This window comes from Mytilus edulis, chromosome 9 (assembly GCF_963676685.1).
Source record: "Mytilus edulis chromosome 9, xbMytEdul2.2, whole genome shotgun sequence".
Classification (NCBI taxonomy): domain Eukaryota; kingdom Metazoa; phylum Mollusca; class Bivalvia; order Mytilida; family Mytilidae; genus Mytilus; species Mytilus edulis.
This window is the reverse complement of record NC_092352.1, coordinates 64,935,206-65,007,294: the sequence shown is the minus strand read 5'-3', so window position 1 is coordinate 65,007,294 and position 72,089 is coordinate 64,935,206. Positions and strand designations below refer to the sequence as shown.

The 72,089-nt window shown below is 32.8% G+C and overlaps 2 protein-coding genes across 2 annotated transcripts; both read left to right on the top strand.

Annotated features, from left to right (window-relative positions):
- The first annotated feature begins 16,227 nt into the window (after positions 1–16,227).
- LOC139490394 (uncharacterized) lies at positions 16,228–39,620 on the top strand. The gene is made up of 4 exons (XM_071277200.1): positions 16,228–17,827; positions 19,226–19,314; positions 26,486–26,580; positions 39,281–39,620. The coding sequence occupies exons 1-4, from the start codon at positions 16,290–16,292 to the stop codon at positions 39,317–39,319; spliced, it is 1,761 nt and encodes a 586-aa protein (XP_071133301.1). The 5' UTR covers positions 16,228–16,289; the 3' UTR covers positions 39,320–39,620.
- A 24,650-nt stretch (positions 39,621–64,270) lies between these two features.
- LOC139490107 (uncharacterized) lies at positions 64,271–65,260 on the top strand. The gene is made up of 2 exons (XM_071276959.1): positions 64,271–64,928; positions 65,025–65,260. Exons 1-2 carry the CDS (start codon positions 64,271–64,273, stop codon positions 65,258–65,260), a joined length of 894 nt encoding a protein of 297 aa, XP_071133060.1.
- The last annotated feature ends 6,829 nt before the right edge of the window (positions 65,261–72,089 follow it).

Sequence of the window (72,089 nt, the reverse complement as noted above, 5' to 3'; positions counted from 1 at the left end):
ATATTTTTATATTTTGCATAAGATCACTTTTAATGAATTATGACTTTTGAATACTTTAGTAACGATAAAATACTGAATTATTTTAATTATAAATAAAAATAGCCTTCTAAACACGAGTTTATGAACCAAAAATTGTACTATTTCAAATTAAGATCGGCAGCCTTAAATATTTCAAACAGATCATTAACAATTGCAATTATATATTTTAGTCAATCCAAAGTGATCTTTAATTACCTATTTAGGAATTAATGTGCTCATCAAAATATTTCAAATCTCACAACACATGAATACTTCAGATATTTGAAAAAAGATGTTTTTAAAAATTGACAGGAAATTAAAGGATCTAATTGGAATGGAATCAACAAATTACGAACAGATATGCTTTTCAAGTGTGAAAAACATCAACAAAATTTATACATAATCGGGAATGTCCTTCTTAAAATACTCTTCGTCTCACACCGTAACTATATATAATACTTTAGCTATTTGACCAACGATGTATAAAAAAAAATGAACGAATTAAATGTCATCTTTCCCTATTTTTTAATGTAATTATAAGTCTGTTTCAACTGGCAAGAATACCAGTAAAGCGGACAAGCAGTTTATTCTGCAAATTGCTGTCATTGAATATCAAGAGAGAAAATAAATCCCGAAATTGATTTGAAACTTTGATACTCTATAGTTTTCCTGGAAAATATTCACATCCCTCGGTATTAGTGTACTTCCAGTTGCGTATATATATTACATACATGTCGGAACAATTGTGATGATGGCGAATTTCTTCCTTTTTTCGAGAACAATCTAATTGATATATAAATGTCCATAACTTCGATGAGCCAAATACAGTTATATATCGACCAGTATTTAAATCTCTTCTTCTTCTTTTGGTATACAATAGTCTATCGACATTTGATGATTACATACTGTTGGCATACGTGAACTTGTCATTTTACAAAACTTTTACTCCAATTTACGCAAAATGTATGTTTCTTTCTTATGTTCTATGTATACATGTATATATTTTAATTTGCGCTATAGTTCCGTAACTTATAATCCAGGCGTATATACGAATGGTCGACAAGTGCGTACATTTTTTTAAATCAATATTTCTGGCCTTCACCATTGACAACGAGTATATATTACATTTTACCAAATTTACACTTGGAAAAAATACGTATATAGATTTTTATTTCATCAAATCTGTTTTTTTGTTTTTTTGGTATTATTTATATTTTATAAATAAATTTCTTTTCACCAGAAATGTTATTCATAAACAAGCGTATGAGTTTAGTAATATTACTTTCGGACACGCAAGATAGAGATGTATATTATACACCTAATAGTTCAAAAGTTATCGGCCGTGTACACTTATCAATACACTAAGAAGTGAAACGATGCATGAATTTGAAAACTCGACAGGAAATCGCTTGAATACCTGGACGTGTCACCTCACACCCCCTCCAATACCTTTGGGAGTAATACCTTTAGCCATGCGGGTGATCAGTGAAGCGAAGATCCTAATTTATTTGAATAAAGTTTATTACATAAAAGAATTATGAACTAATTAGATTTTCGAAAACAATTCAAGTTTCACAGAAGACTTATTTATGATTTGAAGTTTTGACTTTTTCACTAATTCCTATATTATCAGTCTAAAAATAACAGATCCTGGTTATTTAAAAAAAAAGAATAAAATTTTCCGTATCAAGTTAGTTAACTAGTCGGATAAAACAACCGTACGATTGACGAGATATCGACACGCAATTACGACTACATCGGGTTACTGTAGTTTTGGTCCTTAGACATATCTTGACTGCAAATCGGAGAAGGTGACAAAATGGCCGACCGCAGAGAATTGATACTCTAAATTTAAAATCGATGGTGATCTCTTATCTAGCAGTAAAAAACTTTAATATCTATGAATTTGAGAATTTTTATACAGAATAAACATAATATCAATTTTTGATTTTTTTGCGAAGTTTCCCTTTAATTAATAATATAAGGCTCTGCTGATATTAATTTCTTTCTTCGAATTGCTATTTGCAGTTCATACTACGTTCTTGTGTTTCCATGATATATGGCTTGAAAGACACTTCAAATAAAAATCCCATAAATGGAAACATTCGAACGTTTTCGTGATGTCTCTAGGATTTATTAAACTATGTACCATCTGAGTCACAAATGATAATTTAAAAAATGATGATGTGGTATGATTGCTAATGAGACAATTCTCCAGAAATGACAAAATGACACAGAAATTAACAGCTATATAGGTTACCGTACGGCCTTTGACAATGAGAAAGACACATACCACATTCTCAACTTCTCCTTGTCAGATTCCTAGTATCTTTTTCACAAAATATGGATCAAAATGATTAAAAGTACGACTCAATACCATTTTTCTACTTGCAATGAGTTACACAACTATTGGTAACATATGGACAGAAACTACACCACCTCCTGGACCACCTGCGTTGACCCTTAGTTTTGACTCAAAGGGACTCATGTTGTTTATGTTGTCAATGTTGTGTGATTTGTTCTTTACTTTTCATATCTGTGTTGTCAACCGATAAGGTTTTAAAGCAGTTTGTATCCATTGTACAGCCATGGGAAACCTTATTTCATTTTAAACTTTCACATTTGGTCATATGTAAACTATTTTACATATACCAAAATGTTTTTAATTTTATAACACTGGATATGACTTATCAAGCTATTTAAATGCTGGCCTCCTCAAGCACCTGAGATCATCCCCAGTTTTATGAGAGGGTTGGTGTTGCTCAGTTGCTCCTGGTTTCTACCTCATTTTCTTTAACATTCAAACAACAAATATTATCACAGGAGTTTCAAAATTTTGTACCATTTAGTCTATGCACAACTATTCACCACATTTGAAACAGCAATGTAACAATATTGTCCTCGCACGTTTTTATCTATCGTTTTAATATTTTTCAACCACATTTTATAAGCTCATACTCAAATGCGAATATCTTTGTGATAAAAGAGGGACGAAAGATACCAAAGGGACAGTCAAACTCATAAATCTAAAACAAACTGACAACGCCATGGCTAAAAATAAAAAAGACAAACAGAAAAACAATAGTACACACGACACAACATAGAAAACTAAAGAATAAACAACACGAACCCCACCAAAAACTAGGGGTGATCTCAGGTGCTCCGGAAGGGTAAGCAGATCCTGCTCCACATGTGGCACCCGTCGTGTTGCTTAAGTGATTACAAATCCGGTAAATAGTCTAATTCGGTAGGTCATATTCATGAAAGGGAAGGGGATTGTAGTTACGACGTAAGGAACATATCCGATATCATTTGTGAAACGGTTATTCCATAACGGTCAACCAACTCGTGATGGCGTCCGTAAAATTTACGAAGGGATGATTTCAACTTCATTATTTGGAACTCTTGGTTTAATAGCTTCCTTGTGAGCAGCAAACCTCTATCAAGAAAATCATGATAGGAAATGCAAGCACGGGAATATCGTATCAATTGGGAGATATATATCCCGTATGCAGGTGCTGCTGGAATGTTGCTACTTAGAAATGGAAAGTTCACAATTGGAAAGCTGAAATCATCTCTTTTGTCGTAAAGTTTTGTTTTCAACCGACCCTCATTGTCAATTTCTAGATGTAAGTCAAGATATGAAGCCGACTTAACTGTATCTGTAGTATCCTTTATCTCTAGTTCGATTGGATAGATGCGTTCCACATAGTCACCAAATTTTGAATTGTTTAGTGAAAGAACATCATCTATATAGCGGAAAGTAGAGTTAAAGGATATTGCTAACTTCTTATCTTTCTTCCTAAGAAGTTCCTGCATGAAGTCAGCCTCATAATAATAAAGAAACAAGTCGGCGAGTAGAGGGGCACAGTTTGTTCCCATTGGAATGCCGACAGTCTGAAATGTACAATGCATACTATTGCACATGGGCACTATGAAAGTTAGGATGAGAAAATGATTAGAACCACCAAATAAGTAGTTGAATTACACCTGTATACACCAGGCGGAACATTCTCTTTCAATAAATTCTCACATCAAAATGTCTAGTTCAATCATTAATGTTGCAGATCAGTAGAGGTTAAGTGGACTCAATTTCTCCTTATAACTTCATTCTTTGACTATTAAAATAATCTGCTGTTCACGAAGAACTATGTTTTCTTAATTGAACACTTATTTAATTACAGCTTTTTAACCAATCACGTAAGGGTCTCGTGATCAACAATGCCATTCCTATATGAATATCTAGAGCAAGACTCCTCTTTCTAGAGCTAAAATAGAATAACCATGTTCAACTGTTCCGATTTGGCACAAGAACTTGAGAAGATTGGTCACAAGTTATTATTGGTACATGTCTAGGAAAACATTAACACATTGTTGGATTGTATTCAGAGTATGTCGATTCGTAGTGACAGATTTGATCCCTTCCTGAAAACATTGTTCAATGCGGACTGGTATGGCAGATGGCCATTTATGGCTTCAATGCGTGGAATGATGTCCAGACATACTTACAAGTACCCGGCCACGTCCACTTGTATCTGTAGTATTTGTATTTGTATGCCCCATCTACGATAGTAGAGTGGCATTATGTTTTCTGGTCTGTGTGTCCGTCCGTCCATACGTCCGTCTGACCCGGTTCAGGTTAAAGTTTTTGGTTAAGGTAGTTTTTGATGAAGTTGAAGTCCAATCAACTTGAAACTAAGTACACATGTTCCCCATGATATAATATTTCTAATTTAAGTGCCAAATTTAAGTTTTGACCCCAATTTCGCGGGTAACTGAACATAGAAAATTATAGTGTGAAGTTCAGGTTAAAGTTTTTGGTCCAGGTAGTTTTTGATGTAGTTGAAGTCCAATAGACTTGAAACTTAGTACACATATTCCCTATGATATGATCTTTCTAATTAAAATGCCAAATAAAAGTTTTTACTCCAATTTCACGGTCCACTGAACATGGAAAATGAAAGTGCAAGTGGGGCATCCGTGTACTATGGACACATTCTTGTAATCCATCTGATGAGTTTAGCCCTCTTCAACTGATTTTTAAAGTTCGTTCTCAAGGTGTACTGTTACACCACTTTCCCAGGTAAGGGGGAGGGTTGAGATACCGCTAACATATGTTTAACCCCACCATATTCACTATATGTGCCTGCCTCAAGTCACGAGCATGTTATTCAGTGTTTGTCGTTTTTTTTATGTGTAACATATTTGTTTTTCGTTCATTTTTTTAACATGATTAAGCCCGTTAGTTTTTTTCGTTTGAATTGTTTTACATTGTCATTTCGGGGCCTTTTATAGCTTACTATGCTGTATGGGCTTTTCTCATTGTTAAAGGCCGTACGGTGACCTATAGTTGTTAATTTCTGTGTCATGTTGGTCTCTTGTGGAGAGTTGTCTAATTGGAAATCATACCACATCTTCTTTTTATGCCCCACCTACGATAGTAGAGGGGCATTATGTTTTCTGGTCTGTGCGTCCGTTCGTCCGTCCGTCCGTTCGTTCGTCCGTTCGTCCGTCTGTCCCGCTTCAGGTTAAAGTTTTTGGTCGAGGTAGTTTTTGATGAAGTTGAAGTCCAATCGACTTCAAACTTGGTACACATGTTCCCTATGATATGATCTTTCTAATTTTAATGCCAAATTAGAGATTTTACCCCAATTTCACGGTCCACTGAACATAGAAAATGATAGTGCGAGTGGGGCATTCGTGTACTGAGGACACATTCTTGTTCATAATTAATATTTTGATTGTTATCTACTTCAACCCATCTATGCTATCATTTTGTTGACTTGTGTTTACCATGTAAAGTTTCACCAGGTTCGCATACATGTATTTCTGGCAATACAATTGACAGAGTACATGTCCATAAAACGGTTTTACTAGATGCATGTATAAAACGCATAGTTATATTTGGTTAGTGCTAGGATATTTCTTAGTCTATACTAATGTTATTAGTTACTAAATTATAGCAATAATTGTGCTGGAGTCTAATATATTGGTTAAAGTATCACAGAATATAACATGTGTAAGAGGAATGCATATATTTCAAAGCATTTTGGTTATGACGAATTATCCAAGTTAGACTGAAAAATGCTGAATATGGAACTGTTTTCCTATGTGACGATTCTTAAGTCGTAGCTGTTGTCAATATTGTCCATGGCTGCTGTTGTAAAACCACCAGTATGTCTTTTTGAGCTATCTGTATGCGTAGCTTATTCACGTGTCGTTGTCATACAAATATGTTGCGGTTGCCTGTTTAATTGCACCAACAAATAATCATTAAACACAAGTAGTAATGGCATACCAAGCATCAGATTTATACTGCAATTTTGTTTGGTAGATTATTACAATGTCCTCTTGCACCTAATTATAAAGGACATGTTCGAGTCGAGAAGTTTTCATTCTAGTTAAGTCTACCTTAAAGTACTGCAATAACGCCACTTTCTACATGTCATCCCTTGTTGTTGACTACATTTCTGCAAGAATGGTACCGCAGTTACAATTTTCTATAATTTCTTCACAAATCTTTTAATGTTGTTTGGCTTAAATATTAAAAAGTTGCAGAAACTTGGTATTAGTATAAAAGGGCACTAAGTATTACTAATGGTACGTCAAAACAAAACACTTTGTAACCATATATAATGTTAATGTGTGGATGTTGATATCGTATGGCGGCCATCTTTGAAAAAGCTGCCATATTAAAATTGCAAGGTGGGTCCATAGCTAATATTTATTTTGGAACACCCAGAACTATTACCATGCCAAATTTGGTTCTTTTATCATCAAACCTACAATTTGTTTACCGATTAGACGGACTTATTTGTTATTAATAAAGTGTATAGTATACATACAACTTGACTTTTATTACATTATCCTCAGTTTCTATTTTGAAATGTTTCCTGTGCATTAGACTTAAAAAAAAAAAATTCTAATAATCCTATCGAATTTTTCAACTATTAAAAGAGAAAGATAAAAAAAAAAAAAGAGAAGATGTGGTATGGTTGCGAATGAGACTAAATAACACAGAAATTAACGATTATAGGTCATCGTACGGCTTTCAAAGGGCCCCGGAATCACCAATATAAAACAATTCACACGAGAAACTAACGGTCTTAAGCCCCAGTCACACTGTCACGTCTCGACAGCTAGGTTTTTGTACGTTTAGAAATGCTACGTTTGTGTGTCATTTTTTTGTCATTTTTTACTAGGTTTACGCCACGTTTTGGTACGTTCTTTTACATTTTGTTACGTTTTGTTAGGTTTTTCGATAAATACACAGGTCACGTGTTCTACTTGGTTTTAATACGTTTCGTTACGTATAAACTACGTTTTATAACGTTTTATTGCATATAAACTACGTTTTATAACGTTTCATTACGTATAAACTACGTTTTATAATGTTTCAGTACGTATTACAAGGGTTCAGTACTTTCTTATTCGGTTCTCTACTGTTGAAGTACGTTTTCCTACGGTTTTGCAGGTTTGTTCTACGCAGTATCACGTGTCACTACGCTGCCATCATTGACATATGAAACGCCGTCATTAACTAATAAAATTCATAAAAGACAGAGATGCAGAGAGGAAGTAACTCCAGAAAATCAAGAGACTTCAACAGAGGTTCACTTTATTAATATTAATACATCTGTCATTTCAATTAGCTTAGTTTGTTCCTATCTTATGGTCTAAACATTTTGAGTTTTTTTTTTTTAACTCAAAGCAAGATGTTTTTTGTTTTGATGTTTTTTCAGATATCATTTTTGTTGAGAGGATACATCAGTCAAGATAAATTTCAAAGCCTTGGTGTGAACCTTGTCAATGCTTTCCCTTTTATGTAAGTTGCTTGAAATTTTTTACGTTGCACATTGTCGTTTGGATTTCAATTTCTCTCCTACCGGTATATTATTTATCTTTCAAGTGTCACGTTTCAAACCAGACCGTTCTAATGAGGACCAGAGGCAGATGAAGGGGTCGTAGAGGGCGTGGCAGAGGCCGCAAAGTTTGTCCGTCGCCTGATAATGAATTTATGTTTAATGATAAAAAAAATTAAAAAACTTCAACTGCAGTTCCAATGGGAAATAGTTTATCACCTGAACTAACCGATCTAGGAGTTTATGAAGTCTTTTAGTTATGTTAAGGACTTTCCAACATAAACAGAAAATAACGAACCTCTATATGTTTATTGGACGATGGCTTTTTTATTTACAACGAAGGTACAGATGATGAAATGCATTTTAGCACAATTGTTTGAACATGCTAACAGGCACCATGCACTACTAAAAATTACATTCGAGAAATTACAAACTAGAATGCAGTTTTTAGATGTGTAACCTTTGATCATGTGTTCGAATTCAAAGGCCAAAGATTTAGAGAAACAGGAACCTTAGACCTCACGACATTTTGGGAAAAAACTGAAAATTATCAGTATTTAGAGAGATCATCGTGCCATCAATCCACTACTTTCAGAGGAATAATTAAAGGAGAAATGCTTCGCGTTGAGAGATGTACGAACGATCCAGTAGATTTGCATACACAATATGCGTTATTTTCTAAACGCCTTATCAAGAAGGGATATAAAACAAATGAAATTAAAACTGTTATGCAGGAAGTGACTGAAAAACAAAAAATAAATACATTAATGGTAAAACCCAAATCTGCATTACAGCCGCTTCCCTTGGTATTCTCCACAGTGTTTTCAAGACAGAAAACACACATAAAGAACAATATTTTAAAACACTGGGATAAATTAAAAGATAACGAAGAGGCAAAACTTTTATTTGATAAAAGACCTCTTTTCGCTTACCGTAGGCATAAAAACTTGAAAGACACAGTGATATCTACTCTGGATAATTAACATGTTGCAAATTATGAAAAAAAATCTATACTATGTTTGTTAAATTGATAAAAATGAAGAAAAAAAAGAAAAAGAGTAAAGAAAAGTATAAGTCAAACAGATCACGAGGTGTCGAGTCCCTTATATAAATCACAGTATGTTTTAAATAAGTGTCACCATGCAATGGCTTGGGCTCCTGACGATAGACAAGGCCTTGGCCAATTTGTTTATTCTAATTGGTGTTAATATAATATGTTCGAAACACCTTGTGATCTATGGAGTTGGGTAGCTGGGATAGGATTTGACAATGAATTATTGAAATACATGTGTAACAATAATCCATGATTTGTCAATTCCACAGCAACCACTGAATTACAGGCGCCTCTTGACTTGGACATACCAAGGAGCGAAAAAAAAAAAGATTGAATCGAAAAACAGATTTACCATATGGCCAAAAAGTCCACAAAACAGTCAAAACTGAAAATAGAAAAATCAACACGAACTGCACCAAATTCATGCAGAGGAAGAACTCAGGTGATTCAGAAAGGTAAACGGTTTATGCCGGGACAACTATAAGTCCACATCTTTTGCTATATCTTTTGCTAGCAGCTAAAAATTATGTGAAAAGTTGCATTCAGTAAATTCAAAATCGTGAAAAATAATACAAATAGTTTTTTTCTGTCAATTGAAAGCGATGGTGTCTGCGTCAGTGATTTTTAGTTAGACTATAAGCGTAAATGAATTACTGTGTCTTACAAACTTTAAGGTATTGAATCTTGCAGTGTTTTTTCTTATGTTATATTAAAAACTGTGTTGTAAACATTAATATTTTCGAATTTTGTTTTCTATTTCCATTTAAACATTAATCACACATTGAATGAAGACTATAGTTATTTTATATTTCATTCTTTTTAATCGCATTAACAATATCTATCGGTGCATTATATATACACATGGAAAAAAAGTATTGCAACACCGAATTAAAATTAAAATTAAAAAAAAAACCTATCTTCATTTTTTTGTGATATAATTTTTTGAAATAGAACTAGTTAAACATTATTTAAATCTCACCTGAGTTTAATCAATAAATATAGACTCGATAAGTTCTTAAAAGCACATGCAGCTACTGTACCCGTAAACAATAAAACAGATGTTTTTATCCTTATAGTTCTCAACACTTTAAATAACCAAGTTTATAAAGTTATGTGATTGACAACTTGTAATGGGTCCTCCACAACTCCTAACTGCAGCAAGATGGCAGATTATCAGCATGAGAGAAGCAGGTATGTCGCTGTGACAATTGCACGTATTATTGGTCATCACCATTCCACTCTAAGTCATTTTGAATAAAAATCAGGCAACAAACGACGTTAAAGACCTTCCGAGATCAAGAAGACCCTCTATAACATCTGCTAAGGAAACTCAAGCATAATGAAGGTTGGTCAGAAGGAAACCCATTGCAAACAATACAATCCTAAAAAGAGAGTGGTTGCCATATTGGAGACTTTAAACAAGAACTGTTCGAGATTGACTCATCGCTAATGGTTATCGTGCGATAAGACCATTTCGGTGACCTTTGCTTACGAACAGACATACAGTGGCCCGTATCCAATGTAGTGCAGAGCTCGCCAAAGTTGGAAATTAGGTAGCAATACACAGTTAGGAGTTTAGTTTCGCATTTTGGCCCCTGTGGATTTTTCAAATAGGAAAGTTATTGTGTAATAAAATTCATTTTTAGACAGCTGAGTGCTAATTTAGCCTTCAAAGATGGTTTATAAGAGCATCAAGATTATTTTTTACATGTTTTATGGGCTGTTTTCTGTTTGACAATCCGTATTTTCATAGCTAGACCGGCCATCGGTCCAAAACTTAATGTAATGTTTACAAACACTATTTTTCTACACAAAGTTTTTGACGCAATTTTACAAAAAAATGAAATGAAAGACATATGATTTTCATTGGATTTGCTGAATGATATATGTACACAGTTTCAGAAAAGGTATTACTTCAAGCGATTGAAATTCTACTTTTAGCCAAATGTTGGGGAAAGATGTGACATCTTTTCCCCCTTTTTGCAATATTTTAAAACAAATAAATGCAGATTGTTGCCATGGATACACCCAAAATAAATTATATTTTACCATTTTATATACTGGATATAAAATCTATGGCAGATTCTGATTACATACATATGCCCATACATGACACAAACAGTAAGCTTGATATTGCAAGAAAGCAATGAAAAGGGGATGGTAAAATTTATAAGGGCAAATTTTAATATTTTTTCCTAACTGTTTATTGCTACCTTAGCATCGTGGAGGAAATTCGGTTTAGCTTCCTTGGCCCGATCGCAGCCCGGATTTGAACCATATCGAACATAAATGGGACACTATTGGGCGTAAAGTGCGCGAAAGGACACCCCCAGTTCAAACACTTCATGCAATAAACAATGCCTTTCATCAGGAATGGTTGCGGTTACCTCAGCAACAAATTAGTCGACTGGTGGTAGGAATCAAAAGACGTTAAATGGAGGCTGTACCAAGTACTAATTCTTTGTCGTATAACGATCAACCATGATGTCAACAATCATTTTAAGATTACTTTTGAAATGTCTGACATTGTAAAGTTCGACTACAGTAAAAGTTGTAAAATGCATTTGTTCTAAAGACAAGCAAATACATATACGACAAGTTTTGTTTCTGTATTCTCAATAACAATACAGGCAAATCAGAACCCTTTTGTACCGTCTAAATGGAAATGACTATGTTCATATTGTTTTATATACACATGGAAAAAAGTATTGCAACACCTTGGTTTTTTAAACCTTGAAAAATCAGCCTCTTTTTTTGGGATAGTATATGATTAAATATTTGTAAAACAATAATAAAATGATAACATTGGCATTAAAACGAAAAAAAAAAATGTTTTATCAAATTGAAGTATTTTTTTGTACAAAAAAATGCATTTTACAATCGGAAACTAAAATGTTATTTGATAGGTCATAATTTACAGTATACAAGAATGTTTCCTGCACATTAATCTTATAAACAAAGCTTTCATTCTTGTAGAACTAGCAATATACCACATATCATAAACAATACGACTTCCTCTCATCTAGGAAATTATCCATCATTTGATATCATTAATAAATGGTTCTTCCTATTTCATATTTGTAAACATTCAAAGCAGTATTCAACAGATTAATCATAAAAAGTCATAATACTCGAACGCAAGGAGCCAGAAGATAGACTGCAAATAGAGGAAAATGTTAGTTTCCTTCCGTTTCATAGTGGTATACTTGTATTATTGAATATACAAGCAAGATTTTCCATTTATATTTTACATTTTGACAGTTAGATCAATAAAAAAACTTTCTTGAAAATAATTTACCTGCAATGTATACTCCTGCGTTCCGTTTCAGATGGCCTTAACACCAAAATAACTATCAAGTTAGTTTCTTTAAAATTTGTGCTTGTCCGGACTTTTTTTTATATACAGATAAAGTACGCTTAACAATTAGGCGGCTGGCGGGGCACTTATATTGCCCCGAGACAACTTATTTTCGAATGTCAAATCACGATTTAAAATCAGTCAGAAGTCTTACAATAATATTCCACTTTGTTTTAATTTTTTGTATATTAAATCTTTCTTTGAACACTCAGAATGGATGGCTAATGACAAATTCAATACTCAAGAATACAAAATATCTAATATACTCAGGATAGAAACACGATATACCATACCTAAATGTAATGTCTTTTCTTTCAAGTTTGTACGTTTTATTATTAGACATTAAGCAATACTTACTACAAAATAAAATAATAACTAGTATTTTTTTGTTTTTCAATTTCTCTAGTCATTTAAACATTTAAAGTATTGTTCATACTTGTTTTGATCTTATCATCCCATCCTTTATTATATTTATCATCTTTCCTAGATATGTAATATATTTAATAGTTGTAATGCGATTTGTAAAATTGTGTCTGCATGATTAATGTCCCAAAAATATATCTAAAGACACATTAATAAGTTAATTAATTGTCACCATGCTGAGATATATGTGACAAATAAGGAGCACATAAGAATTCTGTATCTTTATAAGTGACCTGTATATGACCTTATTTATTACCAAATAAATGATATTTAGCAAGGACTTACATATGTAATTATTGTCAATTATACCTGATCTAACACGAGTGCTGATACCACATTAATAAAGTTTATTACGTGCCTGTCTAAATCCTGTATTCCAATAGTTACCGTTGCTGGTCCGAGACCACAATTAATTCGTAGTGCATTTCTTTTAGAACATAAAGAAAATTAAAAAAATCCCACCTGCTCTTTCTCAATGAAATTTTTACAGTGTGTTGTACTACTTTTGGGACAAATTATATCAAAATTATAGAAAACTTCATCGGCTCTAGCTCAAAATATGGACAATTTTATGTTTAGGGCGTCTTGAAATCTTTTGACAGCTTCCCAAGTGCTTATTTTTAACCTTTTTCAGCAGGACCAAATCACTACTTTCCTTTAAAATTCTGAACCCAACTTTTTTTAACAGTGTAATTTCACCCCCTACTTACAATTTGAGGCATGAAACATGGAGAAATAAATTTGGAAGGGGTATAAAAAATATTGGCAAGTAATCCGCTGTCAACACTATGGACTATATTTGTCAAGGGACGACAATTGTGGTCTCGGACATGCTTGCTTGCTGTCTGTCGTAATTGTTTTTCATTGCGTGAAATGTGTTTAGAATAAATCAGGTCATTGGTTTTTCTCTAATTAGATCTGGGTTTTTTTTAGCTTACTATACGGTATAGGTTTTGCTTACTGTTAAAGGCATTATACGGTATAGGTTTTGCTTACTGTTGAAGGCATTATACAGTATACGGTATAAGTTTTGCTTACTGTTGAAGGCATTATACGGTATAAGTTTTGCTTACCGTTGAAGGCATTATACGGTGTAGGTTTTGCTTACTGTTGAAGGCATAATACGGTAAAGGTTTTGCTTACTGTTGAAGGCATTATACGGTATAGGTTTTGCTTACTGTTGAAGGCATTATACGGTATAAGTTTTGCTAACTGTTGAAGGCATTATACGGTATAGGTTTTGCTTACTGTTGAAGGCATTATACGGTAAAGGTTTTGCTTACTGTTGAAGGCATTATACGGTATAGGTTTTGCTTACTGTTGAAGGCATTATACGGTATAGGTTTCGCTTACTGTTGAAGGCATTATACGGTATATGTTTTGCTAACTGTTGAAGGCATTATACGGTATAGGTTTTGCTTACTGTTGAAGGCATTATACGGTAAAGGTTTTGCTTACTGTTGAAGGCATTATACGGTATAGGTTTCGCTTACTGTTGAAGGCATTATACGGTATAAGTTTTGCTAACTGTTGAAGACATTATACGGTAGAGGTTTTGCTTACTGTTGAAGGCATTATACGGTATAGGTTTTGCTTACTGTTGAAGGCATTATAATGTTATAGGTTTTGTTAACTGTTGAAGGCATTATACGGTAAAGGTTTTGCTTACTGTTGAAGACATTATACGGTATAGGTTTTGCTTACTGTTGAAGGCATGTCGTTGTTTATATCACCGTCATTTGTTTTGAGGTGGAAAGCTCTTTGATGGACAGTTTATTATACACTAAAGTTAGTTCTAAATCGTTCCGTGTCTGACAAAACAAAATAAATTAAACTATCAAAGATCTGCCATCACCTCCCAAGATCAAAATCAAAAATAATTATATAAATACATAAGAAAACTTCTTTTCTGATATTAGTTTATGTCATTGTTGTTGTGAATAGCAAATAAAGTCTTGGTTAACTAGGAAATTTGCAAAAAGGGAACCATTTCAAACAGCGGTTTAAACTTCAGATTTAATTCTTGCAAGCATGTAACATCAAAACCTGCTAAAACAATATCATTTCATTTTTGGTCTATCCATGACAACAAGCTGCACTAATTTGCTATAAACGACAGTAATCGGTTAACCGTCGGAAGGACCGAATATCCAATACCAAAAACAGGTAACCGGCTAACCAGATCTTTTTTCAAGTTTGATAGATTTGATATAAATGTGTATTTGAAATCATTAATGTTTTTTGTTGAATTTTTATAGATCCTCGTGCTACGTAAATTTGATAAATCAATTGTAAAGTATATTGATAACCATAACAAGATTAATAAGCACAAAGACAACATGCCTATCGGGGTAACTTTAAGTAAACATAACTAGCAAACAAGCATTTAGAACAGTTAGTAATTTCTTAATGGACTATATTGGTAACAGAGAAACGTATGTCATATATAATGAAATTCAAAACAGTGTAGCTGTGGCCATTGATTGACACATTAAAATCATCCATTGACTGGGACAATTTAGGTGAACGTTTGTATGTAACGACCAATGCTCACTATTTACTTTTTAAAGACACTTAAACTATGGGGTCACCAAAGGTTCTCAAACCCTAAATAAAGTAATTCGAAAAATTAATCAGAAATAACACGATATTTTGATTTATATCAATTATATAAATCAAAACACAAAGGTTATTCCTGATTAATTCTTCGAATTATTTTATAATTAAAGGCGTTAAGAAACCTTTGGTGACCCCACAGTTTTTAAAATGTCTATCGTAGGTACGTCGTGAACAGTGGTCGTTACAGACAAACTGTAAATTGTCCCAGTCAATGGATGATTTTAATGTGTCAATCAATGAACACAGCTACACTGTTTTGAATTTCATTCTAATTGTATATATTTTCGTTCGCCATAGCATGTATATGCTTCTTGGAAATAAAATATTCATTAATCTGACTACAGTAATAACGATGCCGATCTGATAAATCAATAAACTGATAATGCCCCCAGTTCATAAAATCTCGTATCTAATTAGTCGATAACGCAAAATCACGACCGATCTTGCACATGCGCATTATTTCCCTGAACTAGAGTATTCTAACGGGTGGTTTTTAAATATACATAATTTTCCAAATAATATTAATTCTTCGTCTTTTAAAATTATTACTATTAGATATAACGACATAAAAATATTCGCATTTATATGATCTATCACCTTCTTTGTATCCTATATTACGGTTATAATTTATCAAAATAAAGCCAATCAAAACATTGTCTCACTTGATTAGGCTATTAAAACAACTTCTATTGATGTTAAAAATGAAATACGACTTTATTTTAATTAAGCGTTTTCTTCCCACCTCTTGTTTATGTATTCGAGTTGTATAGACATGATAACTATTAATGAAGCAATAAAAGTTGTCATATCTGACACCCTGTCATCGTAAACATCTTGTTTGTCGTTCCATACCTTTAATAGAAATGGTCAGTAGAGCGTACGACCGTTCTGATACAATACACACTTTTCAGATCTCCGTATTCATTTCGATTGTTTGGAATCAAAAATCTTTAAAATGAGATCCGTTAAATTGATATTTCTTTGTGTTCTATGTTTTTCGAAATTATTTGGAGCGCTAGGTCAAAGGTTAGGATTTGGAGCACAGCCGCCTTCGCCATTTGGAGGGGGAAACATTTTCGTCCCTCAAAATTTTCCTCGACCAGTGGACCAAACTATAGATTTAGAACAAACGGGATCTTTCACGTTAAGTCCTCCTGACGGTTCTGCAGGAGTGCAGTTATTAGAAACAACAGTTAGAGATGGAAACAGAATAATACTTCAAGAAGGAGGACAGCAAAATGAACAAGGAGGGCAGAGACAAAATTTTGGGCAACAAGTATTTTTGCCTAACCTGCAAAGAGGTGGACAGCAGGGTTTCCTACCTAATCTACAAGGAGGTGGACAACAAGCATTTATTACCCAACCAGGTGGATTATTTAATAACCAAAATCAAGAGGTACGATTTGTTCAGACAGGGGGTGGATTCGGGAATCCGTTTCCTGGTATACAGCTTCCTGTTGCAACTCTTATGGCTCCAATTCCAAATACAAATCCATTTCTTGGACCGCCTAATTCCCCGTCAGGTCGATTAGTGAATGCTATCATATCAGGAATTCCTGGAAATCCCTTACCAACAGCTATACCTAGCAACCAAGTCAATATAGGCCAGCGATTACCTATGGGAAACATTCAAGGAAATCTACCCATGTCTGCAAACCAGTTTCAAATGCAAGGAAATCCGGTGTTACAAGGTAATACTTTTCAGCAAAATCAAGGAAACCAGTTTCAGCAAAATCAAGGAAACCAGTTTCAACAAATTCAAGGAAACCAACAATTTCAGAGAGCACTTCCAACAGGAACACCAAACACACAAGACGGAGTTGTAAATGCAGTAAATTCTATAAGTGGATCAAATACTTTTGACGAGCGTTTTAATTTGATAGATCCAACTACTAATAATGCGGTTCAGGATGTATCTAATCCCGGTGTGCAGAATCAACAAGGACAATTTCAAGTCAATCAAAATTTTCAGCTACCATCTCAAAACAGTATATTTCCACAACAGAATCAGTTTCAAAATCAAGGACAGGTTACAGGAAATATTAACAATCAATTTAGAGGACCTAATGTCGGGTTTCCTGGACAAAACTCACAGTTGAGTCGGTTTGATCCACCTCCTCCACAATTTATCGGCAATCAATTTAACAATGTTCCAAGGTCTGAATTTGCTAATGATAATGATATTCGAAGCTCAAATACGCGTGCCATTCTACAAGCGAATGATTTAAACGTTACATTGACACATCCTATGGACCCTACTGTTGGATTATTTTTAACAGATGTTTTATTAAATACTCTTCCTCAAAGAGCTAACACAATTTTCAGAGATTTTGGCCAACAAGGTTTTACAGACATTTTTCCGGGTCAGCCTCAACCGACATCAATTCCCGATATTATCAATACACTAGCTCCAGGTTTAACTTTGTCTACTCGATTTACAACAATGGCTCCACCTTCAACGACCACAGTTGCCGAATATAGTTGTCAACATAGGTAAGGTGCTCAGAACTTAGAAACTAACTAAACTTTTTCAGAGAATTAAGATTAAAAAAATAGAAAAGAAAATTAAATTACACTTAAAATTATCCGAAAGTGTACACTAATTAACTAACCATACATCAAACAATTATAGTGATGTGTACTATATTTAATTATGTTTCTTAGATTGCTTAACTTTACTTTATTACATTACAATTCAGTGACATAGAATCAAGAGCCGCTTTTGATAAAAAGTGGTATATATCACTATATATACTTCAAATGCTTTATAAATAATCTTAATTACTGTTGTGTTTTTGTCGATGTTGCAACAAATACAACAGACAGCTGTGAACCAATACCGTTGAAACCTAAGTTCACTACGAATGTTGTTACAATGTACCTAATGAATTTTGTTCCGTGTCTGGTGAATTAGAAGTATAAAAATACTTACATTTTGGTAAATTCATCTTAATACATGCATTTTAAGAAAAGTGTAATGATGTGGTAACTTTAAAAAGGACTTCCGAAATAATTCATATGAAATGGTAAAAAAAGCAAACGATTTTTTAAATTGAAAAGAAATAAAATAAAAGTGCACAAAAAGTAAAATCACAAACATACCGAACTCTGAGGAATTCAAAACGGAAAGTCCCTAATCAAATGGCAAAATCAAAAGCTCAAACACATCAAACAAATGCATGGATAACAACTGTCACATTCGTGACTTGGTACAGGTATTTCCTTATGTAGAAAATGGTGAATTAGACCTGGTTTTATAGCTAGCTCAACCTCTTACTTGCATGTATGAATAACTTTCCTTTAAGACAAATGTCAAATTTTCCTTTCGGCCGTAAGTAATTATGACTACAAATGTTCACATACATACCTACATTGCCTCGAAGTGACAATGTGCATCGCATGAACGGTTACTATCCGTTACTGAAATATAGAAATTTATTTCGCGCAATGACACACGAGATGAAATTGCATCTTTGCACTTGTTACGTCATTTTTGTCTCAGTAGATTTGTGCTCGCATGCTTGCATCGATGGTGGCATGCTCGCCTCGGTAGTATTCCGGTGAAGAGCTCGTCTAAAAGAAACATACTATGGGTTCGATCTTTGGCTACGTCTAACAACAAATCTTAAAAAAGCTTTGCTGCTTCCCCACCAAGTATATTTTTATTGAAATAAAGGAATGAGGAAAAAAAACGAGGAATAGCCGAGTCGGAGTCATAAGCAGGGTATAATCATATTTCATAACATTCGCCTTGAACATGCAAGGGCTATATTTGTCTAGATGTTAAGTCGCTATCAATTAATCAGTTAATCAATGATACGATGTTTTAATATAGCTAATAAAATTAAAGCAAAATTGCTCTTAACTGAATATTTTTTTTCTTTTTTTCAGTAAATGTGGCAAAGGACAGGCTTGTGTCTATGATGAGAAATACAGATGTCCAAAATGGATTCCTCTATTACAGTGTAAATGTTTAGCAGGTAATAATAGATCATTTAATTGCTAAACATATCTAAACAAATATCAAATCCTATTTCAAAGAGATAATGAAAGTGAATTTATATATTATACATTTAAACTTAAAGAATCGACAGTATAATACTCTGTCATTAGGCAATACTAATTGAAAAAATTTGTCTGACAAATCTTAATTTGAGAACGTATAAAATACGACACAAGAGGAATATGCATGTAAATTAACAATGTGTAATAAAATTAATTTGTTGTAAACAATTTCATCGATTACGTTTCGTAAATTTTGTGTCATTCCGTGGAGTCCACTTTCGTACCCAGGAAAAACGCCTTATATCTCTCCCCAAAGACTGAATGATGAAAACATTCTAAAAGAGCTGTTGATAAAAACTATAACTCTTTCTTCCGGTTAAGGCAAACCAACAAACTGAATACTTATATCACGGTTTGCTATCATCCTGTTTTATACTGAAATTAACTTCTTACGCATTAATAACATTATGTTTTACTTACAAATCTTCAAAGTTAGGAGTTTAAATCGAAAATTTTGAAAAATGTTTACTAGTTTTAATCACTGGCTTGTTTGACATCGTTCCCGCGTAAAAACTAGGCAAATAATAACTGGACCAAAGAAAAATCCCTTCACGCGAAAAAAGGTGTTTCTCTTATGACTTTTCTTTTCTTTCTTCTCCGTGATCAAATTACAACATTGTTAGAAGATAGAAGCCATTAACCTATAGGAATTTGCGAAGTTAATGACCATGGTAGCTAAATATACTTAATAAATATGGTCATCAGAATCTTTAACTGACAGTTTAATTGTCGCAACCGGCCATAACATTTGACCTGACAGTTCATACTCCCATCTTTGTAGGAGTTTGACGAAACATATAAATCAAACTAACTGGTCTAAATGAACTGACTATATTCGTTCGTAGTTCTTAAAATGTACTTTTGACCTTATTTCAAGTTATTACCAATTTGTTGCCGTCGATATTAAATAGTAAATTATAATTAACAATTGAAAAAAAAAAGATTTTAAAGTAGACTGATGTTCCGTAAAACAGAGCCTTTTTCATCTAACTAATACGCGTCTGATAATCTTTCAAATTTTTTCCTCGCATCACGGTGCGGAGCTTTTAGTTTCAGTCGACATACACGCCATCTTGAAATAATTACTCGTCACAAACAGATTCTGATTGGTTGCTTTATGATGCGGCTGAGATACAGCAACAGCTATTGGCTTAAATCGGATAAAGAATTACAGACTTTTCTATTCTTAGGATAAGACATCAAATGCCGGAAAATTAACTATGTGTATAACATTTCCGATCAACTGTCATTATTTCATGTCGTTTTATTACACATATATTGCATTCTGAAATTCAATATTGACATATCAATTATTAATACGTGTTTATTTGCTTTGTTAATTTGCACCATTGTTTTGCTAAATGTACTGGCCTGACCAGTGAGTGTAACCAAGACGACTGGGTTTAAGTAAGGATAAAACAATCAGGAGCTGACTTTTATTTCACTACCAATCCAAATGGTGAAAAACTGAAAATACAAATAAAATACAATTTTACAATGTGTTCAATGATAATTAAAGTCCATTAAAATACGGATATAAAACAGTTCGTAGATGTATAAAGGTGTTAATGTTCTTTTTAATGACAAATAGATAAATATTCTTGCACACGTCGGATTCTGTCTGGAATAAAGTTGTTTTATCGCAGATACGAACAGTTTGAACGGTAAAATGATCATAATTTCTTTATAACATAGGAAAATATATTAAAACAGTTCATCGCTGATGTAAATACATAATTTGTAATGTTTTAAAGGTAACTCACGCTGTGGTTAGTCACGAATTGTTCCTTTGGACAACGTGTCCGCTGAATGTTCTTTGCAGTTGTGCACACGGCCTGCTGAGAAGTTTCGTCACTGGGAAGAGAGGGGAAAGTAACACGGATTCCTACACTGTCCTGTATAAAACTCCCAAAACTGGAGCAAATAAAGCGATGTACGCAATTAAACATAAATATTATAAAATGATGATCACATGAAGAATAAATGATGAATGAGTTCTAGAACACTCCCCGTCTGAGGTCTATCTGACATCACTATTCCATTATCGAAAACAAATAATTTAAAAATGTTAAATTTATAACAACAGTACAAATATTCACTTAGAAGTAGTCCATCGGGAGGTTGGGTATTTCACAGCTTCTATCCTAGATAAGGCGGTGTTTCCGACGAGATCGCGGCGATCTAAGATCCAACTCCATGGCTGTGGTTCTGATGGAAGAATCTCCTTTCGACACGGAAATGCGATCTAACGAGGACGTCTTGAGAGACGGATGCTTTCCTTTACGTTTACGGCGTACAGTAGACCATCCGGTACCATGTTCCTTTTCTCTGTGACTTAAGTTGGAATTGTCTATTGTGCTTTCCTCTTGTCCTTGCGTATCCAAAGGCGAATTGAAGCTTTCCTTGGGAATTGAATGTTTTCGGATGTACTTTTCTTTGTCGGCGTTGTTTCCGAAGTGAACTTTTCGGCTTCTGCAAATCTGACAATAGAAGTCGCTGATTTCGTTTTCGGTTGCCCATGTAAACGGGGATAATGTTTGAACGAATCAGTTTGAATTTCATTTGACTGGGTGTTGGTTTTATTACACTCAGGTAATTTCTTTGTATGTGGTTTCACAACACTGCAAGTTGGATTTGTTTCCCTTGTAGTGAGTTCAAGGTGAACATGTTGCTTATCGGAGCGTATTTCTCCAACGATAATCCAACCCTGGTTTAACTTTTGCGCAAATGTAGCCTTTGGTGGTCCTAGACGTTGATCAAGGACATGATGTGCCTCTATAAGGTCTCTTCCAATGAGCAATAGGATTTTGCATTTTCCATCAATCGGGAGAATATCTTTTTGTAGTTCTTGCAAGTGTTGATATTGCAATATATCCTCAGGTGTAGCAAGTTCGTTCCGATTATTGGGAATGTTATCGCATTCAATCAGTTTAGGCAGATTGAATCTAGTATTGTCTGGTACAGACTTCACGACAAAGCCGTTTACTCGTTTACCGGAAGTAACCTTGCTGCCGGGGCATGTGGATAACAAATAGTCTTTTGTTTCTGCCTGTACGTTGAATAGGCTGAAGAATTCAGGAGCCACGAGAGACCGGTTGCTTTGGTCGTCAATAATTGCATACATGCGAATTACTTTGTCCTGATTATCTTTGTGAAAGACATTCACAGGAAGTATCTTGGCACAAGATTTACTACTGTTGCCGTCTTTGTAGATATATGTGCAAGTTGAACTAACAGAGGTTAGCTTGGTTTCAGCTAACTCAAGTTGCTCCCCGCCGTCGACTGATCTAGGCGGTGAAGGCGGTACACCTTTGGGTTGGTACACTCGATTTGTGTGTAATGCGGTGGTGTGTTTACTTCCGCATTCATTGCAACTGATACTCGCGTTGCAATCACGACTTCTGTGCATAGTCGAATCACAGCATTTGTAGCAAAGATTGTTTTGCCTCAACAGTTCCTTGCGTTCCTCTATAGTTTTAGCTCTAAACCCACGACATTCATTTAGCGAATGTTCGGTATTGTGTATTATGCACAGATTTTGTTGATGTGCAGTCTCTCCAGATCGTTGTTCGATTGCTGTCTTGTGAACGTTGATTTTCGTTCCAGGCTGAGGTGTGAACCTTGGCGCAGCACTTTTTGTACTTGGTGTGACTCCCGACCCAAAAATGAATCCAGGATCGTTTTTAATTCTTCTGATTTCACTGATGAATACAGATAACTCTGTAAAAGGAGGAAAGGCAACGCCGTGGTAAGTATTTTATCTAGACGCCCTTGTAATCCACTTTTCTTGAAGTCCATAGGGTAGTTTTTCCATGACAGGGTTTATTCCGGTCGGTGAATCAAAATAAGCTAGCAGACATCCCAGCTTGGGATTTTCCTTATGGTATTCTATTTCTGATAGAATGTCAGACAGTTCATAGAGACGTGCGTTGTCCTTATTCGTCAAGGTTGGGAATTTGTCAAGTTTACTCCTGAGAGAGGCTTCCAACATTTCTGGAGCACCATATCGCTCATCCAATCTTTGCCATAACCTCTGTAGGCCTCTAGTAGGGTTGTTGGCATTTGATGCCCTAATACTTATGGCATGTTTACCAGACTCTGGCCCTAGCCACTTAATTAGTAAGTCTATTTGTTCCGCGTCAGAAACTTGTAATTCGTCTATGACGTTTTTGAAGCTAGATTTCCATGTATGGAAGGATTCTGCCTGGTCATTAAAATTTGTTAGCCTGGAGAATAATAGGTCTTTGCGAAGAAGAAATCTAGTTATCTCCGACGTAGGATTAATTTGTTGCTGGTATGCAACAGGGGTCTCTTCTATTACCCCTTGTTTTTGGTTTGAAGCAGGGATCTCTTCTATAACGTCTTGTTTTGTGCGTAAGACAGGGATCACTTCTTTAACACCCTGTTTTTGGTGTTCAGCAGGGATCTCATCTGAAAGGTCTAGTTTTTGTAAGCCGGTTACTAATCCCAGATCTGGGATTAAGGTAACTTCCGGTGACTTAGTATCGGAAGGCAAGACAGCAGATGTCTGTGACAGTAAGTTCAGTGCCACGGATGGCACGAACGCTGGTGCTTCATGACTCAGCTCAATCTTAACAGGAATTTGTTTTTTCTTTTGAGGTCCTGCTACTTCCTTTACAGCAGTTGATACAGGAAGTTTATTGACGAAATCTTGCACACGCTGGAGCGGGTCTTCCTTTTCGTCAGGGAGATCACTAAACGCTTGGCTGTCATCGTATTCCAGGATACGAGCCTCGGCTTCTGCGGCTGCAGCTTCTTTGTGTGCTTCTAGAAGGTTTAACTTGACCTTCAGCTCGGATTTTTCTCGGCTTACACTTGCAGACTCTTGTTTGATTTGTTCCTCTAACATTGCTTCTTGTTGTAAGATAAGGGAATGTTGTCCAACAAAGGCTATTTATGATTTAGCGGCCTCTGCTTTGGCGCGCTTCCTCCGTGCCAGACTTGACATGTTTGAAACGTTAGAGCTATCGCTGTGCGAGCTTTTCTTACCCTTAGAGCCTGAGGTCCTTGTTTTAGTTGATTTAGCCTGAGTGAGGGCAAGGCGATGCTCGTGTAGAGATTCCATGGCCAGTTTCACTTTGGACAGACGAAGATCCAATGTGAGGTTACATGCGTCTATGTCTTTTTGACTGTCAAAAGTTCTTGTCCTTTTTACAAGATTGTCCTGAATTGTTAAGACTTGCTGAAGTTCATTGGAAGGTGTGGTGATTTCCAATAACTGGGTTGTTATATCTGACCAAAGGGCCTCTAGTTCCTCACAGAACTTGTAACGTTTTTCTGTGTAAACTCCTTTACCTTTTTCTGTGAGGTCACACACTCGCCTAGTCTCGACATTTTCATCTGAAGGTGTTGTGTTAGACGGATTTTGTAGTAGTTCTAGATCTGGGACATTTCCCTCAGGGGGCTGAACCTCTTCTTGCTGTTCCGCGTGACTGGGATCCATGATGTAAATTGGCAATGTTTGTTCAACGTTGTTGGTTTGCTGCCTAGGACGCACAAGCTGTGTTGTGTAGTGTCGATGTAACAGCTACGAACGATGTTCCGTTGTATTTCCTGATCAGGAGATGTGTAGACAAGTTGTTGTCAATTTACTAGCACGAAACGTTCTCCTTGAAACTACGTTGTTGGTCTGTTGACTGTCGTGGAGTGGCGTACGTTATCCAAGAAAAACAACAGGCAAGTTGTAGCTTTTTCACTGTACTGGCCTGACCAGTGAGTGTAACCAAGACGACTGGGTTTAAGTAAAGATAAAACAATCAGGAGCTGACTTTTATTTCACTACCAATCCAAATGGTGAAAAACTGAAAATACAAATAAAATACAATTTTACAATGTGTTCAATGATAATTAAAGCCCATTAAAATACGGATATAAAACAGTTCGTAGATGTATAAAGGTGTTAATGTTCTTTATAATGACAAATAGATAAATATTCTTGCACACGTCGGACTCTGTCGTTTTATCGCAGATACGAACAGTTTGAACGGTAAAATGTTCATAATTTCTTAATAACATAGGAAAATATATTAAAACAGTTCATCGCTGATGTAAATACATAATTTGTAATGTTTTAAAGGTAACTCACGCTGTGGTTAGCCACGAATTGTTCCTTTGGACAACGTGTCCGCTGAATGTTCTTTGCAGTTGTGCACACGGCCTGCTGAGCAGTTTCGTCACTGAGAAGAGAGGGGAAAGTAACACGGATTCCTACACTGTCCTGTATAAAACTCCTAAAACTGGAGTAAATAAAGCGATGTACGCAATTAAACATAAATATTATAAAATGATGATCACATGAAGAATAAATGATGAATGAGTTCCAGAACACTAAACATGCATTATCTGTATTTCATAACTTCTGCCAATCTAGGCACACCTCCAGATTCGTGTCTACTAGTATTTGTAAATGTTTTACTTTTCTTAAAAGCATGAGTGTACAACGCACACTCTTAAAGTAAATCTAATTAATATCAATCAATATCTAAAAATACCACATTTCTAATACTAAATCAGCAACCACATGCACACTGAGAATAGAGCAAAGCAGTCCTCAGTTTTTTTAGAAAGTTTAAACTTGTAGGATTTTAAATCTGCTTTTGCTGTCTTGATTTTTAAGTTTGTTGTTTAAAAGCTGTCCATACACTCATACGTATTATTACTAAGCTGGGACCTGTCGAAATAGGGGCGTTAAATCTGATTCTTTATTTTAAAAGTGTGACACACGTATAAAAGAACCCTTTTTGGTTACCCTTTAAGGAATCACTAGGAGACATATCAAAAGTTCATTTTATTTATTGTCATTTCATAGCTGTGTTAACTGTTAAAAGGTAATTTGTGTTTGTCATAGAAAGTCATGCTTTCTTGGAGTACATATATAACCAATTAGTAAGTAAAATTAATAAACTTTAGGATTATACATTAGTTCAACAACGTATCCATATACTTTGACTCATTTTACAGGACTTAGTTCAAAAGTTATCACGAGTCAATTTTTATTTAAGGCAAATGCTTATACTACAAAAACTATTTTAATGCGTTTGAACATCATATATATATATTTTACAGGATGTATGTATAACGACTGGTTCATACGTAAAAATTTTGTGATACCAGTTGACAGGTGTGGCAATCACTGTGCTTGTGAAAGAGATGATGGCGTGGTGAGTCAATTCAATTTATTCCATATTTTCCTTGAAATTCTTGTTAAAAGATATGACCCTTTGGACTAATGACGACCTTTACGGGTAGACACCGCTGTACTCAGGCAATTTTTTGTCATCTGTTTGGCTACAATATTTTTTTTTATCAAACTATCAGATTTTTTTAAAGGAAAAAACAATAACCCTCTACCTTGAAGTTAAATTGTCGTTCCCTTACCAGAGCGCTATGTCTATAATACCTGATTTCCATTCATGGAATAAAAGTTAACATAAAAACGAAAAAGGAAAAAAAGGAATGAATACTTTATTCTCTTAAAACAATTGTTACAGAGAACATATACATATTAACAATATACAAATTTATATAGCATGTGTGAATTACATATAGATATATAAAGTGATACTAAGAAGTTCTAACCTGGAGGAACGACCTTCTCTTAGACGTTTTAAATAAATTTACATAGTTTTTCTAATACAATTACATTTTTGGAAGCAAATAGCTGTTCAAACTTATAAATGTTAATATTTTCGTGACAAATAGGAGGAAGCAGATTTATTCTTTCATTGATAAAGTAGCTACATGTCATTATATAGTGGTATTCATCACCGATATCCATAGAGTCACACAGAGAGCACACTCTTTCGCTTCTTGGCAAATTGCGCCATCTCCCGGTCTCGACTGGTAATCTGTGACTACCACATCTAAATTTACAAAGGATGTACATATAATAGGGTGATAACTCTGAGATGTATTTTTCAAAACAAAAATGAGTTTTAAATAATCTATAGCACAATGCCTTAGGAGACTTGAACATTTCTGAATACCAAAATTGTATAAATTGATCCTTAAGTTTCTGTTCAATACACTTTGAAATCCATAATGACGAAAAAACAGTTTGGTTTTGTCAAACATTTGACATACCACAATCATCTAAAATATTCTTTATAAACTTTAACCACTTAGATTCATAACCATAATCTGTGTAGTAAACATGTATAACAATTTATATAATAAGGATGAAAATTTTGTTTCATTTCCTCTAACAAGTCTACACCAGAAATTTATCATACGTATCTTTATTTGTATCGAAGGTGTAGGAGAAAATAATTCAATGTAACAAAAAGAGAAATTAATAAACAATGGAAAATATTTAAAAAAAAAAGACATAAATGGTGAATATGTCCATGGGACACAGATGACGCCAGCGCTTGCATATCATATAAAGTTTTTGAGTTTGGGAGTAATTACTCCAAGGGGGTTAAAATAATTGGGGTGGGAGTATTTTTCCCCCTATTTTGGTAGTATTTTTCCTTAAAATTATCCATTTTTACATAGATTATTTCTGATTTATATATAAAATGATATTGCAGGAGATACACACCAAACAGGATGTGTAAATTATTATAAATGTATTAAGTATTGTTCAATAGCACAGTTTTGTGCAATAGCAAAAAATGATTATCTTTGATTTCATAGTATTGCCCAATAGCAAGAAATCTTCCATTGCACAGTATTAACGTTTCGCACGATGTTCCTACAACACGACGTAACACCACCACGACGTCAAAGAGAGTTTTCTGAAACTTTTGACGTACATTTACTTTTTTTATGTAGTTGTTTGATTCTAAATCTGTCTCTATTAATTTTGTGATGTCTATTTACCATGAATTTATTTACCTCAAGTTGTGGAAATCGATTACATAATTTTTACCCTTAATTCACCTTAAAATGTTGTATTGTCGTAAGTAATGAACTTGAAGGAAGGAAAAATGGTACAGAAGTATACGGTATTCAATAAATGAATTATAACAAAACTTTAATCGCAGGTTGCTAAAATTGTATGGTGCATATCATCTGTCATTGTAAATTTTTCATATCTTGATTCAACCCTAATACAAATATATCCGACACTCTGCAAGAAAATAAAAACATATTTACCCTTGATTAATTTGAATTGAATTGTATTAAAAATTTGCTTGACACATTACTTGTCGAAATACAACCATTAACATGATTAAATAAAATTACTATAACCCGATCTTGAAAATTATTTTCCCATGCAGTCATTTGAAGTTGCTTGCTTTTTAAATGTACTAATCTTCTCCTTAATCGTCCGTATAATACGGGATTCCATTAATTCAATGAAACTGTTTTTGTCGCTGTTTGCGATAAGTCTTTCAGTTACCTCCGTTTCATGCACAACATGCACCGTGGGTTTTTTCGACAACCAGCATTTTTTTTTTTAAATTTCACAACGCGATTCATTTTAAGTATCAGGAATATACGATGGAACAAATTTTGCACATGTAACGTCGAAAAAAAAAGCGTTTGTTTGGATTTTTCGACGTTTGAACAAAATGGCTACCGTTTTGTAATGTTTCGTAGCATTTTATTCCTGTAAGACCCAAACATGCCGTTAATAAAAAAAGAATCTAGACTTTATGTACTTTTAGTGTATCTAACTTTTGTTTTGGTAAATTATAAATTACTTATTGAAATATCAAGTAAAAAACCCGGATTTATTGCTTGGACAAATGAAATATCAACTTGGACAAAATGGCTACCGCTTGAAAAACGACTGTGTAGAGATGGTTTTATAGAATCTACAATTTTTGAACTCTATAACAATGAGGCAAATGTTTGTTTTTTCGGTAGATGTTATAGTTATCGCACATTTTTTAAACATTTTTAGCTATTTCTACTTATAAAACTACCTTTCAGCCGTTAAGTCAACGAAAAACGTCATTGGACATTTTTCTTATTCCAGCTTAATATGCAGCCACCGAGTCAAACGAAATTCGACAAAAGAACGGCTTTAATTTGACCGAGAACTGACACACTGCGTTGCATCTGTCAAGTTTCTGGAAGATCAGAGAATAAGAAATAGGATCACTATACATAAGAGATAAAACAGTTGTTTAAAAATGTAACGTTGGACATCAGTTTTTTCACATAGCTTTGTTGTTTCAATCCTCAAATATACTAGATATTACTATACATATCAACAAGAGCTATAAGAACATAAAGGAAAACATAATACTGAATTAGTTTTTATAGCGGTTAGTGTTTGTTAACATTTTATTTTGTTTTGAGGAGGAAATTTCGAAGATTCTGTTTTAAATCATGGGGTTGTAGGAACAGCGATTTAATAATGTTTCCCTTTTAAGTTATTTCACCTAAAAATGCAGTGCTTGCTGTCGCAAGTAACGTAGGAAGGAAAAATTGGACGGAAGTACATGTATACGGTTTCCATAAATAATGTGCAAAACTTTTATCATAGGATGTTTAACTTTCATGGTGCATATCATTGCGCAATAGCAAAAAATCTTCAATTGCAGAGTATTGCGCAATAGCAAGAAATATCCAATTGCAGAGTATTGCGCAATTACAAGAAATTCAATGGCTCAGTATTGCGCAAAAGCAACAAATCTTCTATCGCAAAGTATTGCGCAGTAGCACAATATTACACAATATTACACAATATCACAGTATTGTGCTAAAGTTCTAAGCCTTAACATTATTTCTTGTGTTAACACAATGCTTAGATTGTACGATTCAAATTCACAATTTGAACAAAATTTTTATTCGGAGAGGATAACAGGGAGGAGATATGCGCCATAAGAGACAACCAATCAAGATTATCAGCATCCACATTCATTTCGTCCAAACGTCTGGAATTAGAAGAAACTTTTGAATTCTGCTCAAGTCAAGCACACGATTGTATTTTATATCATTCTATAGTTATTCTCATTGTATATGTGTGTATTGCTATTTTTCTTCTTGAGCAAAAATCAGAATGCTCCAAGTATACCCAGATCAATCCTTTTATATTCCCACACAAATCCCTTAACATTTGTCACTTAAATATAAACCATGTTTTACCAAAATTTGCTGAAATACAATACTTAATTTCGGAATCAAAATCAAACACGCATATTTTATGTTTGAGTGAAACATTTTTGTCAAATAGTGTCAAAAATAAAGAGATCAATATTCTAGGGTACAATTTACATAGAAAAGACAGAATTGATAAATCTGGGGGTGGGCTTTTACTTTATACTTCAAAACAAATAAATACGCTTAGAAGGGACGATTTGATAATGCAAGAAATTGAGTCAATGTGGATAGAAGTTATTAATATTCATCAAAAGCCTATTTTACTAGGTTATGTATATAGACCACCTAACATTAATGCTGACTGGGTTACTAAGTTTGAAACCATGATGATAAAAGTTGACACTGAAGAAAAGGAAACTATTATTATGGGAGATTTTAATATTGATATAATGTCAAGAAAAAAACATGCTAAGTGGTCACACATCAAAAATATTTTCAGCATGTGCAAATGTTTACAGAACCTACTAGAGTAACTAAAACTTCATCTACTTTAATTGACCATGTGTATTGTAATCTGCCAGAAAATATTAATTATATCGCAGTTCCAAAATATTCAATCAGTGATCACTATCCAGTATGTTTTTCTCATAAAAGAGGGTTCAAAACGAAAAAGCAAATTCATGATTATATAACTTATAGATCTACAAAATATTTCAACGAGACTGATTTTATTCACCATTTATCTCATTTCCCTTTGACAGTATACTAGAGATGAAGCGCTACTAAGTTTTATAAATATTTTTACTGAAGTGTTAAATCATCATGCTCCTCTCATTTAAAAGCGAGTTAAACATGTTTATCAAAATCAGTGGATAAATGATGAAATTAAGGAGGGCATGAAACAAGGTTAAATACCTCATAGAAAATTCAAAACAAAATTTTTATACTGAAATATTAGAACAAGAAAAAGGAAATAGCAGCAAATTATGGAAACACTTGCAAAATGTAAATGGTAGTGAAACTCATCATGACCATGTAATCTTAAATGACTGTAGCAATAAACCAATTACAAACCCTAAAAGCATTGCTGATACTTTCAATAATTATTTTACAAATATTACTGAAAATGTTAATCTTAATTCAAACTCAAGCACCAGTTGTTCTGGAAAACTTGATAATTATATTTCATATCGTGTACCAGAAAATGTCTGTTTTACCATACCACAAATAACTGATGAATTTGTTCTCCATCAATTAATCACACTTGATGAGAAAAAAGCAACAGGTCTTGATAATATCAGTGCAAAGTTTTTAAAAATGTCATCACACCTAATTTCAGTTCCATTATGCCACATTTTTAATATAAGCATCAGAAAATCAGTATACCCATCGTTATTCAAACTGGCTAAAGTTCTACCAGTTTTTAAAAATAAAGGTTCAAAAAATGATGTTTTCAACTATAGAACTATTGCAATTTTACCATTACTATCTAAGATCCTTGAGCGACACGTAAAGACTCATTTGATGAATTTTCTAAACAAATATAATTTATTGTATGTCATGCAATCAGGCTTTCGTGTAAACCATTCCTGTCAAACTGCTATGACTTCTTTGTTAGATAAATGGTTAAAAGCCGTTGATGAAGGAAATTTAGTAGGGGCAGTATTTTTAGATCTGTGTAAAGCTTTTGATCTTCTAAATCACAAACTGCTCCTTCAAAAATTACAGATTCAGATTTAGATTCAATATTTTATTAAAGTCTCACTACTTGCAATACATAAATATACAGTACATACAGAGTATATACACACTATAAAACAGACAATACACAAATATAAATTACAAGTACCATTCTATTAAGAATTATGAGAGACTATACAAAAATTTCTATATAAAACTAGTTAAAATACATACGATTATTAAAATAATTTCATTTTAAGAATATAAAAAGGTATTTCTTCTACTTAAAATATCAAAGCAGGTTTTAGCAACCATATCATAACAATTAATGTTTTTAAATAAATAAACAAATTTATCATCATCAGACAAATCATTAAAATCTACATTATATTTCATAGCTTCGCTATATAAACAAAAGCGCAAATCTGCATATAAAGGACATGATAGTATTACATGTTTTTCGCCTTCTATGTTATCATTACACATAAAACATACTCTTTCGTCTACATGTTTATTTTCATACCGCCCTGTTTCAATTCTCAACGGAGCTACTCCGCATCTAAATTTAGCAAAAGCACTTCTATATCTATAAGATAATTTTTTAGATAAATATAATTCACTTCCATAACTGTCTTTAAACAATTTATAAGTCCGCAATTTTTTACCAACATCTTGTGTTAATATTCTATTTTGCCAGTTTTCTATATACTTATCAAGTAAAAATTCTTCTATCTGCATAATATTTTGTTTACACAGTACATTATTTAAATCAGTATACAAATCTAAATTACATTCTTTAAACTTAGACATAATCCTAAAACACCAATTTCTTCTCTTATTAAGAGCATTTCTATAACCCCATTTAAATATTCTATAATTTAATCTATCTGTGCATATTATGTTACACCTAGCCCAGTGTCGAAAAACACAAGTCCACTGCTTAACACATGGAGGTCTCCAGCCCATATCCCCTTGAATTGTATCGTTTGGGGTATATTTACCCACACCCATAAAAGACCTGATAGCTCTGTTCTGGACAGCATTTATACATGAAAAATCTCTGGTGCCCCAAATGGCTGCACCATAACTTATTACTGGCCAGACCAGGCTATCAAATAATTTAGTAAATGTACTGTACTGGAAACCTCCATGGGCCTTACTCTTTACAATAATCAAACTTAATGCCCTGTTCGCTGATTTGGCAACAGCTTTAGCCATTACATCATAATTTAAAAATTCAGTTAATAGTAAACCCAGATATTGATAGCATTGTACAATACATATCTGCTTATCATTAAATAAAAACAATGTTGTTGTCTGCTGTACAGAAGGATTTCTAAAATGTACAATTTTAGTTTTCTCGTGATTAACATTTAATAACTTATTTTTACACCATATATTTAAAACATCTAAGAGTAATTGCAAATCGCTTTCATTCTCTGCAATCAGTACAATGTCGTCTGCATATAACAAAATGCCAACTTTTCACCATCAATATCAATACCAATATCTAATGCTTTAATATTTGTAACTAAGCTGTTTATAAAAATATTGAATAAAATTGGCGACAAAACACAGCCTTGTTTTAGGCCTAAATTTACACTAAACCATTCAGTCATATGCCCATTTAATTTAATAGCACATTCAACTTGAGAATAAATAGCTTTAATAACACACAAAAAATGTTTACTTATACCAAGATCATTAAGATCGTTAAACAATAAATTTCTATTAACCGTGTCATATGCCTTTTTAAAATCTACAAACACTGCAAACGTAGATAGTTTTCGTAATTTTCTGGTTTCAATAATCGATGTTAGCGTACTCAAATGATCAATAGTACTTCTACCACCACGAAAGCCGTTTTGCTCATCGTGTAAAATATTTTTAGTTTCTAACCAAGATACTAGTCTATTATTTAAAATGCTACAAAATAATTTATAACTACATGGTGCCAATGTAATGCCCCGATATGACAAAGGATCCCTGATGTCTGCTGTAGAACACTTAGGTATAGGTGTTATTATCCCTTTACTCCACATGGATGGGATTTTACCAAATTTAAAACACTTATTAAATAAATTATGTAAAACATATAAAAGTATATCATTTCTATATAATTCTATAGGTATCAAATCAATACCTGGCGCTTTGCCATTTTTTGCTTTAATCAATACATTTAAAACTTCATCAATAGTAATTTCACAATCTAAAAAATCATCTGAAATATTATTTGTTATACTTTCATTCGGCAAGTTATCTTTATCTTTACAATTCAATAAATTATCAAAAGAAATTTTCCATTTATTTAGAACTACATCAGTATCAGTACAAATTGAATCGTCATCATGTAACACTTCCATTGGAATGTTCTTCTGTCTTTCATTCCCAACACCAATTCTTCCTATTTTCTTCCAGAACTCCCGGGGGTTACCATTTTGGACGGCACAAAGTTCTTCTTGGCTACGATACCAGTATTGTCTTTTCGCTTGTTGGCAGTTTTTGTCAAAAGTTTTACGTGTCTTCACAAATACATGACGTGCACTTTTCCTTTCGTTACGGCTAGGATTTTTACGCCAAATACGTTCAGCTGCACACACTTCATTCCATAGTACTGTAAGGTTGTCGTTCCACCAAGGCTTCTTCATCTTCCTTCTCTTATTACTGATACCATCCGCGCAATACACCTTCCGCTTATCTAGTTTGGAGTTCATTTCATCTTGAATAATATTAACAAGCTCGTCGTATTTATTGTCTATTTCTAATTGATTGTTTTCTGAATGTTCAAGATCAAGTATGAGTTGGTTTAACTTAGATACTACTTCAACATCTGTTAACCAATCATTTGGCACATTTCGTGTATCAAATTTCACATGTTCAGTTGTTTCGTTATCGGTCGACTGAGCATGACGAACCATAATTTGGTCATCATAAACTAAAGTATTAGAACATACTCACCCCTTCTCGTCCAATGAAAAGTCCGTTTTTCACCCTCTAATTTTCATAGTACACGGTTTTCCATGCACTATGAAATGCTATACATGAATGACTTTTCATTGTCAGTTAATTATGAAAGTGAACTCTTAATAACTGCACTAATGAAGTGTACAATCACCTGAAGCATTTTCCCTTGGAAAAGAGCCTACTGATTAAAGATGAAAGAGCAAAGATTAAAATAAATTATTTTGAATATTGCACATTTTCATAAATGTTCTAATGGTACACATATATAGAATAAACAAAAACAATGGGGGTAAGGATGTAAGTAAAATAATATTTATTTATTATAAACAGGGCATTTGAGGGAATTTTTTTTCTTTCAAGAAAACAATTTCAGGCTGCTAATATATAAAGCAAAGGATTTTTTTACGGTGAACACAATACATATAAAGTTATCAATAAAAAAGTAAGCATTTAACGTTGAACGGTCTGAATTTAAATGCTTATACAGAGTTTTATATTTATAAAAAAAAACAAATTTCAAAAAGGGGATTAATATAACATTCTGTTGCTTTTTAAAATAAAAAAATCTCAAGATATATTAGTATTAAATTTTACCTGAAGCAGAAGAAAAAGAAAAACAATTTATCCGTTCGGTCCTCACAAACTATGTCAGTGCTATTTCATTCCATCCATTGAAATGATGATTATCTATGTTTTGGTTCATTATAAAATGTGAACTCTTTTTAAGGTTTGAGTATTACAATGGGAAAGGCTAATTTTGTAAGGTCACTCGAAAGTGTGAATATGTTCTAAATTGGTCAGACAATACTTGGTCATGTTTTATGAAGATTTAAGCCCTCGGCTTCGCCTTGGGCTTAAATCTTCATAAAACATGACCAAGTATTGTCTAACCTATAATTAAATGTCCAGCATATCAATGAGTGATCAGGAATATGTTTTGGGTCGTACGCTCCTGTGGTAAAAGTACTATTAACAAGACTTTGAGCTCTAATAACTTACAAAAATATAAATGTTCTTATAATTCAATTCATTGGTTTACTTCGTATTTAGCTGATAGACATCAAGTCGTATCAATTTCAAATACTTTTTCAGATGTATTTACATTAAAAGCAGGTGTACCTCAAGGGTCCGTTTTAGGTCCTATATTATTCTTAATATTCATTAACGATTTGCCTTTGTGTAATCCTAATCATAATCTTGATCTTTTTGCTGATGATAGCACTATTTCTGTAATTGGAAAAGACAAAAGGTATATAAGTCAGACACTCAATGTTGTATTAGAAAATATTTGTCAATGGGTTGATGAAAACAAAATGTTAGTTAATGTGTCAAAAACTAAGACAATTTGTATAGGTTCAAAACAAAAACTGTCTGTGATGTGTAATGACACATGGGTATTTTTGTTGACAAAACTCTTTCTTGGTATGATCAAATTAATCATATAATCAAAAAAGTTAATTCTTCATTAGCTTTATTAAAAAGAATCAAGAAATACTTGAATCACAATGCACGAATTCTACTTTACAATGCGTATATTCTTCCACATTTGGATTACTGTTGTTCAGTATGGGGAAACTGTAACAAGTTTTTAGTTGACAGTTTACTAAAATTGCAAAAATGGGCAGCTATAATTATTTTAAACGAACACGATATTCGTAAACCATCTATTGAACTATTTAAGGAATCTGGAATTATTCCTGTTACTAAGAGAATATTTTACCACAAATCATTATTAATGTATAAATCAAAACACCAACTGGCACCAAAATATTTATCCAATCTTATTGTGCCTACAAGTAGTAAACAATGATCGTACAATACTCGACTTTCATCATCGGATAATTTTATTGTTCCTTGTGGCACCGTTAAAGTCCACAATTCCTCTAAAGTCCACAACAGCGCTAAAGTCCACAACAAATCTCCGCTAAAGTCCACAACGCCGCTTAAGTCCACAAACTTTCCGCTAAAGTCCACAAAATGACCTCCGCTAAAGTCCACAAGAAAACGCCGTTAAAGTCCACAATAACAAGTTCCTCTAAAGTCCACAAAAAAGCACCGTTAAAGTCCACAAATATTTTTTTTTATTATTAAAAACATCAACTCGTTTAGTTTTTTATATCTTGTCAGAATAATATAAACATGGGCCTTTCTTCTCGGTAGTTATTTGTTTAAAAGTTTGATAAATGAAAATAACTTGATCTTTGTATTATGATGATGGTGGACAATTTGGACATCATTTCCTTGAAAGTTCGTAAATTCGTTGGTTATTTTATATATAAAACTTATTACATTATTACTGCATTCTTCAAGCACTGTTTTTTTTTCTTATTCTGTGCATATAATCTCTTTTTAACGGAACTAATGTACAAAGCAAACGTGCCTCCTAATCTGAAACATTTGAACGGCATTCATTCGGACAATCTTGATTATATCATTAAGCAAAAAAATACTAAGTATATGAATCCTCAAAGGGGTCCCACAAAACTTTTATATGACGTTTTACGATGTTATTAATTCGGTGTTGGTTACAGAAAACAACGAAAAATAATGTGTTATGATTTTCAGAACTGAAAAATGAACTCACACCACATCTTCCTATATCTATGATAAATTCTAAATGAAAAAGAAAATATTTGTATCGATTAGTATCTGATATCGATGCGTTGAATATTGTCTACCAAAATGTCATGATACAACCTGATTTAGTACATTTCAATGAGACAGCAACTCAACAATAAATGTAATACATATTTACACCATTCTTCCGGAAACCAAAGTGGAAATTTAAATATTACTTGCATCATACTTTTATCACATTAATATCAGTTAATAGTCTATTGATTAGCTTTTGACCTAAAATGAATCTATATTAACTTTCGCACAACAGTGTACAGTGTATGTGCTGTACCGTTTCATCACTGTTCCAGGTTAGGGAAGTATTTTGCAATACAGAATTATACAAATCAAGTTTTTCTTTTAGTGGTCCAAAAGTTAGGAATTCACTGTCCAGTAAAATTAAAAAATCAAAAAGTATATCTGCATTCAAAAACTCTTACAAGTCGTTTTATTTTCAAAAGTGTTAAATTTATAAGTTAAGCCACAATGTATACCATAGGTGTTTTTGTTGTTGTTGTTGTTATATTACTTTATATACGTCTATTGTTTACATGTGTGTAATAGTAGATTAATTATGTTTTATTCATATTGTTAACATTGTATGTAGAGAGCCTTATTGAAAATTGGTTTAATCCAAATGAGTTACTCTCTTTGAATAAAAATATTATTATTATTATTATTATTATTATAATGACGCAGTAGCACACTATTATACAATATCACAGTATTGCGCAATAGCGAAGTATTGCACAATATCACAGCATTGTACAATAGCAAGAAATGTTCAATTGAAAATTTATATAATACAAATATTTTAACCCATTTAAAATATTTCAGTTTTTCACCACATTTATTTTGTGTCAAAAACATATGCGATGTCAAAAAATTTGATCACACTCCAAATTCAGACAGTATCAAGCTTGAATACTTTGTCCAAACTTGCACTGGTCAACTGTTAATGGTTCGACCTCTGTGGTCGTATCAGACTGAGCTCGACGAAGCATTTTATTCCTTTTGTAAAGGGGAATAACTCTAGAATAGTAAAAGTGACATCCCAAAAATTCAAACTTGATCTGTATTCTGTGGTAATGAGCATTGCGTATAAGTTGTATAACATTTCAATGGTTGAGGCTAACTTACCCAGAGACTTCAGCACTTGTTCCATTTGTAAAGAGACATAACTCTAGAAAAATTAAAGTCACACCACCAAAATTCAAGATTGATCAGTATTTTGTGATAATAAGCATTGTGTATAAGTTTTAAAACATTTGGTTGAGGCAAACTCAGGTAGGAGAACAGAAATGAAAAATTCAGCAATTGGTCGACATGAAAAGGGGCATAACTCTACAATTGTTAAAGTGAAGCCACAAACATACTAATTTTTATCTGTGTTTTGTGGAACTTTGCATTGTTTATAAGTTTCATAACATTTTATAGAGGCAACTTAAAGTTAGAGAACGGAAATCAACTAGCTTAATATTAAAAAGACGAAAAAGAGAGATGTGTCGAAAACATCAACGAGACAAAGAAAGTAAATAATTACATGGTTGATGTTAGTCCGAAAAGATATACATTTTAAGATTATACATCTTCTTTTTTCAGGCAACTTGTACGAAGATAAAATGTCCGAACGCCGCCTAATTACGTGATTAACAACGGACAAAGTTAATCGGGGACAAAGAAATAAGCGTTTCATTTGTTTTTTCAACGAAACATCAACATCTGCAGAGTGAATGCAATCAGAAGAAAACCAAATAAATATGTCTTTCATCATTGGATTACAGCTATTTGTTTCTTTGGAGATATTGTGGGAATGTTAATATAACCAATTCATTATTTTGTCATTATAATTCATTCAACTGTCGTTTTAAGACATTCATTTGAAACATTGATTTGTACATATGATATCTATTAATAAAACTATATTTTCCTAGTCTGTATACATCAGCGTTTTTTATAGAGTCTGTCGCTCTCTTTTTTATACGACCGCAAATAATTTTGCGATCGTATATTGGTATCACGTCGTCGTCGGCGTCGTCCGCATCGTCCGAAGACACTTAGTTTCCGGACAATAACTTTAGTGAAACCACAAAAGGAAGGTTGGGATTGATTATGGAGGTTATGGTTCCAACAGTTTAGGTATTAAGGACCTTAAAAGGGGTCCAAATAAGCATTTTTCTAGTTTCCAGATAATAACTTGTGTGTAAGTGTATGGATCTTTCTGAAATTGTACCACAAGGTTTTCATCAAAAATTGAATAGATGGGGTTTTATGATATGCCGAATCTAACCTTGTATAAAGTTATTGGATTTTGGGCCCAGTTTTTACATTGGTCCACATTGAGGTCCAGAGGGTCCAAAATTGAACTTTGTTTGATTTCAACAAAAATTAAATAGATGGGGTTTTATGATATGAATCTAACCGTGTATTTTAAAAGTTTTTGGATTTAAGGCCCATTTTTTAAATTGGTCCACATCAGTCATTGACGTCAGAATTAAACTTAGTTTGATTTTTATAAAAATTGAATTCTTGCGGTTCTTTGAAATGCTGAATTTAAACATGCACTCAGATTTTCGATTTTGGGCCCAGTTTTCAAGTTGGTCCAAATCGGGGTCCAAAATTAAACTTTGTTTGATTTCAACAAAAAAATAAATAGATAAGGTTTTACATGTATGATATGCTGAATCTAACCGTGTATGAAGTTTTTGGATTTTGGGCCCAGTTTTTAATTAATTCCACATTGAGGTCCAAAGGTTCCAAAATTTAACTTGGTTTAATTTCATCGAAAATTGAATTATTGGGGTTCTTTGATATTCCGAATCTAGTAGTGTATTTAGATTTTTAATTTTTGATACCGTTTTCAAATTGGTTTACATTTAAAAGGTCTAAAGGGTCCAAAATTAAACTTTAAATGATTTCATCAACAACTGAACTCATGGGGTTCTTTGATAAGCTGAAATTAAACATGCATTAAGATTTTTGATTATGGGCCCAGTTTTCAAGTTGTTTCAAATCGGGGTCCAAAATTAAACTTTGTTTGATTTCAACAAAAATTGAATACATTGGGTTCTTTGATATGCTGAATCTAACCGTGTATTAAGTTTTTGGGTTTTTGGTCCCGTTTTAAATTGGTCCACATTGAGGTCCAAAGGGTTCAAATTTTATTTTGTTTGATTTCATCAAAATTTGAATTATTGGGGTTCTTTGATATGCCAACTCTAATAAGTTAGATTTTAATTTTTGTTCCGTTTTCAAAATGGTCTACATTAAGGTTTAAAGGTTACAAAATTTAACTTAACCGTGTAATACGTTTTTGGATTTTGGGCCCAGTTTTTAAATTGGTCAAGATTGAGGTCCAAAATTAAACTTATTTTGATTTTAACAAAACAAATGAATTCTTGTTTTTTTTTTTCATTTGCTGAATCTAAACATGTATTTAGAGTTTTGATAATGGGTCCAGTTTTCAAGTTCGTCCAAATCGGAGTCCAAAATTTAACTTTGTTTGGTTTAAAAAAAAATGAATATATGGGGTTCTTTAATATGCTGAATCGAACCATTTATTTAGATCTTTTGGCCCCGTTTTCAAATTTTAATTGGTCCACATTGAGGTCAAAACTGAATATAACCATGTATGTTGATTTTGGATATTGGACCATAAAAGGTAAATGTCCGATTTGAAAATTTCAAGTTCTTAGACCACATTCATTCTGTGTCAGAAACCTATGTTGTGTCAAACATTTAATCACAATCCAAATTCAGAGCTGTATCAAGCTTGAATGTTGTGTCCATACATGTACTTGTCCAAACTGTTCAGTGTTCGACCTCTGCGGTCGTACCAAGCTGCACCCTGAGGAGCATTTTATTTGTTCTGAATATGCAGTTTTTATTACTGTCACAACGTGTATTTTGCACGTGAAATAATTCAGTGTTGAACAATTGTGATGTTTAATTAACTAATTTAACTTAAAATATCATAAAATGTTATATGAATTACAACTCATGGTACTTTTGTGTGGATTTTATCATCTACGCTTATGTTTGAATTGTGTCGTTTACATAGTGAAATAAATTTGATTGGTGACTTACAACTGATTCTTTTCTACAATATGAATTGAATACGCCCATTTTAAGCTTCATATATATCTGATGAGGTCGAGAAATTTACGTATATACTAAAATCCCTAACAACAGAACCAAAATCGGAAACGTTACGGTATTTCCGTTTCTTTTTTTTAACAAATATTTAAGTTACAAAAAAATAATTCATACAGACTTCGTCCCCATTTACAGGTAATGCCTGCCTCATATTATGAGGCAGGCATTACCTGTGAATGGGGACGAAGTTTGTTTAAATTATTTTTTTGTATTTTAAATATTTGTTAAAAAAAAAAGATACGGAAATACCGTAACGTTTCCGATTTTGGTTCTGTTGTTAGGGATTTTACTTGTGACGTTATTTAAGTTATGACGTCATGTTCAATGTAAACAAAGAAACGCAATGCATCAGGTAGGCGTATTCATACCAAAGACAAAGAATGATTAAAAATGAAATATTTGTATTGTGTTCCTTGAGTTCCTATATTTTACTAGACTAATCAAAGTCTCACGACAACAAGACCGGAAGAAGGAAGTTGAGTTATGTGTTCTGCGCAGATCCGGAAATTAAAAAACACGACAAAAAAAAATTGAACGATTTTGAGTTCATTAGTACCAACTTCCGAAGCAAGGTTGTCGGCTCTCCGGACATTCCCGAAGTCCTGCGTTTGATTGCCGAGTTTATGAGCTTCGGTCCTTGCTTGGAAGTTGCATTAGTACATTAGTACAATGAAAAATTAGGGAAATTTTCCCGATTTTTTTTTTGAATTTTTTTATTGAATTTTCTACTGTAATAGGGGACTTCGTCCCCATATATATTTATATTTATTAGTTTTCGCATTTAACCTACATGTTATATAATCCTTTTGGTGTTTTAAAGTGTTCTTTATTATTGCTAGCTGAGTTCCTGCCATGAAGGAGGAAAGTGTTAATTACATTTTTTACAAACATAGGGGAATATTTTATAAACATTTTAGGAATGAAATCGTGTCATTAAACATTATATGGTGCATTTTTGACGGACACTTTCAGTCGGCTTCACATAGTTGATAGACGAAATATTTAATTTAAATTTTAAAGCTATTTTAAAACTGAATTAACGATTTATTAATTGCATGTCATTTAGTTCAGTGACAAATATTTAATACTTATAATATACAAATAAGGGGATGTGGTTTAACTGCAAATGAGTATGATGAGACAGCAATCAACTAGATAGAAATGAAGTGGATGTTAGCAATATTGCAGGCAATAGTACAGCCTTCAACAATGAGAAAAAACAACAATAGTCGCCTACAGAAGACCCCGAAATGTAAAATGTGAAACAATTCAATTGAGAAAGTGAATGGCCTAATTCATAATAATATATTTGGCTTATTTATACTCGCGTACAAGTATACAAAATTAGTTTAATCATTTAATTGAGAAACAAAATGAAAAATACTGAATTTTAACCTTTACGGAGATGCAACGGGTTCTGTATTTCTATTTTCAATATGTTTCAAGGAGATGGTATTGCTAGGTTATGAGCAGGGTTTATTCAACTATATTCAGCATTAGCTCAATTAACGTCCATATACAGATCCATTTTTTTACATACCGGTTCATGAAATTATTTGGTATTTTTGGCCATGTATGCACCATCTGTATCTCCCTTGAAATTTTAAAGAGATCAGTCTTTTTTTTTTTTTTTTTTGAAGTCTGACTGTTTCGGATTAAACAGAACCTAGGGATTTGAATTTCACTAAACGGATACATGTACCACAGATCAGATCATAACATATTCATTATCAAATTATAGAGAATAAACTGATGAAACAATATGTTCTCCGAGTGTTCGACATTCATTTTTGTAATTTAACTGAAAAGGATCATGTCGATAAAAGTATTCTCTATTTCTCTGTGCGATGATTCACATTAAAAAATCCAAAATGAACACACATTTTTTTGGCATTCGTAAAAAGAGAAACGACAAGAGACATAAGAGGACTGAGACACCTTCTACTGGCATACTTTTTATTACACAAAACCAGCAGCGATTATTACGGCCTCTAAAATCTGGATCTATTTGTAATCTATTGATTCGGATAATGATGTAACATATACCATTTAGTAATAATATATTAAGTTGTTTTGCACGTGAAGAATACAAGGAGTATAGATACTAAAATTATTTTCGATAATAGTTACGGGCAATACTTCCTTTCATATACTGTTTTGTATATGCTATGTTTTTGAATCTGATGTGGTTCTACAGAAATTTTCACAAAAGGAATCTGGTGACCTTCAATTTAAAACAAATTGATATTGGCCTACATCAAAAGACGCAATAAATTTAAAAAAACAAAATACACGTAGAGGTCGACAAACATTCAATAAGCAATCACATCTATACGAAATGTATATAACTTCATAAGGTAAATAGTCCCGTTCATGTCGAGACGAGTTAGGACAAATCTAAGCCAGTCTTCTGAATTTATCCCTAAATATTAAATGCAAGAAATAAATGTTCTTACATGTACATTTAATACACAAAAAAAATACTGCTCACATGGTTAATGTATTCAGATAGCATAGGACAATGATGCAAGGTTAAAATATCGCGACATTACTCGCCTCCTTTTGTATATTCAGTAATTGTAATATCAAAGTGTTACTTACAGTTCTTGAACATGGGAAAACACATGATTATAACTGACCTTTCATTACCCTTTTAGAGAAATTATTTACGAATCCAGTGGCAGGCAGTATTTTTTACGAACTTTGGGCTATATATTACATTTTTAAAATATTTTATGAAGTTATTTCTAATTGGTTTTCAATCAACCAATAGATTTTTTTAACACGTATCTCTGTGTTTATCAGATTATATTATCATTGAACAACTATCTGTTGCTGGATAATTAAACACACATTTTTTATCCTGAAATTTGGCATATATTTTACCAAAATTGGTTTGCAAAATATTATTATAAATGTTTACATCAGTAGAAAACAAAAAAAATCGAAGATAAAATTGTGACCAAATAAACAAATGTACTTCGGACAATTCCGTGCCTTTCAAAACATGGTTTGGTAAAATCAGCCCATAAATACTCTAAAATATCTTTTTAAAAACTGTTATGATATAAAAATATATAGCCAAAAATTGTAGGCGGCAAATACGTATTGCATAATACTTTACAATATTATCTTGCAATTCAAAAAAGAACTTTTTATAATTGCACGAATTCGACAGCATCTAAAAAAAATATCAGTTAACTTTACATTTATGAATCTCATTGGTACATGTACGTTAAGATGCAAATTTGTATAAAAAGATTTTAATCAGCAAATATAGCATTATCAAAATGTTCACCAGGTCACCGCCCTTGTGAATACCGTTTGCATAGAAAAACTACTGTATAAATCAACATGAAAAAAATAACGCCAAAAAGACGACGTCAAAAGAATTCGGCACTGGCGACGTCGAAACGTTGATTTTTTAAAATCTGGCATCAACAGTTGGAAAGCAGGTCACGGTTTGACCCCAAGTTTATCAACAACAATAGAGTCACGTGACCGTGAAAATTCAGTAAAAAAACGGATGAGACAAAACATGTTTAAAGTTATGGTTTTATGTTTCCTTCAATTTGTTGAAAATAAATGCCAGGTGGTTCACAGAAATAAAACGTTGTATGTGGATGCTAAATGTTGAGTAACAGTACATTTCAATATTCATTTTGAGGCTTGATAGATTGCTACGAAATTTACTGCCACTCTGAATTAATAAGTACTTTTTAATGCAAGTTTTTTCTTAACTAGATTTTTTTTTGGAATTAAGTTGCAGTTAAGTTCAGTATATTTGAATAGTATACTCATATTCTTATGTCAAGTAGTTCTATGGGCCAATTTTTTTCTGTGTGAACAGTTACAAATTAAAGTACAATATAAACAAAGTCAAAACCGTACATTTTTTTCTAATACTGAATACATTGAAATGAAATTAACTATGCATCATAAATGGAGTATATTTATCAGAGCCGTTTTCGAAACCGGCATATACATGAATATTTATGTGGTTCATTTATGATTATATTCTTTACATGATCATACATGTACAGTACTTATTTAAAAGACAGAATGTTTTACAAATTAATTCATATTGTATGAAAATGTTACTTACTTTAGACCATTAGGACAGTTGAAAAAAATATAATACATGTATTATTACATGTATATATACAATACAATATTAATAGAAACACCATTTGTTTTTGTTTTTTCTATATATCAATAAAAAAGGATGTGAAGTACGTACCAATGAGACAAATAAATTAAAAACAAAATGGCCGGAAACACCAGCACACAGAGGTCACCTTGTTGCCTTCACAAAACGACCAACTTCCCTTACCACATTAGCACTAAATGAAACCAAAACAAACGTTATTCATTAAAAAAAGTTGCAACAAATCTCAGAATACACATAGTAATTCCAATTATAAACAGATAACTTATAACAAAGAGTTCACATGACTGACATGAGACAACTGCCGAAAATAATGGGCCGTTTCTTGGGAAGGCACATACAGAATGGGGCATTTTTGTTGATACTCTTAATATTTCCATTAGACTATATGATTGTGGAATACACATATCAAAATTGTTTTTCAGATCAATTACTACATTTCCAAAAAAACCCACAAAACTTATAAAAACACATATACCAAAAAAAAACAATCGCAACTAAAGGTTTTTTTTCCATCAAAACATTGAATTATCTCCCCTTTTGCCATGAAATATAACATTTAAGTTAATATACCACCAGTTCTTTGCATTCTATGTGTTATACTTTATAACATATGTGTAGCACTATAATATGGCTTCCTTTACTTGTCTAATTTTACTTTATTTTAAATATAATATATTTTTAAATAAATCTTGATAGCCAAAAGTCAGTAATATTAGGCGGCCAACAGGAAATTTTGAAAATATTTACACAAAAATGTTTTTAACTCAAAAATAAGAAATTGTATAGGACTTTGTCTTAAAAGTAAAGCTTTGCATTTTTCCTTTTGGGTTTTACCATTTTTTACCCACTGAAAATGTTAAAAATAGGAAAATTTAGAGAAATCAACAAAATGAATTATCTCCCCTTTTTGAATTGCTTTCTCTATCAAACCGGCTTCCACTGAATTATCCTACCATCATTTTAATTTAAACTTACTAAAACATTTATTAAAAAATGTTTTTACTTTATGTCATTATTGTTACAAATCATCCAAAATTAGGGCCCCAAAATGGCGGTTTTGGTGTTTTATTGTCATGAAATTTCAGAAATTGACTTTTTTACTGTTTTGGTTGCTATGGTTACCATGGTACTGACATTCAATTTTTCAAAACTAAATATGCTTCATGTTGGGACATGACAACTTCAGGTGAAATTTTATCCAATTCTGATGACCCCAGTGAATCACCCCTGCATGATTCTTACATGGAGCTGTACTTAAAAACAAGCCGAATGGTTTAATGAAGAAATTAAAAACTCCATTCAATTTAGGAATATTTATCATTCAAAAAAAGATTGGGTAAACTTTAAAAAGTGGCGTAATAAAACAACGTCGTTAATATTTAATGACAAAAAAAAGGAATATTACCAAAACGCCATAACTAGTTCCAAAAATAGTAAAAAAAAATTTGGAATCATATTAAAGAGTTAAATCCTTAAGAGGATAATATTTTTCCACCTAAAATGCAGTATGAAAATCAAACGGTTTATAACAACCAAGATATTGTAAATACTCTTAATGTTCATTTTTCATCCGTAGCTGAAAAACTTATTGGAAATAATACTTCAGATATGGATTTTTCTATGCTACAAAATTTTACTAGTGAAAAATTAAAGAAAACTGAAAATTTTCATTTAAAACTCATTTCCATTGGAGAGGTGTGTTCTCAACTAAAACATCTTAATATTAATAAATCCGCAAGTTTAGATGGAATAGGTCCCAAATTTTTAAAGCTAAGTGCAGAAATAATATCCCCATCATTAACTTTTTTAATAAACAAAAGTATAACTTCACATCGTTTTCCGCAAAAATTAAAACTTGCAAGAGTAACTGCTATACATAAATGAGGACCAAGAGATATTCCCTCAAATTATCGTCCAATTTCTATTTTGAATACCATATCTAAAATTTTCGAAAGACATGTATGTACACAGTTATATGAATTCCTTAACAATAAAAAATTGTTACATATCGCCCAGTCAGGTTTCAGACAAGGTAATTCCTGCCATACAGCGCTAACTAAACTAATTGACAAATGGTTAAAATATTTAGATAATGGAGAAATAGTTGGTACAGTGTTTTTAGATTTCAGTAAGGCTTTTGACCTTATTAACCATGCCATACTTTTAGAAAAGTTAAAATTTTATCATATCGGAAAACATATAATAGATTGGATAAAATCATATTTGTCTGACAGACAACAAGAAGTCCAATACGCTAACATTAAATCTGATAAATCGTTTGTAAAGTATGGAGTGCATCAAGGTTCTATTTTAGGTCCACTGTTATTTTTAATATATATAAATGATTTACCACTTCATGTTAAACAATCCGGCCAATATGGATTTATATGCTGATGATTCAAATTGCATTTTCATGATAAAAACATTGAAAAAATAAACAGCACATTGCAAAATGGTTTAAATGCTATACAATCTTGGTGTAACAATAACAGTATGAAAATCAATGCACAAAAAACTAAGTGTATGAAATTGGGTTCAAAACAAAAACTTAAACAACTATCAAAATTATGTATTACCGTCAACGAAACATGTATTGAGAATGTCCATTCTTTCAAATTACTTGGAATAGACATTGATGAAAATTTAAGCTGGGAAGATCATGTTGATCGTATATGTAAAATTATCTCATCTAAAGTATCACTTTTATATAAAATTAAAGTATATTTGCCAATACACACAAGGCAACTATTTTATAATGCATATATTCTACCATATATAGACTATTGTAGTTCAGTTTGGGGAAATTTATTACAAAAAGATTCAGATAGAATCATAAAACTTCAAAAAAGAGTAGCAAGAATTATACTGGAATGCGATATTTCTATTCCATCTAATTTCATGTTTTCTTCTTTAAAATGGCTATCTTTTACCAAAAGAATAAAATACCAACAATCAATTCTAATGTATAAATTTGTAAATGGGCTAACACCTGATTACTTAGCAATACTAAATATTGATGATGTGCAACGCCACAACTTACGATCTGTCTCTAATAATGATCTTTTTGTTCCAAGACCAAATACAAATTTTTATAAAAAATCTTTTCATTATTCTGCAACCAAAGTATGGAATAATTTACCACTCGAAATAAAAAAATGTCCTAATGTGGTATTATTCAAGAAACATAGTTATAATCATTTTCTTGAAAATTATATGCAAGTCAAATAATTTGTTTTCCTCTAACAAAACTATATCAAATATTGTCATTTATTACCCTTTGTATATTTCAATGTTTGAATTGTGTATATACTAGTAATATATATTGTAATTTAATGTATGAATGTATGAATGTTAACTGTATGCATGTATTTTGTTTGAGGGCCTCAATGAAAATTAGACTATTTCTAATTGAGTTACCCTCTTTAAATAAAGAATTTATTATTATTATTATAACTGTTGATGCCAGATTTAAAAAAATCAACGTTTCGACGTTGCAAATCAGCAATAACAATTTGACCAATGCCGAATTCTTTTGACGTCGTCTTTTTGGCGTTATTTTTTTCATGTTGATTTATACAGTAGTTTTTCTATGCAAACGGTATTCACAAGGGCGGTGACCTGGTGAACATTTTGATAATGCTATATTTGCTGATTAAAATCTTTTTATACAAATTTGCATCTTAACGTACATGTACCAATGAGATTCATAAATGTAAAGTTAACTGATATTTTTTTTAGATGCTGTCGAATTCGTGCAATTATAAAAAGTTCTTTTTTGAATTGCAAGATAATATTGTAAAGTATTATGCAATACGTATTTGCCGCCTACAATTTTTGGCTATATATTTTTATATCATAACAGTTTTTAAAAAGATATTTTAGAGTATTTATGGGCTGATTTTACCAAACAATGTTTTGAAAGGCACGGAATTGTCGGAGGTACATTTGTTTATTTGGTCACAATTTTATCTTCGATTGTTTTTGTTTTCTACTGATGTAAACATTTATAATAATATTTTGCAAACCAATTTTGGTAAAATATATGCCAAATTTCAGGATAAAAAATGTGTTTTTAAATATCCAGCAACAGATAGTTGTTCAATGATAAATATAACCTGATAAACACAGAGATGCGTGTTAAAAAATCTATTGGTTGATTGAAATCCAATTAGAAATAACTTCATAAAATATTTTAAAAATGTAATATATAGCCCAAATTTCGTAAAAAATACTGCCTGCCACTGGATTCGTAAATAATTTCTCTAAAAGGGTAATGAAAGGTCATTTATAATCATGTGTTTTCCCATGTTCAAGAACTTTTATTTTTTCTATAAGTAACACTTTGATATTACAATTACTGAATATACAAAAGGAGGCGAGTAATGTCGCGATATTTTAATCTTGCATCATTATCCTATGCTGTCTGAATACATGAACCATGTGAGCAGTATTTTTTTTGTGTATTAAATGTACATGTAAGAACATTTATTTCTTGCATTTAATATTTAGGGATAAATTCAGAAGACTGGCTTAGATTTGTCCTAACTCGTCTCGACATGAACGGGACTATTTACCTTATGAAGTTATATAAATTTCGTATAGATGTGATTGCTTATTGAATGTTTGTCGACCTCTACGTGTATTTTTTTTTTTAAATTGATTGCGTCTTTTGATGTAGGCCAATATCAATTTGTTTTAAATTGAAGGTCACCAGATTCCTTTTGTGAAAATTTCTGTAGAACCACATCAGTTTCAAAAACATAGCAAATATAAAACAGTATATGAAAGGAAGTATTGCCCGTAACTATTATCGAAAATAATTTTAGTATCTATACTCCTTGTATTCTTCACGTGCAAAACAACTTAATATATTATTACTAAATGGTATATGTTACATCATTAACCGAATCAATAGATTACAAATAGATCCAGATTTTAGAGGCCGTAATAATCGCTGCTGGTTTTGTGTAATAAAAAGTATGCCAGTAGAAGGTGTCTCCTCTTATGTCTCTTTTCGTTTCTCTTCTTACGAATGCCAAAAAAATGTGTGTTCATTTTGGATTTTTTAATGTGAATCATCGCACAGAGAAATAGAAAATACTTTTATCGACATGATCCTTTTCAGTTAAATTACAAAAATGAATGTCGAACACTCGGAGAACATATTGTTTCATCAGTTTATTCTCTATAATTTGATAATGAATATTTTATGATCTGATCTGTAGTACATGTATCCGTTTAGTGAAATTCAAATCCCTAGCTTCTGTTTAATCCGAAACAGTCAGACTTCAAAAAAAAAAGACTGATCTCTTTAAAATTTCAAGGGAGATACAGATGGTGCATACATGGCCAAAATACCAAAATAATTTCATGAACCGGTATGTAAAAAAATGGATCTTTTTATGGACGTTAATTGAGCTAATGCTGAATATAGTTGAATAAACCCTGCTCATAACCTAGCAATACCATCTCCTTGAAATCATATATTGGAAATAGAAATACAGAACCCGTTGCATCTCCGTAAAGGTTGAATTCAGTAATTTTTCATTTTGTTTCTCAATTAAATGATTAAACTTATTTGGTATACTTGTACACGAGTATGAATAAGCCAAATATATTATTATGAATTAGGCCATTCACTTTCTCAATTGAATTGTTTCACATTTTACATTTCGGGGTCTTCTGTATGTTGGTATGTTTGTTGTTTTTTCTCATTGTTGAAGGCTGTACTATTGCCTGCAATATTGCTAACATCCACTTCATTTCTATCTAGTTGATTGCTGTCTCATCATACTCATTTGCAGTTAAACCACATCCCCTTATTTGTATATTATAAGTATAAAATATTTGTCGCTGAACTAAATGACATGCAATTAATAAATCGTTAATATTTAAAATAGCTTTAAAATTTAAATTAAATATTTCGTCTATCAACTATGTGAAGCCGACTGAAAGTGTCCGTCAAAAATGCACCATATAATGTTTAATGACACGATTTCATTCCTAAAATGTTTATAAAATATTTCCCCTATGTTTGTAAAAATGTAATTAACACTTTCCTCCTTCATGGCAGGAACTCAGCTAGCAATAACAAAGAACACTTTAAAACACCAAAAAGATTATATAACATGTAGGTTAAATGCGAAAACTAATTAATATAAAATTGTGTTTATAAAATTTGTCGCTTATCAATCAAACACAATTTGGATAAAAGGAACTCAATTTAGAAAAGAAAATGTGGGCATTGGCAGTGTGTATTTTATCGACAATTTTAGGGGATTTCTGTTGATTTCCATGCTTAAAATCGTTATAAATAAATTTTCATAACTCCAAATCTCAACATTTTTTTATTAATTACCGAGTCCTCTTGGGCAATTATTTCGTCATGGGTGGACCGGTTTCCCATTTTGGACTGAGAGGGTTAACACATAAACATTTATATTCGAACATTCGTAATATGCGAAACTTTCTAAAGCATTTTCAGCACACAGTCTGACGAATATGTCGGAAACGCGGTCAATAAAGTGTTTTTTTAAATTATATTATTCTGATAAATTACGATGCCAAAAAAGGGGTGGGCCGTTCTTGTTCAATTATCTTGTCTTTTCTCTTTGCTCTTATGTCAAGATTTTAATCTTCAACACCAATGTCATGTGTTTGCAAAGATCTGCAAATATAAAAACCAACGTCGTTGTATGCCGCTGGAAGACGGTTTTTTTTTCAGAGAAAGAAAATTCAATTTTAATACTTCTGCCATAATTATAACGTCATAATGACGTTATGAATATGACGTCATAGCTTCAAAATACACTTAGATGACCTATGGTCAACAATGTTATAAGGCTTTAATCATTTAGTGTGGTATAGGTTGCAAAATTTTGATTTATAATATATACTATTGTTGAAACGACATATATGTCGCCTTGGCATCAAACCCCCAAACGACGTATGTCGCTTTGGCATCAACACTGAAACGACATATATGTCGCTTTTTGGCATCAAGAGGGTTAAGAAAATCAATTGTACTGCTTTCATGACATTAACCTCAGTGTTCTCTGGTATGTCTAACATTGTCTCTGAATCTTTTCGATTTGATTTCGATTCATTAAACCAACCATGATTACAATTTTTTTTCCTATTTGGTATCGATTTTCGGCAAAACTCTTTAATATTTCTACAGTCCATCAGACCTCAGTCTACTCTTTGCACTGGTATTAACATTGTCTCAAATTTCTAAATCTTTTAATCATCTTTTGGAATTTGCTGTTCTTATCAAAAGGTAAAGTTCATCAACTGTACAATAATAAATTATTTCATCTCCTTTGCGAATAAGTTTTTTCAATTTTTGCTACTTTCAAAACACCAGCCTGCCGTAAGAAATATCTTTGAAGTGCTGTCTTTTTTTTTTTTTAACTTAATTTGACTTCCTTTACATTACAAATATTCTCTCATGTATCTTACTCGTGTGAATCCCGAATAATTAGAAGAGAACATAAAACATAAAACAATTTATTTAATTTTTCAACCAATTGTAAGCTTGATTTTACTTTATCTAGTTGCTCTTACTTAAATTCGTGGACCAGAATGTCCTACAACCAAGTACACCGTGTAGAACACCACATGCGGGGTGTCGGCTATGTTTGACACGGGGTGGCAATTTCGAAGCGAAGAAAAACTATCAAAATTCCTTTTTTAGAATTCTTAGTACCATATCATGTACTGCAAGGAAGGAACTGAAACATAATCTATTTCCTGCAAGCAGAAGAAGTCGTTTTCAGTGCTCTATCTTCTCAAACACCTCTCCCTAGTTTTCCGTGTTGCAGATTTTGAGACTTCATATGCAATTTCTGGAAAAAAAACTACTTTAAACTACTCCCCCCCCCCCCCCCCCCCCCCCCCCCCCGTATCATTTATATAGAATTCAATTCCTATCATGGAATTTAACCAAATACCAGCTTCTTAGTTAAAATTATTGGTTTTAAAACTAGTTTTTCATCAAAATTTAAAGTGTCGCTCGGGGTGTCAGATTTTGCATCTCAAGGGGTAGAGGCTTCTGATAGGTAAAGAATAGATTTGCAAATAAATCGGTCTTTAACTGATACTTTTTAATTCAAACACATCTACTATACTATATATAATAATAACACATATCAAACTGAGGGAACTTCATTTTGCCGGTTTTTAAGTCTTATAAGACATATACTTTTGAATGCATAAAAAGTAAAAAATGACTCAAAATATTTTGTTTTACAGCTGCAAAAGGATTTCTCTTCCTTTTCCATAACTATCATAATAAAAAAGTCACGGCTGTGGCTCAAAGCACCGAAACATGGAGGAAAATCACAGAGCAGACCTCCATATAAGATTTGGCCGAAGCCATCAACAGTCAAACTCCATCAAAGTTCATCACCAAGTTCCTTTCAAAAGCACTCGTGCACGCCGCAAAAAGCACTCTCTCCAATGAAACACTCACTGGCATCTTTATCATCAAATGACAAGACAGCTTAAGGAGACCTGAAGACGATGACACTGCTATTCTTAACGATTTTAAAATAGCGATTCAAAGTCTAAAAAAAAAAACTTAATCTGGCTGCTGATGTTCTATCTTTTATCCAAATGCTAAAAGAAAATAATTTTCCTTTAGACAATATTTCTCTTCTTCTTTTCCTAGAGACGGTCAGATTTATGTCAAAAAGAATACCGATAACATCGGAAAAGTGGTATCGGGAAACAACAAAAGGTTTTGGAAAACTGGCTAGACTTTTTCACGGTATTTTTTTTTTATATTTTATGGGTGGACCATTATATATGTATTGGACACATTACAGAAAACTTGTGTGAGCGCGGAATGGCCGATCCCGAAGACGCAGCAATTAATTTTGCAGTTCCAAGCCAAAAGATACTATCAGACTTCATCGTCATGGATCGGCCATTTCACGCTCACACAAGTTTTCTGTAATGTGTCCAATACATATTGGTCCATCCATTAAATATAAAAAAAAAAAAACGTAAAAAAGTCTGTAGCAAGTTTTCCAAAACCTCTTTGTTGTTTCCCGATACCACATTTCCGATGTTACCGGTATTCTTTTTGACATAAATCTGACCGTCTCTAAGAAAAAAAGAAGAGAAACATTGTCTAAAGGAAAATTATTTTCTCATGGCATTGGATAAAAGATAGTAAATCAGCAGCCAGATTAAGATTTTTGAGATTTTGAATTACTATTTTACAATCGTTAAGAATAGTAGTGTCATCGTCTTCAGGTCTCCTTTAAGCTGTACTGTAATTTGATGATAAAGATGCCAGTGAGTGTTTCATTGGAGAGCGTAATCGAATTCGTTTTGGCAAACCTGTGCATCTGGAAAGGTTTTAAGGCATACCATGCCCTAGATAAATAGAATTCAAATGCATTGTATGATTTAGAAAAGTCATAACTTAACTGGATTTTGCCGTACACTTTTTTTCGTCCCTGCAGAAGATGATAAAATTAACAAACAGTTGAGTTTACCTTGATATGGTCCACTCAGGTACACAGTTTAAATAACCAATTATTGTCAGGTATCTATTGTCCATCTCATGTCCATGTCAAGCAATACAGCTCACTTCAATTATTACCTGTGGGGAAGTTCTCAAACCTGTTTCCCAACTTAGTTTATTTTGGCACCTTCTGGAGGAATGAAAAAAAGTGCACGGCAAAATCCTGGTAAGTTTTTATTTTTCTAAAACATAAAACATATTTGAAATTTATTTATCTAGGGCATGCTATGCCTGAAATTGTTTACAGATGCGCAGGTTTGTCTGTACTCGGAGTAAATTTTGAGGTGAAAATACGTCCATTTTAGCCATAGGGTCCACATGAACCTTAAAGATTTCAGATCTCAAGGCAAGAGAATAATAATATTTTTAGATGATGGTCTTGCGGGCGATAAAGATTTTGCCACTGCTTTACAGTGTAGTAAACAAGTTAAACTTCAATTAGAAGATTTGGGATTTTTAATAGCGCATGAAAAATCGCACTGGTTTCCTTGTCAAAAACTAGATTGGCTCGGTTTCACGTGTGATACCAAAAATGGTAACATATTTGTCAAGGAAGAAAGGATAGAGATATTAGAAAAATATTTGAATTTTGTTTTGTTTCAAGTGACTAATGGAAAGATTTTATTCAGAGCTAGATTTATAGCAAGTATTGTTGGTCAGCTTATTTCCATGCACGCCGTTTTTGGCAATGTAGTACGTAGAAATACTAGATTTCTTTATGATTGTGTTATGTCTAAAGCCAGTTGGCAAGCTTGTGTAAGAATAACGCACGAAGCTTTAAGCGAATTAATGTAATGGAATCTTCACTGTAGAAATATAAATACAGTAGGTGCTAAGATAAGCACGGTCACAGTCAATACTTTGTTTGACTGTGAGATTTTTTGTGACGCTTCAGATGTGGGCTTTGGTGGTTATATTACACCTTTTGCTGAGTCTCATTTTGAGAATTTTGAAACATTTGGTAATTGGTCTAAATCGGAAATGGGTGAAAGTTCTACATGGAGAGAATTAGAATATGTTAGACAGGGCCGTAACTACCTATGAGGCAGGGGAGTTGCCTCCCCTGAATTTTCTACACCAAAATTTTTTTTGAAGTAATAAAATGAAATATAGACAATATGTACACGAAGAACTTGAATTTATATTATAAACAACAAAAACTTACAGTTTTAACAGTGTTATCATGACACGTGACGGTGATATATCTGTCATTTTCCGGATTTTTGATCGAAAGTGAACCGTTTCAGTATATTTTTTGTTCGTGTTGCCGTCCGTCGGTTATTCAGTATTCGTACGAGAACACATATGAAACTTTGCTTTTGACAACTTTGAATAAAACTTAACTATTCACATTTATTTAGGGGCTCCATTAAGCAGAGGAAGTTCCCTTTGTATTGTGAATCTTTTGATATCGGAAATTCGTTACCGGCTGAATCAGCTGTTGGGTCATTTTTTAACGTCTCCCTGCCGATCGTACGAGAACATAATGGTCAATGCCCCTCCCATTCGTTGAAACAGATACTTTCTAAACTAAGTATATACTAGTTTTGAAAGTCCCTGGTTGTAGTTATATACATGTCTATTCAGCTTTCAACCATATTGAAATTCCAGGTCCTCGACAAAAAAAATATCTTGCTTTCTATGATCTTGCTTTATATGTTTTTTTTTAACTTACCAGTTTGATTTCTAACAAAAATATCTTTAAATACAGATAACAATTGATTGCATAAAAATTGCTTCCAGGGTGCGGCAATACTGATGTTTCTTAAAGTAAGTAAATCTAAGGAAAACGGGTAATTTTTAGCCATTTAACTGCGAGAAAAAAAATCGGCGGGGGCTGCGCTCCCTATACCCTCTCTTATGGGCCTCAATCGGTGGCCCCCAAACCCCTGACTCCCCTGAATTCGAACCCTAGTTACGGCCCTGTTAGAAGGGTATTAAAGACATTTAAAAATGTCACTGAAAACAAACAAATTATAATTAATTCCGATAACAAGAATGTTGAGCATATTTTGAAAGTAGGTAGCAAGAAATTGAAATTACAATCAATTGCTACTTCTATTATTGATTTTTGCGAAGTTCAAAAGATTAACTTAACACCTAATTGGATACCAAGAACTGAAAATAATGATGCAGATTATCTGAGCAGAGTCATGGATCATGACGATTGGGGAATAGAAACCTCAATTCATCATTTATGGGACATTTGTACGGTAGACAGATTTGCTACACACTATAACTCTCAGTGTGACAGATTTAATTCAAAAGTATGGTGTCCAGGGACAGAAGCTGTGGATGCTTTCACTCAGTTTTGGGGTAATGATGTAAACTGGCTTGTACCGCCACCTATCTTAATTACTAAAACTCTGAATAAATTAAAACAAGATAGTGCAAAAGGAACACTGATCGTTCCCGAGTGGACTTCTGCCCCTTATTGGCCTATTTTACATAGAGATGGTGAATTTTTCGATTTTGTGAGAAATTTTTATTATTTACCACAGAATAATTGTATCGTCAAGGGGGCAGGAAAAAATGGTGTTTTCAAGACAGGGTTGCTGAAATTCAGATTGATAGCTATGAGGCTAGCCTTTTGATTTAGTAATTCTATTTTGCAGGAATAGGATTGAAGCAGAATGTCGGAGCAGCTGTGGAAGCAAGCGGAGTTTCTAAAGACCATATTCTTTATGATTTAACCGGAAAGATGTCGTCATTTCTTCTCAACTCAAGGAGTAACAATACGAACAAGACATACTTTTCAAGTTTCAACAGATGGAGCGCATTTATCAAAGAACATGGTTTTAATACGTTACCTGCTGCTCCTATTCACGTCGCATTGTACATAACTAATTTGATAGACAAAAACTGTTCTCCCAACGTTATTAATAGTGCAATTATTCTTTGAAATGGGTACATGAGCTGAATGGTTTTGCTGACCCTACTGAAAATTCTTTCGTTAAATCATTACAAGAATCAGCCAAGAGGTTAAACGGAAAACCTGTCAACAAGAAAGAACCTGTTAGTATCGACATTATTATTGAACTATGTACAAAATTCAAAGATTCTAATGATTTATTAATTGTAAGAGATTTAGCAATGATAGTGTTAAGTTTTTCAGGATTTCTCCGTTCCGACGAGCTTAGTTCTTTAAAATGTAAAGACGTAACTGTGTATGATGAATTTTTGAAATTATTTATTTCTCACAGCAGAACGGACCAATATAGACAGGGTAATGAAATTTTGATTGCAAAAGGGAAAACTATATAGCATGTCCAGTCAGTATTTTCAAGAATTATATTGATTTGGCTAAATTGAAACTGAATTCAGATTTTTACATATTTCGACCTATATTTAGGCACAAGTCTATAGCTAAACTTATTTACAAAAATAAGAAAATAAGTTACACAGCAGCTAGAGAAAATATATTGAAAAGACTGAAATTAATCGCACCTACGTTGAATTTGGGTTTACATTCCTTGCGTGCCGGCGGGGCGACCGCTGCTGCTAGTTCAGAAGTTAATGAACGATGCATTAAATGGCATGGCAGATGGAAGTCTGACAGTAGCAAAGACGGCTATATTGCTGACACTTTAGAAAAGAGACTTTCTGTATCTCAAAGTCTTGGATTATAGATTTTTTTCTCATATTTCAACCCTTTCTTTGTATGTTTTCTAGCTGTCTGGGTTATCGGCAATATGAATATATTGTTTTGTTTTATTATAGCCTATGTATTCAGGGGAAAAAAGGTTAAGGTAATACTTACATTTTCCCGCGTTTCAACGAATAGCGGGAAACATTTGTATTAACGATGCGTATGAATTTTCTAATTTTGCACACAACATATATATTATATGTATATTGTAAACAAGATGTAAGTTTGTACAAATTAAAATGCACAGGGTTTTTGTAAAAGTTATCATTTTGTTTTTGTTTTTGTTTATCTTGCACAAGGTGATACAGGTTTGTCTAGAATGAAACTCAAAACAGTGTGGCTGTGGCCATTGATTGACACATTAAATTCATCCATTGACTGGGACAATTTAGGTGAACGTTTGTATGTAACGACCACTGCTCACTATGTACTTTTTAAAGACGCTTAAACTATGGGGTCACCAAAGGTTCTCAACACCTTAATAAAGTAATTCGAAAAATTAATCAGAAATAACACGATGTTTTGATTTATATCAATTATATAAATCAAAACATAAAGGTTATTCCTGATTAATTTTTCGAATTATTTTATAATTAAAGGCGTTAAGAAACCTTTGGTGACCCCACAGTTTAAATGTCTATCGTAGGTACGTCGTTAACAGTGGTCGTTACAGAAAAACGTTCACGTAAATTGTCCCGGTCAATGGATGAATTTAATGTGTCAATCAATGGCCACAGCCACACTGTTTTGAATTTCATTCTACTTAAATGTACCAGTTTAATGTTTTAAATTCCCATTTATATATTTCAACCTAACATCTAGACGTGCTGTTCTCCTTATCCTCAACCTGGAAATGAGGAGATCTAAATGTTTAAATACTAATTTTATTTTTCTCCTTATAACATATCAATATCCATAAAAAGTCTTTGTGTGGTCTACTAATGTTTTTGTATCGATGCTCAGCTCAGTATTAGTCTGTATCATGTAGATGTGAAAATATGACAGAAATATGCGAAACAAAAGACCGAATGCTTGCGTCAACTATTTGTAAAGCCCTGGTCACAACGAACCCACGACACATCTATGCAGCGCCACGACATGAAATTTTGTCGAATCGTGGCTCATCTGTGATCGTCGTACGACAGATGCACGACATTGTAAGCATCTTGGCGCTGTCGTGTGTCGTGGGACGAAAATTGGACATGGACCTTTTTTGCTCTACTATTTTTTGTCGTGTCACTGTCTTGTAGCTGTCGTGAGAGTCTCTTACCACAGTCGTGCGACTGTCGTTCGATAAACGCATTGTCGTGGGTACCAAAAATAAACCATTTTAACAAAAACAATCGTTCCCTGGCTATCTTGAGTATAGGGAAAACGGTACTATTTATTCTGCCATAGGCGACAATACTAACAATTCCTAAATTTACCACTTTTTATAATAAAAACCTGGATAAAACAGTTATGTGTGGTGTTAGTACTTTATTATTCTATTTTAAAAATTAAAGCCAAATAGTATCATGACCAATTTTCAACGGAGCTTGTTTATGTTATCCATGCCCACCGTCATTTTACAACAAATTTTTGAAATTTTGGAAGCCTTTTCGAATAATTCTCTAGAAAATATTTCAATAGGTTTTAAAATTCATATTGTAAATTTACACACTGCAGTTATTCATAGATAATTGAAAAAATATATTGTACCCTTACATCCAATCACAGCGCTCCTAATTTGACTTCCTTCACCTGCCTTGGGTACACAAAAGGCCAACCTAATGCTGGGAAAATGTAATACTACCGTTTTCCCTATACTGTGACATAAAGATATAAAGAATTCTTATGACACCATTAATGCAATACTGGGCTATTGTTAAAACCTTGGCTATAATAAAAACTTTTATGTCCCCATTACTTAAAGAAACATAGATCATTTTGTGTCCCCACCCCTACTTGCTGGTTTACCTCATTCTCTACTTCTTTCAGAAAAGCCTTAATAAACAACCTGTATCTTATCTTATATAAAAAGAATGATAAATAGTTCCATTTAAACAGATAGCATTGACAGTTCCATTCAATTTGTATTCATTTAAATAAAAAATTTACAACAAATGCACAAATTCAAGATTTTTCATACTAATCTCCATTCCATGCTTTAGTATATGCCATATTGTGGTTAAAAATTTCAGAGCTTGTTATAAGATCAATTATTCTGTCTTTAGATAATGAAAACAAAGATATTAGACACTTTAAACATTAAATATGCAAAATACTCAGCTGTAAAGTTGCCTTTGTTGCCTGTATTAATCTATGAAAAAGCTGAATTATGTCCCTTGGCAGTTTTAATTTCCAACAAAAGTCCTTTCAAACAGTAGGAAATGAAAAATTATTTATGTCTGATATAATAAAGAAAGAAACTACAAAATGAAGCACTATTGCAATATTTGCTGCATGAATTTTCAAGAATGTAAACAAATCTTTACACAGGAGAGTATAAATTCTATGTAAATTTAGCCTCAAGTGGGCCTCTTTTTTTCTTAGATGAACAATTCTAACACTGAAAATGCTTCTAGTGTGACCAAATATTGCCTAATTCCATAAACAGTACAAACTAAACCAGACAATTTCCCATTTTAATAGATTATGTTTACAGAAATACCCAAGTGAAACATTTAGTGAATTACGCAGCAAAAAAGGCAAACATTTCAGTAAAAAATATTTGTCACGACTTGAATTCTGGTGTTTCCAATTGAAAAAATCATTGCGAAAGGTGAAATCAAATACAAAAGAACAATAGTTTGGTTCAATTTATACAAAACACTTAATATTGAAATCCTAGTATAGAGTTCTATATCTGTACCCATCAATTTGACTTATTATGATGACTCAGCACTTTTCTCAACACAGTATTGTTCTCAGTTAGAAATTTCTATTCTTTATGATAAAATTCAAAGTACTTATCAAATGCTTCAAAATAGTATAATATGACTGAAGTCTGGTTGATTTTGATTTCCCTTGCTATCTTGAGTATAGGGAAAACGGTACTATTTATTCTGCCATAGGCGACAATACTAACAATTCCTAAATTTACCACTTTTTATAATAAAAACCTGGATAAAACAGTAATGTGTGGTGTTAGTACTTTATCATTCTATTTTAAAAATTAAAGCCAAATAGTATCATGACCAATTTCCAACGGAGCTTGTTTATGTTATCCATGCCCACCGTCATTTTACAACAAATTTTTGAAATTTTGGAAGCCGGTATTACATTTTCCAAGCATTAGGTTGGCCTTTTGTGTATCCAAGGCAGGTGAAGGAAGTCAAATTAGTAGCGCTGTGATTGGATGTAAGGGTACAATATATTTGTTCAATTATCTTTGAATAACTGCATTGTGTAAATTTACAATATGAATTTTAAAACCTATTGAAATATTTTCTAGAGAATTATTCGAAAAGGCTTCCAAAATTTAAAAAAAAGCAGCTAAAGAGCGTGAATTAGCTAATAAAGAATCAGCTCTCAAAGTAAAAGAACGAACATTAAATGATACTAGTAAGAAATTAGCTGCAGCACAATCGTATATATATACTTTGGAAAAGAAAATTGAAGAATAGCTCAAAATTCTTGAACACAGGTTTAATCTGTTAGAAAGCAAAGTAGGACAATTTCTAAATAGTGATAAAAGTATAGTTATAAATAATAACAATTATGGCTCTAATAATCGTCATGCACTGTCTCAAGAAGGGTCCGATACCCCAGTATATAACGTACAGGCGACCGAGTGTATTTCTAGTTCTCAGGACACTGTTTCACAAAATCTAGTCAATAGTGGGGTCTCAGTAGATACCAACTTGATAAATACATCATGTAACATTTCTGAGCAGGACAATACCGCAAAATCAGATAAATCTTTTTTAGAAAAAACTGTGAAGAAAAAAAGGCCTCCAAGGTACAGGAGAAAACCCCGTAAACAACAACAGCATGTTGTAAACAGTCTTCAACCTCAATGGCCAATGCAACAAACATTACCGAGTCAAGTATATGCAAGGTTACCAGTGTATCCTCACAGTCAAAATTTGAACATACCAGCCAATCACTATGTGAGTCAGCAAATACCAGCAACAATGGTAAGGCAACCGTTATTTCATCCTTCAATGTTGAGAACTTCACAACAAATGCCGTATACCTATCAGAGCTACTCGGGAATGTAGATATTCTAGCTATACAGGAACATTGGTTATGGTCTTTCGAAAAATCAAAATTAGAAACTTTTGCTGCTGAACGCGATTTTTGTACTACTATAAAATGTACTGACGAATATGATCCTATTAGAAATAGACAGCGCATGCGGGGATGGGGTGGTTGTGGTATTTTATGGAGAGCACACCTAGACCAATTTGTGAAAATTCATGATGATGATAATGAACGTATTTGTGTTATAACTTTAGACACTAAGCCGAAACCAATTTGTATTGTGGCCGTATATATGCCCTGTACTGGTAGTAAGGAGTATGACCGAAAATATGAGCAATGTTTTGATGAGATAAGTGAATTAACTATTAAATTTGCAGACCACACCATAATAGTGCTAGGTGACTTAAATGCCTCATTGATTCGTAAACAGAAAACTACAAGAGACAAAGTGTTTTTAACATCAATACTGGAAATAAATTTATGTGTACCAAGGAATTATCCTTCTAGTCATACGTTTTTTCACCATAATGACAAAGCTTCGTCACAAATAGACTATATTTTAGCTTTTAATGATAGTAACTTTTTTATTAAGACAGATATATATTGTATGTCGCCGTTAAATTTGTAATCTCATGTGCCAGTGACTGCCAATTTTATATGTAATTTACATGCTACGGAAAAAACTGTCAATACTGCTACGATGAATAGAATTGGGAAAAATGTGATACGTTGAAGTACCAAAGGTTACTTGATAAAAAAATTAATTCCTTAGATATAGCATCTGGAACTTTAGATGAACAATTTCAAAATGTGGCTGATATTTTTAAAACAAGTGCAGAGGAAGCATCAGAGGAGGTTAAAAAACGTAGGGTTCGAAAGTTAAAGCCGTAGCCTATGAATTTGAGAAGTCTTTGTCATGACAGTAAACAAGGATATAATATTTTCAAACAAGATGGGGGAAATAAATGTGAAACTAACATTCTATGGGTGAATTGTAAATTGGCTAAAAAGAAACTCCGACAAGCTCAGAGGCAGTTGGATGCCAATAATAGATATAAACTGTATTATGAAATAATGGACTCATATACTTCAAATCAGAAGCTCTTTTACAAACTTATTAATATACAAAGAACTGGGCAAGTTAAGAAACTGACTAAATTAGTTATTGATGGCATAAATCTTGAGTCCTCAGAAGAAATAAGGGATGGCTGGGCATCGTATTTTGAAAAATTAAGTACATTATCTACAAGTTCATCATTTTGTGATCATCAGCATCAAATTGTGAAGCGTAATATACAAAATATTTTGACACTACAAAATTCAGGGAATAAGGGAATGCAATATGCAACTTTAGATGAAGTTACAGCAGCTATAAGCAAAATGAAAAATGGAAAGTCACCTGACGAGTTAAATCTAATGAGTGAACATTTGAAATGTGATGGACAAATTGTACCTATAATATTAAAAGCTCTTTTTGATCGTGTTTTACAAGAAAGAGATGTACCTGAAATTTTTCAGTCTGGAATTATTACTCCAATACACAAGAGTCATGGTAAACCCTTGCAGGATCCAAATTCTTATAGGCGAATTACAGTATGTAGTATAGGAAAAGTTTTTGAGACTATACATTTGTCTTAAATTTCACCAGACTTAGATAGACTTCAAAATAAATTGCAACGTGGTTTTACTAAACGGGTATCTCCAACAAATGCAGCTTTACTACTTACTGAGGCGCTAGCTGATGGAAAGGATCGTAAAAAGAAAGTATGTGTAGCCTTTATTGATGCTTCTAAAGCATTTGATGTTGTGTGGCATGATTATTTAATGTTAAAACTTTTTCAGTCTGGAGTTAAGGATGAGGATTGGTTTGTAGTATATAAATAGTATCAGTAAATGAGATCAAAGGTTAAGTGGGATGGACATTTCTCAAGAGCTTTTGATGAGCAACAGGGAGTTAGGCAAGGTGGTATCTTGTCTCCTACTCTGTATAAACTTTATATCAATCCATTATTAGATTGGTATCAAAACAAACATTTGGGCTTCCGTATTGGAACGATACATATTGCCTCACCAGCATGCGCAGATGATATTGTATTATTAGCGGAAGATGCTATTTCGTTACAGACAATGTTAAATTTACAAGAAACTTTTGCAAATAAAGATAGATATTTTATTAGTGAAGCTAAAAGTGAAATTATGACTTTCAATAGTAAAAGAAATGAAAAATGTGTGGATGAATTTTATTTACACGAAAAACCTATAGAACATGTTGTTTCATATACTCATGTTGGAATTAATCGAAATTCAGTAGAAAAATGTTTGGTATCAGAAAGAATTAAATTAGCTAGACGAACCTGCTATTCGCTAATGGGTGCAGGTATGCACGGATATAATGGAGTCAACCCAAATATAGTCATCAAATTATGGAATACATATGTTCGCCCACGATTAATTTTTGAACTAGACTGTGTAACACTTACCAGAAAGGAATTGGATGAATTGAACTTTTTTCACAAATCACAACTTAAAATTCTTCAAAACTTGCCAGAACGAACCGCTGATGCAGCAATATATATTCTGTCTGGCCAGATGCCAATAGAAGCGTTTTTACATAGACAAATTTAAGTTGTAAAAACTATGTGAAAAGACAATAGAAACATTCTGGAGACAGAAGATAACGAATATGGCAAAAGGAAAGTCTACTCTTCGCTTTTTGCATCCCATGTCAATGAATTGTGAAACTGTTCATAACGTTTGGGCCAACACAGGACTTGACTCTATTTCTATTATGAAAGCTAATGTAAAAGCTAGACTACTTACAGGAGTGTATACACTGCAATCAAATCGTAGTAGATTTAACAAGTACGAAGTAAGTGCGATATGTCCGTTGTGTATGGATGAGATCGAAGATACTGAACATTTCTTGCTGCAATGTGCTAGTACAGATACTGTGAGGAATCAATTTATTCCAAAGCTAAGAACTCTGCTTTATGACTTTAATCATGAAATAGGAAATCTTGTCTTCTCAAACAATTCAATGCTATTGAGAGTGATTTTGGATGTTTCTATCCCACAAGTTCCAATATTAATACAGACTTTCTCATTTATGGAGAAAATTGAGGCCATAACAAGAGGAATGGTATATGCTCTACACCATAAAAGATGCTCTATACTGGATTTAGTTGGCAGTTAGGATGGCAAAGTCATTTAAAGTCATTTGAAATCATAAAATAGTTTAAAATAAATAAATAAATTTATTAAGTTACTATTAATCAAAAGTTTAAGGTTTAATATGACAATTTAATGTTAAGTAAGCCTTGTGTTCTGATATTGTTTTTGCAATACTTATATTTAAGTTTGTAAAGGAAACTTAAGGGTTGTTAAAAATGGCTAAGTTGTTCTATTAAGTTAAGCAATTATTTTTCTATTAAGGTATAAGGAAATTATACTAGGATAATCAAAATTTTGTCCCAAATAGGTGATAAAGTAACTATTACGTAAGCTACTGATTTTCTCCCTAACTTACTTGTTGTGTGTTTTTTTCTAGTGAAGTAGGAGATATAAGGCTACTAGTGCAGTGTAAGGAAACTTGAGTGAAGTACCAATAAAGTTGTGCTTCGGTACTGACATGATTAAACAAACTTTACTAAAATTGTCCGTTTATAAATTTTGAAATTATTATGAAACTAAGGTTTCAACTCCCTCAGGCAAAGTTGGCTTTAGATGAATTTGGCTATTTTATTTATTTTAGGTATTTTTAACATATAGCTCTTCAACGATTTTCGGTACTTATACATCTTCGGATTTCAAATGTTTGGCTTTGAGCGTTCCTGATGAAGGTAAATCCAGAAAAGCGCTTCGGACGCAATAAATTATTAAACGTGTTGTTCTATATTTTTACATCACTGGGTCGATACCTCTGCTGGTGGACTATCAGTCCCCGAGGGTATCATCAGCTCAGTAGTCAGTGCTTCGGTACTGACATGATTAAACAAACTTTACTAAAATTGTCCGTTTATAAATTTTGAAATTATTATGAAACTAAGGTTTCAACTCCCTCAGGCAAAGTTGGCTTTAGATGAATTTGGCTATTTTATTTATTTTAGGTATTTTTAACATATAGCTCTTCAACGATTTTCGGTACTTATACATCTTCGGATTTCAAATGTTTGGCTTTGAGCGTTCCTGATGAAGGTAAATACAGAAAAGCGCTTCGGACGCAATAAATTATTAAACGTGTTGTTCTATATTTTTACATCACTGGGTCGATACCTCTGCTGGTGGACTATCAGTCCCCGAGGGTATCATCAGCTCAGTAGTCAGTGCTTCGGTACTGACATGATTAAACAAACTTTACTAAAATTGTCCGTTTATAAATTTTGAAATTATTATGAAACTAAGGTTTCAACTCCCTCAGGCAAAGTTGGCTTTAGATGAATTTGGCTATTTTATTTATTTTAGGTATTTTTAACATATAGCTCTTCAACGATTTTCGGTACTTATACATCTTCGGATTTCAAATGTTTGGCTTTGAGCGTTCCTGATGAAGGTAAATCCAGAAAAGCGCTTCGGACGCAATAAATTATTAAACGTGTTGTTCTATATTTTTACATCACTGGGTCGATACCTCTGCTGGTGGACTATCAGTCCCCGAGGGTATCATCAGCTCAGTAGTCAGTGCTTCGGTACTGACATGATTAAACAAACTTTACTAAAATTGTCCGTTTATAAATTTTGAAATTATTATGAAACTAAGGTTTCAACTCCCTCAGGCAAAGTTGGCTTTAGATGAATTTGGCTATTTTATTTATTTTAGGTATTTTTAACATATAGCTCTTCAACGATTTTCGGTACTTATACATCTTCGGATTTCAAATGTTTGGCTTTGAGCGTTCCTGATGAAGGTAAATCCAGAAAAGCGCTTCGGACGCAATAAATTATTAAACGTGTTGTTCTATATTTTTACATCACTGGGTCGATACCTCTGCTGGTGGACTATCAGTCCCCGAGGGTATCATCAGCTCAGTAGTCAGTGCTTCGGTACTGACATGATTAAACAAACTTTACTAAAATTGTCCGTTTATAAATTTTGAAATTATTATGAAACTAAGGTTTCAACTCCCTCAGGCAAAGTTGGCTTTAGATGAATTTGGCTATTTTATTTATTTTAGGTATTTTTAACATATAGCTCTTCAACGATTTTCGGTACTTATACATCTTCGGATTTCAAATGTTTGGCTTTGAGCGTTCCTGATGAAGGTAAATACAGAAAAGCGCTTCGGACGCAATAAATTATTAAACGTGTTGTTCTATATTTTTACATCACTGGGTCGATACCTCTGCTGGTGGACTATCAGTCCCCGAGGGTATCATCAGCTCAGTAGTCAGTGCTTCGGTACTGACATGATTAAACAAACTTTACTAAAATTGTCCGTTTATAAATTTTGAAATTATTATGAAACTAAGGTTTCAACTCCCTCAGGCAAAGTTGGCTTTAGATGAATTTGGCTATTTTATTTATTTTAGGTATTTTTAACATATAGCTCTTCAACGATTTTCGGTACTTATACATCTTCGGATTTCAAATGTTTGGCTTTGAGCGTTCCTGATGAAGGTAAATCCAGAAAAGCGCTTCGGACGCAATAAATTATTAAACGTGTTGTTCTATATTTTTATATATTTGTGCATATTGGTTTAACTTAGAATGAACAATAAAAAGTTGAGTTATATGCTGAGTAACAAACTGCCACAGTAACATTGATAATTTGGTGGTACACGAAGTAATTTTAGATTTTAGTATATGCCACATTGCATGAACTTTTAAAGTGATGGACAGTGATTAGTGTATAATTGATATAACATGTGTGATTTATATGGAGTTCAAATGTATATAGGATGGTGATGGAACAGTTTCCTGCACGTTTACAAAAGTGATTTGACATTAAGTTATTTTAAAGTTTTATGTTTGAATTGAGCTCCCAGCTGGGATCGCAGCCTAAAATAGCTCAATTTGGATAAGACCAACTGCCGTTGCGTTGTAAATTGGTGGTGGGTACGCCAGGCTGTGTTGACATCCATTATACCAGTATCTAGAACAATATATTTAGGCGAAATAATACTGGTTTGTGCACCGATCATATGCACTGTATAATATTCCTGCACATGCACACAGTTGCTTACAGTCAATCAGTTGCTTATCAGTGATACACTACAAAAGTAGTGGTACTCCAGATAGTGGAGGGAAGAATAGAGAAGAAGAAGATACTATTTGGCTTTAATTTTTAAAACACAATAATAAAGTACTAACACAACATATAACTGTATTATCCAGGTTTTTATCTTAAAAAGTGGTAAATTTAGAAAATGTTAATATTGTCGCCTATGGCAGAATAAATAGTACCGTTTTCCCTATACTGAAGATAGAAAGGGAAATCAAAATCACTCAGACTTCAATTCTTTTATACTATTTTGAAGCTTTTGATTAGTACATTTGATTTTTATCACAAAGAATAGAAATTTTTCACTGAGAACAATACTGTGTTGAGAAAAGTGCTGAGTCATCATGATAGGTCAAATTGATTGGTAATGATATAAAACTTTATTCTAGGATGTCAATACTAACTATATTGTGTAAAATGTACCATATTATAGTTCTTTTGTATTTGATTTCACCTTTCGCAATGATTATTTCAATTGGAAACACCAGAATTCAAGTCGCGACAAATATTTTTTACTGAAATGTTTGCCTTTTTTGCTGTGTGATTCACTATATGTATCACTTGGGTATTTCTGTAAACATAATCTATTAGACTGGGAAATTGTCTGGTTTAGTTTGTACTGTTTATGGAATTAGGCAATATTTGGTCACATTGGAGGCATTTTCAGTGTTAGAATTGTTCATCTAAGAAAAAAAGAGGCCCACTTGAGGCTAAATTTACATAGATTTTATACTCTCCTGTGTAAAGAATTGTTCACATTCTTGATAATTCATGCAGCAAATATTTCAAAAGTGCTTCATTTTGTAGTTTCTTTCTTTTATTATATCAGACATAAATAATTTTCATTTCCTACTGTTTGAAAGGACTTTTGGTGGAAATTAATACTCCCAAGGGACATAATTCAGCTTTTTCATTGATTAATACAGGCAACAAAGGCAACTTTAAAGCTGAGTATTTTGCATATTTAATGTTTAAAGTGTCTAATATCTTTGTTTTCATCAACTCAAGACAGAATAATAGATTTTATAACAAGCTCGGAAATTTTTAACCACAATATGGCAAAAACTAAAGCATGGAATGGAGATTAGTATGAAAAATCTTGAATTTGTGCATTTGTTGTAAATTTTTGATAAAATAAATACAAATTGAATGGAACTGTCCATTTTATCTGTTTAAATGGAACTATTTATCATTCTTTTAAATAAGATAAGATATGATTGGATACAGGTTGTATATTAAGGCTTTTCTGAAAGAAGTAGAGAATGAGGTAAACCAGCATGTAAGGACGGGGACATAAAATGATCTATGTTTCTTTAAGTACTGGGGACATACAAGTATTTATTATAGCCAAGGTTTTCACAATAGCTCAGTATTGCATTAATAATGTCATAAGAATTCTTTATATCTTTATGTCACAGTATAGGGAAAAGGTAGTATTTAATTTTCCCAGCATTAGGTTGGCCTTTTGTGTACCCAAGGCAGGTGAAGGAAGTCAAATTAGGAGCGCTGTGATTGGATGTAAGGGTACAATATATTTTTTATTTATCTATGAATAACTGCAGTGTGTATATTTACAATTTAAATTTTGAAACCTATTGAAATATTTTCTAGAGAATTATTCGAAAAGACTTGCAAAATTTCGTAAATTTGGTGCAAAATGACGGTGGGCATGGATAACATACACAAGCTCCGTTGGAAGTTGGTCATGATACTATTTGGCTTTAATTTTTAAAACACAATAATAAGTACTAACACAACATATAACTGTTTTATCCAGGTTTTTATCTTAAAAAGTGGTAAATTTAGAAAATGTTAATATTGTCGCCTATGACAGAATAAATAGTACCGTTTTCCCTATAACCATGTAAACGGAAGTCTTGTCTATGACTTTAAAGTCCGGCCGATGACGGAAACAATATCCGGACTTTAGGTGTCAGACCACCAATTACTCCCTCCAATTTAGAACGTAAAAGTAGTCCTACTCTGACACAAAATAGTGCTGTTGATGTCCTTGTTTACTTAAACTAACCAACAAATTTGCAGTAATGAAACTTTTGGTGAAAGAGAAATATATTTAAACCATTTTGAGCCAAAATTTACTTTTCTATGAGTTTGCATTAAAAATTGAGAGGATTAATGCACTAGTATACTAATTAAGATTTCCAGAAAACCAGGGGTTATTTTTGGAGTACCTCTTTTTAAGGTCATTTTTTTTCTTAGAAGGCTTTGAATGTATGTTGAAAATTGGCATGCAGATATGTGATACATGTACAATTCAGGATATACCCGGTTTCTATGAAGTTAAAATTAAGGTAAAATATTTAGAAAGCTGTGAAAATTGCAAAGTTTGGTTGAACAGATAGGGATATTTAAATTGTGGTCTGACACCGTAAATTTCGTTATCTCCCAACATATCACAAAGGGAATAGGCATAAGAGAGGATAACAAATGTGACTATGCATGGTACCTATAAGACACAGAGGCATGATGATTAA

Bases quoted from the DNA above. Each gene is read 5' to 3' on its own strand.
- LOC139490394 (XM_071277200.1), top strand. From the start codon at position 16,290: ATGAGATCCGTTAAATTGATATTTCTTTGTGTTCTATGTTTTTCGAAA. The intron at 19,315-26,485 runs GTAATAATAGAT...TATATTTTACAG, and splicing joins ACAGTGTAAATGTTTAGCAG to GATGTATGTATAACGACTGG. The intron at 26,581-39,280 runs GTGAGTCAATTC...TTCTTTTTTCAG, and splicing joins GTGAAAGAGATGATGGCGTG to GCAACTTGTACGAAGATAAA.
- LOC139490107 (XM_071276959.1), top strand. From the start codon at position 64,271: ATGAATTTGAGAAGTCTTTGTCATGACAGTAAACAAGGATATAATATT. The intron at 64,929-65,024 runs GTAAACCCTTGC...AAATTTCACCAG, and splicing joins TCCAATACACAAGAGTCATG to ACTTAGATAGACTTCAAAAT.